This window comes from Oncorhynchus tshawytscha, linkage group LG32 (assembly GCF_018296145.1).
Source record: "Oncorhynchus tshawytscha isolate Ot180627B linkage group LG32, Otsh_v2.0, whole genome shotgun sequence".
NCBI lineage: Eukaryota > Metazoa > Chordata > Actinopteri > Salmoniformes > Salmonidae > Oncorhynchus > Oncorhynchus tshawytscha.
The window spans coordinates 1,644,265-1,716,353 of record NC_056460.1 but is presented as its reverse complement, the minus strand read 5'-3'; the positions used below and the strand labels follow the sequence as shown (position 1 = coordinate 1,716,353).

At 41.2% G+C, this 72,089-nt stretch overlaps 3 protein-coding genes across 3 annotated transcripts in view; all 3 read right to left on the bottom strand.

Annotated features, from left to right (window-relative positions):
• The window catches only part of LOC112259457 (zinc finger protein OZF-like), a 6,245-nt gene extending 5,707 nt beyond the window's left edge, over positions 1–538 (bottom strand). Inside the window, exon 1 of the mRNA XM_042310854.1 lies at positions 1–538. This exon is cut by the window's left edge and continues 83 nt beyond it. Coding sequence (XP_042166788.1) covers positions 1–254 — 254 coding nt within the window. The 5' untranslated portion in view covers positions 255–538.
• A 12,314-nt stretch (positions 539–12,852) lies between these two features.
• On the bottom strand, positions 12,853–21,682 carry LOC112257883 (zinc finger protein OZF-like). Its single transcript, XM_024431806.2, has 2 exons — positions 21,074–21,682; positions 12,853–14,367 (listed from the first exon to the last, which is right to left on the bottom strand). Exons 1-2 carry the CDS (start codon positions 21,390–21,392, stop codon positions 13,316–13,318), a joined length of 1,371 nt encoding a protein of 456 aa, XP_024287574.2. The 5' UTR covers positions 21,393–21,682; the 3' UTR covers positions 12,853–13,315.
• A 26,570-nt stretch (positions 21,683–48,252) lies between these two features.
• LOC112257882 (zinc finger protein 664-like) lies at positions 48,253–65,975 on the bottom strand. The gene is made up of 2 exons (XM_042310855.1): positions 65,414–65,975; positions 48,253–49,548 (listed from the first exon to the last, which is right to left on the bottom strand). Exons 1-2 carry the CDS (start codon positions 65,727–65,729, stop codon positions 48,506–48,508), a joined length of 1,359 nt encoding a protein of 452 aa, XP_042166789.1. The 5' UTR covers positions 65,730–65,975; the 3' UTR covers positions 48,253–48,505.
• Between the last annotated feature and the right edge of the window lie 6,114 nt (positions 65,976–72,089).

Genomic DNA, 72,089 nt, shown 5'->3' with positions numbered 1-72,089 from the left:
GCATCCTCCTCTTTCTCTTCTTTTACTGTAACATCCTCCTCCTCTTTCACTCTGAACGTGTCTTTCTCTTCTTTCACAGTAACGTCTTTCTCTTCTTCTTTCACTGTAACAACCTCAACCTCTACTTCTTTTTTAACTGTGACATCCTCCTCTTCCTTCTCCTCTTTCACAACAATGTTCAGCCCCAGAGCTTCTTTCTCCGTCCAGCAGACCTCCTCTTCTTTAACAGGAGGGGAGTAGTTTAGGGAGCTCATGGTCGGGGATGTTAGCTAGCTAGCTAGCATTAGCTGCTAGTGCTAACTTAACCAGCCAGCTACTATAGCTGACTAATAAAAAATGACGTAATATGAAATTAAATAGGTTAACAAATAGATACGACAGAAGTGTGTCTAAAACACAGTATCTAATATACACCGAAAGCGTATAATTAGCTTGAATCTTCCGGCTATGTTGGCTTGCAAGCTACCAAGGTGGTTGACGAGCTGTTTCTGAAGAACCGTCCACTAGATTATACGTCACGCTGGCAGCGTCGCCAGAAAGACGCACATCGCCGCCTGCTGACTGGAGGGGAAACGCAGTTGAGGATCATATTTTCTTTTCAGACAAAGATTCTTTTTAAATGGATTTAATTAAATAATACTATTATTTTGAGACATACAAAGAATGGAATGTGTTGATTGATTAGTGTGAATAAAAAAATGTTTACTAGAGCTCATTTAAGGCAGTTTCACTAAGTCAAACAACATATAAATATGTAGCTAGCTACTGTAGGTCTATACTGCTCTTACAAGGTGTAACAATATATCATGTAGATGTATATAATGAACAGACTAGGTCAATACTGCTCCTACAAGGTGTAACAATATATCATGTAGATGTATATAATGAACAGACTAGGTCTATACTGCTCCTACATGGTGTAACAATATATCATGTAGATGTATATAATGAACAGACTAGGTCTATAATGCTCCTACATGGTGTAACAATACACTACCTTTCAAAAGTTTGGGGTCACTTAGAATTGTCCTTATTTAATTTATCATTCATAAAAACCTGTTTTTGCTTTGTCATTATGGGGTATTGTGATGTCATCATGGGGTATTGTGTGTGGATTGATGAGGATTTTTTTTTATTTAATACATTTTCAAATAAAGCTGTAACAACAAAATGTAGAAAACGTGAAGGGGTCTGAATATTTTCCGAATGCACTGTATATATAGGGGCAGTACTTAGTGACATCACTTCATGAAACAGGAGGTACAAATACATAACAGGTTCAAAATATCAACATTCAATGTATCAAATTATTTGACCAAGCTGGAAGTTTAAATGCCAGCCCAGCCACAATCCTAGAGTTTCACTGATGATCAACCTCCTCCTTCACATCTGACTCCTGATGATCAACCTCCTCCTTCACACCTGACTCCTGATGATCAACCTCCTCCTTCACACCCGACTCCAGAAGATCAACCTCCTCCTTCACATCTGACTCCTGATGATCAACCTCCTCCTTCACACCTGACTCCAGAAGATCAACCTCTTCCTTCACATCTGACTCCTGATGATCAACCTCCTCCTTCACATCTGACTCCTGATGATCAACCTCCTCCTTCACATCTGACTCCTGATGATCAACCTCCTCCTTCACATCTGACGCCTGATGATCAACCTCCTCCTTCACATCAGACTCATGATGATCAACCTCCTCCTTCACATCTGACACCTGATGATCAACCTCCTTCACATCTGACTCCTGATGATCAACCTCCTCCTTCACACATGACTCCAGATGATCAACCTCCTCCTTCACATCTGACTCCTGATGATCAACCTCCTCCTTCACATCTGACTCCTGATGATCAACCTCCTCCTTCACATCTGACTCCTGATGATCAACCTCCTCCTTCACACATGACTCCAGATGATCAACCTCCTCCTTCACATCTGACTCCTGATGATCAACCTCCTCCTTCACATCTGACTCCTGATGATCAACCTCCTCTTTCACATCTGACTCCAGTGATCAATCCAGAGCGTCTTCTTTTTTGGGGAATCCCGATAGACGATGTCATCCAATAGGACGTCACCACCACCACCGCCCACAAGTTAATTGTCATTCAGATTATTGTTGGGAAGAGCATTAGCAATATGTCCTGTCTGGTAACTTGTCTTGTTCAATGGATTTACATTGGCAGGTGTAACAAATATTTTAAAAACTCAGTCGATCTCAAACTGCAGAAAAACTTTTGGAAGTCTTTAACTGCATCAATGTCTGTGGCCAGTGATGTTGGGACAAATGATAGTCCCTTATTATACAATTCTACAGCACAACGGCAGAGTCATGTCTTCAGTGTAAAACTAACAATGACTCAACAATCCTTCTGGGAATGTTATGACGTCATAAAGTTATGGACGGAGTTAGAAAGTTGTCTGTCAGAAGTACAATTATACAATGTAAAATTACTTTTAATCTGTCTGTCTGCATATTTCAAGACATGGCATTTGAGTGTGCAGTGAGATACCCCAGAGTTGGACGATACTTTTCTTGTCAATCATCTTAAATATTATACTATATTATTATTATTAATTATTTATATAATATTATTATATAATATTATATAAATATTATACTTAATTAAAACCTGGAAATCAACCAATCCTCCGTTGTTAACGCAACGGAAAGGTCAAATGCTTTTTTATCTAAAAGTTGAAAGTGTCGGAGAGAAATAAAATGGTGCTGATGCGGGCGCTGGAGATGGGGCTGTGTTCTACTGGGTCTGGGCAGGTGTGATGTAGTTAATAGAGATGGGGGTGTGTTCTACTGGGTCTGGGCAGGTGTGATGTTGTTAATGGAGATGGTGGTGTGTTCTAGTGGGTCTGGGCAGGTGTGATGTAGATGGAGGTGTGTTCTCGTGGGTCTGGGCAGGTGTGATGTGAACCGATCAGAATTCAAAAGAATGCCAAAGTCAGGTGTGATGTAATATGGAGGACCAGCCTATTCCCTATGATGTAAACTACAACAGAAATAACATCAAATGTAGAACTTCAAATTAAATCAATCGTTTGCACTCATGACTTGAGTGATTGAAGTAAACCAACGTTTTGGAAATACATAACGCCATCTAAACAAAAATCAAAGAATATTAGCTATATGCAGTTATCTTAGCTGGCCAGCTAACATTAGCTATTTAGCAAATTAGCTATGGTCAGCGAGCTGGAGCCCGACTATCAGAGAGAGACCAGTTAGAACCCGATTAACAAAACCCAACTAAAACATAACTGCAGATCAAAAGAGCAGAGACATACAGAATGATGTCAGGGAAATCCCCAATATCCAAAATAGAAAGATTACAGATGTCAGTCAGCTAGTGTGCTAGCAGTAATTCAAGGTTGTAAAAGTTACAAAACTCCCAAAGTCTACTTCACAGTGAACATGCTGAAAGTAGGGATGGGGAAACAAAGCTTCCTGAAGCATTGACACTTTCCAACCAATTGTGTCAAAAATAGGTTCATTACTCAAGGCTTTGAGCGACACAGAATTTAGAACAGCCACATTATTATAGATGACGTCACACACGTCGTAGTGCCTGCACAGTGTAGCCTTTGTGTCATCTACTAAACCACTGGCCATGTTCGAGAACATCAAATCCATGCTGGATTGTGGGTAAATTATGACTGGCCGACTGATTTATAATTAATAATGAGTAGTTATTTATGATGCAAGGTGACTTTGTACATTTCTACATTTCTCAAGGCACTGTATGTGAAGTTATTGGTCCTATGTTGTTTGGTGATGTTATGGGTCCTACAGTAGGTCTATGTTGTTGTTTTATGAAGTTACGGTTCTTACAGTAGGTCTATGTTGTTGTTTGGTGAAGTTATGGGCCAATTGCTTAAAAACGTATTGTCAGGCTGATGGCAAAGCTAGCCAAAGAGCATTTTACTAGTTGAAGTGCTTAACTATAAATCATTTGATTTGCGACAATAACACAAACATATTAAGCAGGGGATTCAAGCCCTACCATTCTAATGCATATTTAATGTGAAATGCCCTTATAAGCAACCTGGAAATGGAGGCTATTTTTACTGTCAGCCTATGAGAACTCCCCTGAGTTTTCCCCCACAGTGATGAATTAGTGAATAGACACAGAGCTTAATGTGAGTTTCCTTCAGTAGCACTCCTGATCTTGCGCTGTAATATTCAGAATACATTTGTGAAAAACTCAAATCTTTGCTCACCATTTTTTGCTCCAGGCAGATATACTGCATCCATAACTAGCGGTTTCCTCATTAGCAGGGAGGTGTTTCTGCAATCAAATTGTGTGTGCATTGCCCTCATGCTGCAATTTTAGCTAACACAGAAAGGGGCCTATATTGGAGACCAAAAGTCGTCTGGCACACTGCTTAGGATTTCAACAACTTTAATAACTCATTTCTAGTTACTACTAATGTGAAAACAAGACAAAATATGATTGTTGCTAAGTTGACTGTCTTATTTGTCAAATAATTTAACAGACATCAATTGTTGTACAACTTCATGGGTATGATCTGGGCATCACCTTTTACCTCAAATAAACAATGGATTTCTGCTGTTGTGTGCCTTTAACCGTCTGTCTGACTTTGTTGTCATTGACACAGGAGAGAGGCAGGACAGTCGTGGATCCTCTGGGGATCCTCAACAACCTCATGATGCTGACGAGGCAGAGAAGAGTCTCTCCAGATCAGAACACCTCAAGAAACACTGCAGAGATCGAAAGGGAAGAGAACTCACTGCTGCTCTGACTGTGGGAAGAGATTCACCTCATCAAGCGTTAAAATTCATCAGAGAACACACACAGAAGAGAAATCTTATAGCTGTGGTCAATGTGGGAAGAGTTTAACTGAGTCTAGCAATCTGACGAATCACCAGAAAATACACACAGGAGAGAAATCTCATAGCTGTGATCAATGTGGGGAGAGTTTTATTCAATCTGGCCATCTGACATCACACCAGAGAACACACACAGGAGAGAAATCTTATAGGTGTAATCAATGTGAGAAGAGTTTTGGTCAATCTGGGCATCTGACAGTGCACCAGAGAATATGCACAGGAGAGAAATCCTATAGCTGTGATCAATGTGGGAACAGTTTTGTTCGGTCTGACCATCTGACTCTACACCAGAGAACACACACAGGAGAGAACTTATAGCTGTGATGAATGTGGAAAGAGTTTTACTTTATCTAACCATCTTATTGTACACCAGAGAACACACACAGGAGAGAAATCTCATAGCTGTGATCAATGTGACAAGAGATACTCTGATAAAAGCCAGCTGATCAAACATCAGAAAATACATACATGGAGGAGTTGATTCATGATATCAATGAAATATCCCACTTAGCAAAATGTAGTTGACTAAGTTGAATAAGACTAAGTCCGAAGTCCAATATACATTGGTTGAAAGTGAAAGTTGAGAAGATGTTTTTCTGGTCATTTAACTTAATGTCAACGTACTTGCAGCCTATACACGTGGACGCAAGTGTAATAAATTAGTCTATAATCAATTTTATTAACAATCCTACATCACTCCAGTATTTCTTAACATTCAAGTGCTACTTGTCTTCATTCCACTACTGAAGAAGCATGACTCACATCTCCTCGTATTTCAAACATTCAGCCTGCCAAAATATACATGTTTTATTATTCCATGCCTCACCACTAAGTGAATTATTGCCAATACATTTTAACAAAGGAGTGTACATTTGGTTTTGATAATTCATATTTACAATTCATGTAACATTTAGTAATCATAATTATTTATGTAACCAACTGACAATTTTTGGCTACAATTATATTGACATTGTTGCCCTGCTTATAAAATACCAGAGTTCATTCTCAGATGTGCCAACCCAAATTTACTGGAGCATGACATTGGGGACTGGGCCCCAATCCAACAACATCCTTATCAAGTGAACCCTGAAAAGTGAGAGAAGCTCCGCAGGGAGGTGGAAAGTTACTACAGATATTAAGGAATTAGAAGCTAGTGAGTTTTAGGAAATCAAATCAAATTTATTTATATAGCCCTACATACATCAGCTGATATCTCAAAGTGCTGTACAGAACCCCAGCCTAAAACCCCAAACAGCAAGCAATGCAGGTGTAGAAGCACGGTGGCTAGGAAAAACTCCCTAGAAAGGCCAAAACCTAGGAAGAAACCTAGAGAGGAACCAGGCTATGTGGGGTGGCCAGTCCTCTTCTGGCTGTGCCCGGTGGAGATTATAACAGAACATGGCCAAGATTTTCAAATGTTCATAAGTGACCAGCATGGTCCAATAATAATAAGGCAGAACAGTTGAAACTGGAGCAGCAGCACGGCCAGGTGGACTGGGGACAGCAAGGAGTCATCATGTCAGGTAGTCCTGAGGCATGGTCCTAGGGCTCAGGTCCTCCGAGAGAGAGAAAGAAAGAGAGAATTAGAGAGAGCACACTTAAATTCACACAGGACACCGAATAGGACAGGTACTCCAGATATAACAAACTGACCCTAGCCCCCCCGACACATAAACTACTGCAGCATAAATATTGGAGGCTGAGACAGGAGGGGTTCTAGAAGCTAGTGAGTTTTAGGATTCTATAGAAAGAAAAAGGAGAAAGAAAGAAAACGATTTGTATATTCATATTTAGAAATATGTGTTTTTCTTGTTTTTAATTGTTGCCAGCCAGTAGACACCATGTTTATATTTTAGAAGGTGAAGCAGTGTAGTTGATAATAATGTGAAATTTAAGTTTTCTGTTGGTGGTGAGCAAACCTGTCCATCCATATAGGATATATTTGTCTTAAAGGGGAACTTTTACAGGCTTTGGTTTTTCCATTTATGTTTTGAGGTTGGATTTTAGCACGTCTAGCTCGTCAATACGTATAGCTCGTCAGCGTGTATAGCTCATTAGCGTATATGCTCGTTAGTCAATGTGTTACACCTGTGCTGGCTTGTCCATCATGTTGTTAATAATATTTTAATCAATGGATTTTCCTTAGAGTGCTCATTAGTCTTTCAGATGTTAATCTTCTGTTTGTTATCCTCTTATGTTTGTTGTGTGTTAAATATTTCAGTTTATTTTCATTGTTTTTTATTTTTGTAAATTCATGTGAAGCCATTGTGTTGCATCCATGTCTGAAATGTGCTGTATAAATAAAGCTTGATTTGAACATATTGCAAAACAAATTAACCCAATGACTGACAATCAACAGACTTAATAATTTATTTAACCTTTAACTAGGCAAGTCAGTTAAGAACAAATTCTTAATTACAATGATTGCCTACCAGGGGCAGAACAACATTTTTACCTTGTGTCAGCTCTAACCACTAGGCTACCTGCCGCCCTCTTGCATAACCAACGAGCACATATTTTAGTCCATCTTAGTATGAAAAACAGTATAAATTCAGTGTATCTTCCACTATGTCAAAACAGTATCACTTTTCAACCAACCCAGTGCATTTGTTGAAACTGAAAAGTTTTTAAATCAACAATATGTCAAAGGATTCAACAACTGTAAACTGAAACAAACAATTGGATCAAACAGATCAATACCACTGGACATTAGGTTTCATTCCGACCCTGCAGGGTTTAGATTAAGCCAGTACTAGTTAAACTAGGACATTTAAGTAGCTTTCCTGAACGTGGCTTAAATTAGGCAAAGTTAGTCTGAGACTGAAGAAGGTAAGTAAGCCTAAATGAGAACACCTGGGTTAATCCTGATTAGGTTTAGTATGAACACCTGGGTTAATCCTGATTAAAGTCAGTATGAACACCTGGGTTAATCCTGATTAGGTTCGGTATGAACACATGGGTTAATCCTGATTAGGTTCAGTATGAACACCTGCTGTTGGTCTAATGGTGGCCTTTAAAACCCGGAATAGAAAACACCAATACTGGTGTGAATACTGAGACGAAACAATGGCAAAAATAATTTGTTTGTGTGAAAAAACGCTACCAAAACAAATGTTGTTAAAACATCCAGTTATTGAATGTAAAACCACACTGCTGCTCCTGAGCAGTAGAACAAGCGGGCTGGGCTGCAATTAGCTGTGAATTCAATGGAAATGTGACCACAAGAAGAGTACAACAACTTTAGGTGAGATATCTGTATTATTATCAGTATTTCACATTTCTCATATTCATATTTTTTTGACATCACTTCTATTATTAAATTATATCTGCCTTTTATAGACTCTGTGGAAGAACCTTAAACTGACTTTAAAATGAGAAAGCAGAGATCAGAAGAGATCGATAAATTGGTTACTTCCATTGGTAAATATATTCCACTGTCTGTGTCTATTCTTCTTCATTCTAAGGACCATATGAGTTTATTTGTTTTTCTAACCGTGTTCTTTTTCCAGAGGAAGGAATGTTACTATGTAGTGAACAGGTTGTAAGAGCCAGTACACAGTGAGTGTGTTCCCTCCACATCTGCTATAACATCCCTGAGAGAAGATGCTGCCACCACCTTTCAGCAGAGAACAAAGAAGATGACAATGCATGAAACATTAACCAGATAATTTCATGAGAATAAAATGAAATATCTGAAGAACATGAAATGAGAATTGGACAGGTTGAATTGGATATGAAGTTGCAAGAGAGAGTTATGATCCAACAAAGAGACAGTAATGAGACAGTAGTGTTGACCAGCCATGGTGAACAATATATGTTAAAAATAATTGTTTTGTCATTTGGATATTCATGAGTGAGAGTATTTTAATCACCACAAACTACATTTTAAACCAGCCTTGGTTTAGTCACTCATTTATTTTTGTTGCACACTATTTGAAATTTTAACAAACATTATCAAAGCAAAATTAAGCCAAAATGAATAAATTCCATATTTAAATGTGTCTCATCTAGTTGAAGTGCTGCAGTGTGAAGCAACTCCATGTGCAATCCTCATTGGTCATTGCCTGCCTCAGTCATGAGCACATCTACCTCAGTCATGGGTACATCTGCTTGATGCTGATCATGGGAGGATCAGAACAGCCATGCTGCTTCAGGTTGTGCATGCAGCACAGTTGTAGCAAGTTGCAGCATCTTATTGGCTTGAAACTAAGTGTTTTGCGAAAACACTGGAATCTGTTTTTCCATACTCCAAACATACGCTGGACCATCCCTCTCGTGTGGATATGAGCTTTGTTGTATCTTTACTGCTCAGCTGTTGTGGGATTTATGTCTGGAGTGAATAAAAAGTTACTCTGATCATATTACTATGTAGTAACTATTAGTAGACCATATTACCATGTAGTAACTATTAGTAGACCATATTACTGTTATTACTGTTATGTAGTAACTATTAGTAGACCATATTACTATGTAGTAACTATGTAGTAACTGTTAGACCATATTGCTATGTAGTAACTATTAGACCATATTACTATGTAGTAACTATTAGTAGAGCATATTGATATGTAGTAACTATTAGTAGACCATATTACTATGTAGTAACTATTAGTAGACCATATTACTATGTAGTAACTATTAGTAGACCATGATACTATGTAGTAACTATGTAGTAACTGTTAGACCATATTACTATGTAGTAACTATTAGTAGAACATGTTACTATGTAGTAACTATTAGTAGACCATGTTACTATGTAGTAACTATTAGTAAACCTTGTTTCTCACCCTAATATCCACAGTCACCAAGTAGTTGTCCACTATGTTGTCGTCTCTGAAACTGAGACAAATGAAGAGTTGAGGGAAATCATTCAATCGTGAGTTGCACCTTTCCAAAAGGCAACAATGTTTGAACTCTAAATGAGGAGTGCATCCACCCTGAACATTGATGGAAAACCAGTTGTTATGGTTACGGTACTCCTCAGCATCAGGAGTTGATGGTAAACCAGTTGTTATGGTTACGGTACTTCTCAGCATCAGGAGTTGATGTGTAAACCAGTTGTTATGGTTACGTTACTCCTCAGCATCAGGTGTTGATGGACACTTGATGGGAACATGACATCCATCTAACCAGCCAATCACTCCTGGGAAGTGCCCATATTCATAGAATTGAACTTTATAGTTGGCTTGACCAGCTGCATCAGAATCTTGATGTAAAGACTCCTCAGTTCACAAATGGCCCTGCAGACTTTGTGCACAATTAAACACACATTTGCTTCACTGGCACCACACAAATCACCAGTTCACAATGAAAGATTCCAGATGCCAAAAACCTCAAAGTGATCAGAACTTGGAGAGAATTGGGTGAAGGCCTTCCTCTTTGAGACAGAGAGGAAAGTCTAGGCTCAAACAGAGATATTATCTCCAATGCATTTTCTTTGTACATAGGAAAGCGGTCTCAAAGTAATGTAATGGATTACTCATATCCACCAGTACTGTTCTGGCCTCTGTAGTGCATGTTGGTCTTCATTTAGACATTCCACATAGTCCAGGCTCCCTCACAAACAGCACGAAGCAGAAGTTAAACCTGCCTCTTTGAATAGCTTCCATTTAGTCTTGGAGTAGCTCTAATTCTCCCTCTTGCAATCGGCTTTGTTTAGTCCAGAACAGGCTAAATCTACGACTATTTAAATATAAGTCTGTGCAAGTCGCTTTGAGTTAAGACAGCTCAAACAAACATTTTGGTCTGGGACTAAACTTAAGCCTTTTATGTGAAACCGGGGCTGAGTGTTGTATATAATATGACTAAATGTGTTTCTTTCTGTGTTGCAGGGGCAGTCAAGAAATAGAACAGCAAGGCCACAGAACATGACATAAGCAGAGCTGTGGGAGACCACCTCAACGCCCTGGTAGAGCCGGGGGTGGCGTTTACCACTCCACCACATCTTCAGCAGGCTTAAACTGTTTTTCATATTAAGATGGACCAAGAAATGTGTTGCTTTTACACATATTTGTTCATTGGTTTGGCAAGAGTCTTGATTGGTCAGTCAATGAGTTCATTTGTTTGTTCAAATAAAATCAAGCTTTATTTATACAGCACATTTCAGACATGGATGGAACGTGATGGCTTCACAGGAAAGAAACAATATTTAGTACACAACATACGAGGATATAAAACAAGACTAACAACTGGAAGTCTAATGAGCATTCTAAGGAAATGCCATTGATTAAAACATAAAAAATTGGATGCAACATCCAACCCAAAATATACATTTGTTTTACTACATTGTTTGTTATTACGTTTCCCAGCAGGAAAACCAGAAATGTCACTTAAATAGAAGAGGGAACTAACAAAGAGTCACTGACAGCAACCATGACACCCACTAAATCTGCCCAAGAAGAGGCAAACAGAAGAAAAACCCACAACAAACTAAAAGACAGGAAGCAAACCAAAAAGGTGGCTCAACTAAAAGGTGTTGACTCTCCACATTTATCAAGACAACTGGAGCACTGGGCCAGACACTCTTAAATAGAACCTGGACCAGCTTAGGTGAAACACCTTCCCACTAACGAGATGGACAAGCCAGCACAGGTGTAACACATACTGACTAACGAGGTGACACCAATCAGTGCGTCCTACGTGCTAACGAGCTATACGTGCTAACGAGCTATACGTGCTAACGAGCTAGACGTGCTAACGAGCTATACGTGCTAACGAGCTATACGTGCTAACGAGCTATACGTGCTAACGAGCTATACGTGCTAACGAGCTATACGTGCTAACGAGCTATACGTGCTAACGAGCTATACGTGCTAACGAGCTATACGTGCTAACGAGCTATACGTGCTAACGAGCTATACGTGCTAACGAGCTATACGTGCTAACGAGCTATACGTGTGCTAACGAGCTATACGTGCTAACGAGCTATACGTGCTAACGAGCTATACGTGCTAACGAGCTATACGTGCTAACGAGCTATACGTGCTAACGAGCTATACGTGCTAACGAGCTATACGTGCTAACGAGCTATACGTGCTAACGAGCTATACGTGCTAACGAGCTATACGTGCTAACGAGCTATACGTGCTAAAGTCCAACCTCAAAGCATAAATGGAAAAACCAAAGCCTGTAACACCTTCCCCCTTAAGAAAACAAATATATCCTATATTTTTGTTGGACAAGTTTGATTACCACCAACAGAAAAAAACTCCCATTTCACATGATAATCAACTACAATGCTTCACCTTCACCAATATAAACATGGTGTCTACTGGCTGTCAACAATTAAGAAAAAACACATATTTCTAAACATTAATATACAATCATATTATTTTTTCTCCTTTTTCTTTCTATAGAATCCTAAAACTCTTTAGCTTCTAGAACTCATCTTCCTAAAACTCATTAGCTTCTAGAACTCCTCTTCCTAAAACTCATTAGCTTCTAGAACTCCTCTTCCTAAAACTCACTCCTTTCTAGAACTCTTAATATCCGTAGTATCTCGTCCCCTTGGAACGAGCCCAAGCAAAACTCATCTCCAATACAGAAAAATGTGCAGTCAAAATAAAGTGTGATCCATGGCAATGCACTGGCTAAACACAAAACTTTTTGACTGCCCACCCTTGAGACAATCAGCAACCAAGTTGTCCTTACCACGGACATGTCTGATTTCTAGAGGAAACTCCTGCAATATCCGTAGTAACTTTCCACCTCACTGCAGAGCTTCTGTCTCTTTTCAGGGTTCACTAGATAGGCATGTTGTTGGATCGGGGCCCAGTCCCCAATTGTTATGCTCTAGTAAATTTGGGTTGGCACACCCGAGAATGAACCCTGATATTATAAAAGCAGGGCAACAATGTCAATATAATTGTACCCAAAAATGGTCAGTTGATTGTACATGCTGTTGAAACTAACACAACAAAAAAAACATGGAAATGGGAGATATATTTTACCACCCTGGTTAGAGGACAACCTGGAGAAGACAGTCAGCTACATTTTGAGTTTATGGGTCCCTAACACTAAGAGAAACACAACACGTATTTGTCATCACTCATATTGCACAAGAGAGGGGGGACATCATGTTAATTTTAACAGCTCAGAAACCACACAGAATCAGTGAATAATGTGTACATCACTGGTTAGAGGACAATTTTTAGAAAAGAGCTTGCTACATTTAAGTGCTGCATTTTGATTCAAGTGGGTCACTAATGTGGTAAGTATAACACAACTCTTTTTGTTACTCACTTTGTTAAATCATATAAATAGTACTCATTCATTTCAGAGCCTGGATTTTCCCCCTGAGGTTAATAGCCATATCATGTTGAAATCAATAGAACAGGGGGCAAACATTTAGGGTTCTACATTGTGACATCATTAACATACTCCTACTACAATGTTAAAACATTCTACATTGTGAAATTATTTAATTGATATCATGAAACAACTCGTTCATGTATGTATTGTCTGATGTTTTATCAGAGATCTTTTATCAGAGTATCTCTTCCCACATTGATCACAGCCATGAGGTTTCTCTCCTGTGTGTGTTCTCAGATGTACTATCAGAGTGTTTGGCTGAGTAAAACTCTTCCCACATTGATTACAGCTATAAGATTGCTCTGTGTGTGTTCGCTGATGTGTAGTCAGATAGTTAGATGCAACAAACCTCTTCCCACATTGATCACAGCCATAAGGTTTCTCTCCGGTGTGTGCTCTTTGGTGCACTATCAGGCTGCCTGACTGAGTAAAACACTTCCCACATTGATCACAGCCATAAGGTTTCTCTCCAGTGTGTATTCTCTGGTGTGATTTCAGGCTGCCTGACTGAGTAAAACTCTTCCCACATTGATCACAGCCATAAGGTTTATCTCCTGTGTGTGTTCTCTGGTGCACTAGCAGGTTGCCTGACTGAGCAAAACTCTTCCCACATTGATCACAGCTATAAGATTTCTCTCCAGTGTGAATTCTCAGGTGTCCTTGTAGTGAATTTAACCTTGAGTAATGTTTCCCACAGTAAGAGCAGCGGAAATTTTTCTCTCCCGTGTGAATTCTTTGGTGTACTTTTAGTGAATCTAATCTTGAGAAACTTTTCCCACAGTCAGAGCAGTGGTTAGGTTTCTCTCCTGTGTGTGTTCTCTGGTGCACTACCAGACAGCCTGACTGAGTAAAACTCTTCCCACATTGATCACAGCTATAAGGTTTCTCTCCTGTGTGAATTCTCTGGTGTACTTTTAGTGAATCTGAACATGAGTAACTCTTCCCACAGTAAAAACAGTGGTGAGATTTCTCTCCTGCGTGTACTCGCTGGTGTATTTTAAGTTCCGATGAAGATTTGCAACATTTCCCACAGTCAGAGCAGCAGTGAGATTTCTTTCCTGTGGGTTTCTGCTGGTGTTTCTTGAGGTGTTCTGATGTGGAGAGACTCTTCTCTGCCTCGTCAGCATCATGATGTTGTTGAGGCTCCCGAGAGGAGCCACAGGATCCACGATAGTGTCGTCTCTCTCCTGTGTGAACGACAAAGTCAGACAGATGGTTAAAGGCCCACAACAGCAGAAATACACTGTAAAAGGGGTTGCCAACAGCAATGCCATGTTGTACAACAATTGACATCTGTAATGAATGTTAAAATTATTTGACAATCGTCTTAAAATGAGAAAGAAAAGTCCTATTTTGTCTTATTTTCACATTAGTAGTAACATCGACGATTGTAGGCTAGAAGAAAGTTATTACAGTTGCTGAACTCCTAAGCAGTGTGCCAGACGACTTTTGGTCTCCAATATAGGCCCCTTTCTGTGTTTAATAAAATTGCGGTACCAGGGCTATACGCACACAATCTGATTGCAGAAACTCCTCCTTGCTAATGAGGAAACCGCTAGTTAGATGTAGTATATCTGCCTGGAACAAAAATAGTGAGTGAAGATTTTAGTTTTTCACAATGTATTCTGAATATTACAGCACACTATCAGTGCAAGATCAGGAGTGCTACTCAAGGAAACTCACATTAACTTCTTTGGGATAGGGGGCAGTATTTTCACGTCCGGATGAAAAGCGTGCCCAGAGTAAACTGCCTGCTACTCAGGCCCAGAAGCTAGGATATGCATATTATTAGTTGATTCGCATAGAAAACACTTTGAAGTTTCTAAAACTGTTTGAATGATGTCTGTGAGTATAACAGAACTCATATGGCAGGCGGAAACCTGAGAAAAATCCAATCAGCAAGTGGGAAATCTGAGGTTTGTAGTTTTTCAAGTGATTGCATATACAATATCCAGTGTAAATGGGGTCAGATTGCACTTCCTATGGCTTCCACTAGATGTCAACAGTCTTTAGAAAGTTGTTTCAGGCTTCTATTGTGAAAGGGGAGAAAATAAGACCACTCAGAGTTAGTGGCTCAGCTGAAAGCCATGAGTCGTTTATCGCTCGAGCTCCGTTGCCTTTCCTTTCTAATGACAACGGAATTGTCTGGTTGGAATATTATTGAAGATTTATATCTTGATTATATACATCATTTGACATGTTTCTACGAACTTTAATGGAACTTTTTTGACTTTTCGTCTGGACTTAGTGCCCGCGCTTTGTGCATTTGGATTAGTGAACTAAAAGCCCGAAAAAAGGAGGTATTTGGACATAAATTATGGACTTTATCAAACAAAACAAACATTTATTGTGGAACTGGGATTCTTGAGAGTGCATTCCGATGAAGATCATCAAAGGTAAGTGAATATTTATAATGCTATTTCTGACGTTTGTTGACTCCACAACTTGCCGGGTATCTGTATGGCTTGTTTTGGTGGCTGAGCGCTGTACTCAGATTATCGCATGGTGTGCTTTAGCAGCAGTAAAGCAGTAAAGCTTTTTTTAAATCTGACACAGCGGTTGCATTAAGGAGAAATTTATCTTTAAGCTCTGTGTCGATTTACAAATTCACCACAGTGAGGGAAACTCAGGGGAGTTCTTATAGGCTGACAGCAAAAAAAGCCTCCATTTACAGGTTGCTTATGAGTGCGCATTTCACACTACTTTATAGTGTGATTATAATTGTAAGGCTTGCTTGAATGTCCTGTGTGTTATTGATGCAAATCAACTGCTTTATACTTAATATAAGTGTCGAACAAATTGGCCCATAACTTCACCTAACAACAACATAAATGACAGTATTGATTTGGGTGTTGTCAATAAAGTTAAGGTGACTCTCGGATTGAACCATTGGATTTAGCAAACTCAAATTTTTTATAATTTCTGTGCCCATGAAAACTGTTTTCCCAGCGTAACATAGGGACACACTAAATGTTACGTGGTTAGAGTGCATTTCAGAGATCTGAATACAAAAAAACTGTCCCACAGCAAGATTGAGTGTTTAAGTTGAAGTTCATCATATGACAAGCTTAACTTTATGACTATAACTACTGTTCCCTGAAGGAGGGAAACTAGGTACAACTTACTATTAAATCCCCGCCTTGCTGGAAGCCCCGCCTTCCACAGGTGATGAGCGTGAGGCTCGGGTTTATTCCTTCAATTTAATACCGCTCTTCAACGACCCAGGAAGGGGTGGGGCCAATCAGGTTTTGTAATTCATTTCCCTCCTTCAGGGAGCAGTAATTATAGTCATAAAGTTACACTCTCTTTCGGTCAGTCAACTTCGGTACAACATACTATGGGGAAATAAAATCATTCCCCATGCCGACCCAAACGGATACTAAATGAAACGACCCATGGCAGACCACCCAGACCTTACTTCGCAAGATGCGTCAGTTTTGTCAATTTATTAATTGTCTTGTTTGAAACACTTCGGTCTATGTTGAGTAAGTTAAATGAAACTGTTCCACGAAAATGTGCATATGAAAATCTTAACTGGCACACAGATTAGCAGAAATGATCAGATAAATTGGCACTCCAACTGGAAAAGGTTGCAGACTGCTGGTGTCGTCTATTAGTCTATCTATCTGTAGACTATTAGTCTATTACTGCAAACTTCATGAGCAGAACGGCAGAATTTACGAAGTCCAGCAGCGGAGGGGGGACTCCCTCTGGTCGTGTTATGTTGACGACCGGCTCCCTCTGGTCGGGTTATGTTGACGACCGGCTCCCTCTGTTCGGGTTATGTTGACGAACCGACTCCCTCTGTTCGGGTTGTTGACGACCGGCTCCCTCTAGTTATGACTTCGAGTCATTTGTGTGTCTTAATTATTTAATCAAAAGGAATGCTTAACTTCACTAGGGTAGAGGGCCGCATTCGGAATTTTGGATGAAAAGCATGCCTAAATTAAACTGCCTGCTACTCAGGCCGAGAAGCTAGGATATGCATATAATCAGTAGATTTGGATAGAAAACACACACTTTTCCAAAACTCTTAAAATAATGTCTGTGAGTATAAAAGAACAGATATGGCAGGCGATATCCTGAGGAAAATCCATCCAGGAAGTACTATTATTTTGAAAGGCTGTTTTTCCATTGAAAGCCTATCCACCATACAAAGACGTAGGACCCAGTTCACAATCGCTATGGCTTCTTCTACATGTGTCCAGTCTTTAGGCGTTGTTTCAGGCCTTTACTCTGAAAAATGAGGGAGATACAGCATTTTCAATGAGTGGACAGCGGAAATTTCCAGCCATGAGCCAAGCGTGTGATTGGGAGCCCGCATTTCTTGTTTACCTTTTCTTTTGACAAAGCTTTTGTCTGGATGAAATATTATTGAATATTTATGACAAAAACAACCTGAGGATTGATTTTAAACATCGTTTGACATGTTTCTACGAACTTTTATTGTACTTTTTAAAACTATTTGTCTGATGTTGAGAGCGCGCATTGTGCCTTTTGATTACTGAACTAAACGCACCAACAAAACTGAGGTTTTTGGGCATAAAGAGGGACATTATCGAACATTTATTGTCTAACATGAAGACCTGGGAGTGCCACCACTGTTTCTGACTTTTGTGACACCTCTCCTTGGTTGGAAAATGGCTATATGGTTCTCTGTGGCTAGGCGCTGACCTAACATAATCGCATGGTGTGCTTTCGTCGTAAAGCCTTTTTGAAATCTGACACAGCGGCTGGATTAACAAGATATTTATCTTTAATCCTATGTATAAAACTTGTATTTTTCATCAATGTTTATGATGCGTATTTCTGTAATTTGATTTGGCTCTCTGAAATTTCACCGGATGTTTGTTTGAGACAATGATTACTGTACATAACACGCCAATTTCAACTGGGGTTTTTGGACATAAAGAGGGACATTATCAAACAAAAGACCCATTTATATTGTAACATGAAGTCCTGTGAGTGCCATCTGATGAAGATCAAAGGTTAGTGATTAATTTAATAGCCATAGAGTAGAGAGAACAGATGACTCTTGGTTGACCAAGATGTATTTTAGTTAGAGACAGCACTAGAACATGATTTTGGGACTCCCAGGTGGTGCAGAGGACACCGCATCTCAGGGCTTGAGGCGCCACATCAGACACCCTGGATCAAATCCAGGTTATCACAACCGCCCGTGATTGGGAGTCCCATAGGGCGCCGCACAATTGGCCCAGCGTCGTCCGGGGTAGGCAGTCATTGTAAATAAGATTTTGTTATAAACTGACTTGCTTAGTTAAATAAAGGTTACATTGTAAAAAATACAAAAATGTTTCATGACAGTTTTTTTACAAATCCGTCAAGGCACCAACTTTGAGAAGGGATTAAAGCAAATGTTTCAAACCAATTCATGAATGTAATTGAATCTAGGTATGTCTTGCCTTTAATGTAAAGGCATGAAAAAAATAATTGGCTGAATATTATACAATGACAATAAAAGTTACTTTTAGATTTCTATAATTTTCATTTAGATAGATTAATCAGACAATTTTGAGATGCTATTGTAAATTAAATGAAACTGTGGTGTGAAAGCACACCATCTGACTATGTTAGGTCACTACAGCTCTAATAATTTGCCTCCATAGGAAAGCTTCACTGGCAATTCTAGAATATATATATAGCCTAGAAACCTGGTTAAACTATCATTATGACATCATGGATGAATTCTAGAATATACTATATAGCCTAGAAACCTGGTCAAACTACCATTATGACATCATGGATGGCCAGTCCTTGTATTCATAGTGTAGTGAATTCAGGGAGTAGCCCTGAGCTGAACTAAACCTGGGTCCAGCGACTGTCAAGTTAACACCTTATAACTGTTACGCCAAGATGTCTGAACTTCTTGACGAGGTAGGGAGGTGTTGGGTTACGGTTTCTACAATAGCGTTCTCTATGAATGTGAGAGTGGTTACATTTCTCCTTCCCCCATCCCTCAGCTGTTTACCAAACCAAGTCTCTAGGCAGCCATTTTGTTGCTGTTTAAAAAACCCACACAACCCGGCAAACTGCAGTTCAAACTAGAGGTCGACCGATATTGATTTTTCAATGCCGATACAGATTATTGGAGGACCAAAAAAACATACCGATTTTTTATTTTTTTATTTGTAATAATGACAATTACAACAATACTGAAGGAACACTTATTTTAACTTAATATAATACATAAATAAAATCAATTTAGCCTCAAATAAATAATGAAACATGTTCAATTTGGTTTAAATAATGCAAAAACAAAGTGTTGGAGAAAAGTAAAAGTGCAATATGTGCCATGTAAGAAAGCTAACGTTTAAGTTCCTCGCTCAGAACATGAGAACATATGAAAGCTGGTGGTTCCTTTTAACATGAGTCTTCAATATTCCCAGGTAAGATGTTTTAGGTTGTAGTTATTATAGGAATGTAAGGACTATTTCCCTCTATACCATTTGTATTTCATTAACCTTTGACTATTGGATGTTCTTATAGGCACTTTAGTATTGCCTGTGTAACAGTATAGCTTCTGTCCCTCTCCTCCCTGGGCTTGAAGGAACACAACGATAACAGCCACCCTCGAAGCAGCGTTACCCATGCAGAGCAAGGGGAACAACTACTCCAAGTCTCAGAGCGAGTGACGTTTGAAATGCTATTAGCGCATGCTAACTAGCTAGCCATTTCACTTTGGTTACACCAGCCTCATCTCGGGAGTTGATAGGGTTGAAGTCATAAACAGCGCAATGCTTGATGCACAACAAAGAGCTGCTGGCAAAATGCACGAAAGTGCTGTTTGAATGAATGTTTACGCTCCTGCTTCTGCCTACCACTGCTCAGTCAGATACTTAGATACTTGTACGCTCAGTCAGATTATATGCAACGCAGGACACGTTAAATCATTTCTAGTAATATCATTTCTAGTAACATCATCAACCATGTGTAGTTAACTAGTTTAATGCTAGCCAACAACTTACCTTGGCTTACTGCATTCGCATAACAGGCAGGCTCCTTGTGGAATGCAACGAGAGGCAGGTCGTTATAGCGTTGGACTAGTTAACTGTAAGGTTGAAAATCTGTTGTTCTGCCCCTGAACGAGGCAGTTAACCCACCGTTCCTATGCCGTCATTGAAAATAATAATTTGTTCGTAATTGACTTTCCTAGTTAAATAAAGATGAAATAAAAGTGTAAAAAATATTCGGCCAAATCGGTATCCAAAAATACCGATTTCCGATTGTTATGAAAACTTGAAATTGGGCCTAATTAATCGGCCATTCCGAAAAATCGGTCGACCTCTAGTTCAAACAATAACAAATCTGTCATTCCACCACTGTTTTGGTAATAAGATAATTATGGGGTTGGAGAAATGTAACTACAGAAGGACAGACCTATGGATACAAGGACTGACCATCCATGATATCAACATGATAGTTTTAACCATGTTGAGGCTATACAGTGTTAGTTTACATTGTTTCTAAACAGAGTAAAAAAAGCTTATTTGGGGATCTGATTGGGTACAACAGTTGAACTAAGCTCATGAAGCATGTGTTATATTCTTCAAGAATCAATGGCTATAAATAAATAATTTAAAAGTCACAATATTGATGTAGCAATTACAGATTTCCGCTTTAACACCAAACATCAATTCAACTGCAGAGTTCGTGCCTCTGTTTTTAAGACAATACTTGGTAGTGTTAATCAGGGAACGGTTTCTCAAAACCATCTTATGGCTAAATTCGTCGTTAGAACCATTGGATGCCTTAAGATGCGTTTGGGAAACCGGGCCCAGATATCCGTGTTCTACACGTTACAGTGTAGCTTCAGCCATTCCTACAGAACAACATTAAAGTGTAGAACCCATTTACTGCAGAGACGGTACTTACTGGTGTTAAACAGATCTCCAAACTCCTCTTCCTTCTCCTCTTTCAATGTGACAGTCATGTTCCCCTCCTTCACTCCAAAAACTGCATCCTCCTCTTTCTCCTCTTCTTTTACTGTAACATCCTCCTCCTCTTTCACTCTGAACGAGTATTCCTCTTCTTTCACTGAAACGTCTTTCTCTTCTTCTTTCACGGTAACAGCCTCACCCTCTACTGGTTTTTGTACTGTGACATCCTCCTTTTCCTCTTTCACGAGAGTTTCTCTCTCCGTCCAGCCGACCTCCTCATCTTTATCAGGAGAAGAGTTGCTTAGTGAACTCATGGTCGGAGATGTTAGCTAGCTAGCATTAGCGACTAGCCTAGTTCTAAGCTAATTTAGCAAACCAGCTAGCTGACAAACAACGTCAATATATAATTAAATGGGCCAATAAGTACATACGACAGAAGTGTGTTTTCACACACAGGAACTAAAATACACAAAAAACCGTGTAAAGAGCGTGAATGTTGTAGCTATGTTTGCTAGAAAGCTACGGAGGTGTCTGACTAGCTGTTGTTGTAGAAGAAGCGTCCCGTCCACTAGATTATACGTCACACTGGCAGCGTCTCCTGAACCTAAAGACGTACATCGCCATTTTATTTTATTTATATTTTACCTTTATTTAACCAGGCAAGTCAGTTAAGAACAAATTCTTATTTTCAATGACGGCATAGGAACAGTGGGTTAACTGCCTGTTCAGGGGCAGAACGACAGATTTGTACCTTGTCAGCTCGGGGATTTGAACTTGCAACTTTCCGGTTACTAGCCCAACGCTCTAACCACTAGGCTACACTGCCGCCATCTGCTGACCGGAGTGGGCAACGCAGCTGAGGAACCAAACGTTTATTTTTCATTTATTTCACAAAAGTTTAGTAGTATATTAAGTCGTTTTTAATGAGTTAGAATTTAAAACAAACTTTACACCCACTACATATTTGCATTGAACCATACTTCTGACATGGATAATTTTGACCCCAGAGGCATATCTTTTATCATAGCCAAAAATGTGGTTTATTCAATTGTTTCAAATTTCCATGACTTTGTCAATCAACTTGTTCTTAATAAATCTAAATCATGGTTTAGTGTTTATGTATCAATATGGACTTTTAACAAATTAAAATCCTTTGGAGTCATTTTGACTCCAGCAAAAAGCACCATTGATAAAAAGGACGTTTATTTCAAATCAAAATCGAATAACACTTTATTGGTCACATACACATGTTTAGCAGATGTTATTGCGGGTGTAGCAAAATGCTTGTGGTTCTAGCCATGACAGTGCAGTAATATCTAACAAGTATTATCTAACAATTTCACAACATACACACACATCTATGTATTTGAATCTAGTTTTCACTGTAGACATGATCGAATCCACCAGAGTGGAGGTGCACCTGTATCAGTGGTTTTGACTGGTAGAAAACTCTGCCAGTGGTATACAGTTAAGTATTCAGACCCCTTCACTTTTTACACATTTTGTTACCTTACAGCCTTATTCTAAAATTGAATCATTTTTCCCCCTCATCAATCTACACACTATAAGCCATAATGACCAACCAAAAACAACCAACACCGTTTGCTATGAGACTCGATATTGAGCTCAGATGCTTCCTGATTCCATTGAGATGTTTCTACAACTTGATTGGAGTCCACTTGTGGTAAATGCAATTGATTGGACATGATTTGGAAGTCACACGCCTGTCTATATAAGGTCTCACAGTTCACAGTGCATGTCAGAGCAAAAACCAAGCCATGAGGTCAAAGGAATTGTCCATAGAGCTCTGAGACAGGATTGTATCGAGGCACAGATCTGGGGAAGGGTACCAAAAAAATTGTGCAGCATTGAATGTCCCCAAGAACACAGTGGCCTCCATTTTTAAATGGAAGAAGTTTGGAACCAACAAGACTCTTCCTAGAGCTGGCCACCCAGCTAAACTGAGCAATCGGGGGAGAAGGGCATTGATCAGAGAGGTGACCAAGAACCCAATGGTCACTCTGACAGAGCTCCAAAGTTCCTCTGTGGAGATGGGAGAACCTTCCAGAAGAACAACAATAGGTGTGAAAGAGGAGGAAGAGATTACTTTTTCATCGAAAAAGGAGGAGGAAGAAGAGGAGGAACCTGGAAAGCAAAGGCTAGCTTTTTCAAACAGAAATTGGCACTAGTTTTGGGACACTGTAAAATCCATGGAGAATAAGAGCACATCCTCTGCACTGAGGCTAGGAAACACTTACCACCGATAAATCCACGATAATCGAGAATTTCAAGAAGCATTTCTCTAGGCTGGCCATGCTTTCCTCCTGGCTACCCCAACCCCGGCCAACAGCTCCGCACCCCCCGCAGCTACTTGCCCAAGCCTCCCCAGCTTCTCTTTCACCCAAATCCAGATAGCTGCTGTTCTGAATGAGCTGCAAAACCTGGACCTGTACAAATCAGCTGGGCTAGACAATCTGGACCTGCTCTTTCTAAAATTATCCACCGCCATTGTTGCAACCCCTATTTACTAGTCTGTTCAACCTCTTTCATATTGTCCAAGATTCCTAAAGATTGGAAAGCTTCCGCGGTCATCCCCCTCTTCAAAAAGGGGTGACACTCTAGACCCAAACTGTTACAGACCTATATCCACCCTGTCCTGCCTTTCTAAAGTCTTCGAAAGCCAAGTTAACAAACAGATCACTGACCATTTAGAATCCCACCGTACCTTCTCCGCTGTGCAATCCGGTTTCCGAGCTGGTCACGGGTGCACCTCAGCCACGCTCCAGGTACTAAACAATATCATAACCGCCATCGATAAAAGACAGTACTGTGCAGCCGTCTTCATCGACCTGGCCTGTTGTCCGGACCTCTGGCAGTCTCTATGGGGGTACCACAGGGTTCAATTCTCGGGCCGACTCTTTTCTCTGTATATGTCAATGATGCCGCTCTTGCGGGTGATTCCTTGATCCAACTCTACGCAGAGAACACCATTCTGTATACATCTGGCCCTTCTTTGGACACTGTGTTAACCGCTAGCGTCCCACCTCGCCAACACTCAGTGAAAGTGCAGGGCACCAAATTCGAAACAAAAATCTCATAATTAAAATTGCTCAAACATGCAAGTATCTAACACCATTTTAAAGATACAATTCTCAATAATCCAGCCACAGTGTCTGATTTAAAAAATGCTTTTAAGCAAAAGCACCACAAATGATTATGTTAGGTCACCACTGTCATGTCTTTGGCTATGCCGGATTAAGTGATATGACATGCTATTCTATAAAATAATTTCTCCATAATTAATATCACCTGATTGAGCTAATCATGTAAATGTAATTAACTAGAGAGTCGGGCACCACAAAATAATATTTATGGAGCTGTTATCTTCCGAATAGACTCTTAAAGACCTAGTAATATTTTACATCAATAGCAGTCAATATCAATCGTCATCTTACTTCAGTCTCATCTGAAGGTTGTAAATTCTTGGTTATCTGCAAGAACCCTGGCTAACAATTTGAATCAGCAATACAAAATTGGGTTTAATAATTTATTTACTAAATACCGAACTAATCACACAGAATTACACATACACATAATTCAATCATAACTTGATTACACATTACGTCATGAAGGAAAACGTCCCTAGCGGGCGGAACAGATATGACAGCTTGTTACACAAAAGAAAAGGGGCTGGGTTTGGGTGAAAGAGCGGGAAGACAAAGGAACAAATGGAAGAAGTTGTGCTATTGTAAATACAGTATCTTATGCATTCTAAATTACCGCCCATTTGGAAAATGAAAATGCAATACATATTTACTCTGAGCTGCGCTTCAGTAGGTTGGTGGTAGATGGAAGACCCTGTTGCCAAACCGAGTCCTCTGTCCTTTGAAGAATGTCTCTGGTGGTCAATTGGATACATTGTAGTAACGTTGTTGTGTGATAGCAGGATACTCTGTCTGTTTCTTCCCAACCTTCGTTTGCATCTGCTGTTGCTAACTCAACAGCGAGGAGGTATCACTTCTGTAGTGAATAAGAGTTCAAAGTTCATAACATTCGCAACCAAAGCAGATGTTGTCTTCGTTCTGTAGTTGTTATCTGAACCCTTCTGACATAGGACCGTCGTCCTCAAGTCCTCGGAACAGGAAGTTCTATTGTCGTCAAGGGCTTATATAGGAAGGGAGAGAAGGGTGTGTTTGAAAAGTTTTATAGACCATGTCCCTTCACAGGGCGGGCCACTGATTGAGCAGCCCTATCTTACGAAAACCCACATCTCACATTTTAGAAGCTAAAATCACATTTCATCCCATCACCAATAATTGAATATTCAAACATTTACATTGAACAACAATTCCATGTGAATCCGATAACTCTGATGTGTAGACTATCCACTGTAGAGTTTATGTCATCTTATCATTGATGAGAATGTCTCAGATGACAACCTGTCACGGCAGATTTCCTCCTCTTCCTCTGAAGAGGTGAAACAAGGATCGGACCAATATGCAGCATGGTAGGTGTCCATGTTTTTTAATAAGGAAAACTCAACATGAACACAAAAAACAATAAACGTGAACTAACCGAAACAGTCCCGTGTGGCACAAACACTGACACAGGAAACAATCACCCACAAAATACTCAAAGAATATGGCTGCCTAAATATGGTTCCCAATCAGAGACAACGATAGACAGCTGCCTCTAATTGAGAACCAATCCAGGCAACCAAATACATACAATTTACCTAGACAGGGACAAGCCCCATAAACATACAAACCCATAGACAAGACAAAACACATAAAACCCCCATGTCACACCCTGACCTAACCAAAATAATAAAGAAAACAAAGTTAACTAAGGCCAGGGCATGACACAACCGAACTGACATCATATTCATATTCATCATATTCATATTCGGAATGTGCGATTAATTAGGGCCGATTTCAAGTTTTCATAATAATCGTAAATCGGTATTTTTGGGTGCCGATTTGTTTTAAAATATTTTTTTATATATTTTTTAAAACTTTTTTTATACCTTTATTTAACTAGGCAAGTCAGTTAAGAACACATTCTTATTTTCAATGACGGCCTAGGAACGGTGGATTAACTGCCTTGTTCAGGGGCAGAACGACAGATTTTCACCTTGCCAGCTCGGGGGATACAATCTTGCAACCTTACAGTTAACTAGTCCAATGCAATAACGACCTGCCTCTCTCTCGTTGCACTCCACAAGGAGACTGCCTGTTACGCGAATGCAGTAAGCCAAGGTAAGTTGCTAGCTAGCATTAAACTTATCTTATAAAAAACAATCAATCATAATCACTAGTTAACTACACATGGTTGATGATATTACTAGATATTATCTAGCGTGTCCTGCGTTGCATATAATCTGACTGAGCACACAAGCATCTGACTGAGCGGTGGTAGGCAGAAGCAGGCGCGTAAACATTCATTCAAACAGCACTTTAGTGCGTTTTGCCAGCAGCTCTTTGTTGTGCATCAAAGCATTACGCTGTTTATGACTTCAAGCCTATCAACTGCCGAGATGAGGCTGGTGTAACCGAAGTGAAATGGCTAGCTAGTTAGCGCGTGCTAACTAGAGGGACGGAAGCTATACTGTTACACTGGCAATACTAAAGTGCCAATAAGAACATCCAATAGTCAAAGGTTAATGAAATACAAATGGTATAGAGGGAAATAGTCATATAATTCCTATAATAACTACAACCTAAAACTTCTTACCTGGGAATATTGAAGACTAAAAAGTTAAAAAGGAACCACCAGCTTTCATATGTTCTCATGTTCTGAGCAAGGAACTGAAATGTTAGCTTTCTTACATGGCACATATTGCACTTTTACTTTCTTCTCCAACACTTTGTTTTTGCATTATTTAAACCAATTTGAACATGTTTCATTATTTACTTGAGGCTAAATTGATTTTATTGATGTATTATATTAAGTTAAAATAAGTGTTCATTCAGTATTGTTGTAATTGTCATTATTACAAATACATGTTTTTTTTAAATGTTTTTTTTTTTTTTTTTTTTAAATCGGCCGATTAATCGGTATCTGCTTTTTTGGTACTGCAATATTCTGTATTTTTTAAATTTTATTTCACCTTTATTTAACCAGGTAGGCTAGTTGAGAACAAGTTCTCATTTGCAACTGCGACCTGGCCAAGATAAAGCGTAGCAATTCGACAACACAGAGATACACATGGAATAAACAAAACATAGTAAAAAAAAAAACATACAGTCAAGAAAACAAAAAGTCTATATACAGTGAGTGCAAATGAGGTAAGTTAAGGAAATAAATAGACCATGGTGGCGAAGTAATTACAATATAGCAATTAAACACTGGAATGGTAGATCGGCAGAAGATGAATGTGCAGGTAGAGATACTGGGGTGCAAAGGAGCAAAATAAATAAATAAATACCAGTATGGGGATGAGGTAGGTAGATATCCCATCTGTAAACAGCCCCTGTATGTACAGGTGTAGTGATCTGTAAGCTGCTCTGACAGCTGGTGCTTAAAGCTAGTGAGGGAGATGTGAGTTTCCAGCTTCCGAAATTTTTGCAATTCTGCAGCCAGTGGGTTTGGCGACGAGTATGAAGCGAGGGCCAACCAACGAGAGCGTACAGGTCGCAATGGTGGGTAGTGCATGGGGCTTTGGTGACAAAACGGATGGCACTGTGATAGACTGCATCCAGTTTGTTGAGTAGTGTTGGAAGCTATTTTATAGATGACATCACCGAAGTCGAGAATCGGTAGGATGGTCAGTTTTACGAGGGTATGTTTGGCAGCATGAGTGAAGGATGCTTTGTTGCGATATAGGAAGCCGATTCTAGATTTAATTTTGTATTGGAGATGCTTAATGTGAGTTTGGAAGGAGAGTTTACAGTCTAACCAGACAACCAGGTATTTGTAGTTGTCCACGTATTCTAAGTCCGAGCCGTCCAGAGTAGTGATGCTGGACGGGCGAGCAGGTGCGGGCAGCGATCGATTGAAAAGCATGCATTTAGTTTTACTTGCGTTTAAAACCTGTTAAGCCTCCCCACTACTTTTTCGGAAATTCTGTTAAAAATCGCGCAACATTTTGGCGTCCTGCTACTCAGGCCAGGAATATAGTATATGCATATGATTAGTATGTGTGGATAGAAAACACTCAGACGTTTCCAAAACTGTTTAAATCACGGCTGTGACTATAACAGAACGTCTGTTTCATCGAAAAGCGCAGGAAAATCTGATCACTGGAGATGGAAAAAAATATCCATGCGCCACTTCCATGGATTGTTAAAGGTGAACCATATTAAATGAGGCCGAGCTTGCAGTACCTACAGCTTCCACAGGATGTATAGAGTCTTCTCATTTGATTCTGATTTGATTCTTGGTAGATCCGACCAAAGGGAACCGATTCCCTCCGACCACCAACCTGAGGCATTGTCTCTGTGTTTTTCCGGACATTTTTTCCACACGACCAGCTATCGAATTTACATCGCCTCCTGATGATTTTTATAGCTTATTAACGTGTAGTAATACCTAAAGTTGCATTAGAAAGGTATTTCGAAGTGTTTTGTGAAAGTTTATCGTCGACTTTTTAACTTTAAAAAAATGACGTTACGTTATGAAACGCTACTTTTTTTCTGTTTATCACACAGTCTTCATAGATCGATATCTAGGCTATATATGGACCGATTTAATCCAAAAAAAGACCCAGTATTGATTATGGGACATCAAGGTGTGCCAAGAAAGAAGATGGTCAAAGGTAATGAATGTTTTATATCTTATTGTGCGGTTTGTTTGGCGCCGACTATGCTAATTCTTTTGTTTACATCCCCTACGGGTCTTTTGGGGTGTTGCATGCTATCAGATAATAGCTTCTCATGCTTTCGTCGAAAAGCATTTTAAAAATCTGACTCGGTGGCTAGATTCACAACGACTGTAGCTTTATTTCAATACCAAGCATGTGTATTTTAATGAACGTTTGCGTTTTAACTAATACTATTAGCGTGTAGCGTAGCGCATTTGCATTTCCAGAGCTCTAGGTGGGACGTCTGCGTCTCAAGTAGGATCAAGAGGTTTAAGAGCAGTTGGAGGCCACGGAAGGAGAGTTGTATGGCATTGAAGCTCGTCTGGAGGTTAGTTAACACAGTGTCCAAGGAGGGGCCAGAAGTATACAGAATGGTGTCGTCTGCGTAGAGGTGGATCAGAGAATCACCAGCAGCAAGAGCAACATCATTGATGTATACAGAAAAGAGACTCGGCCCGAGAATTGAACCCTGTGGCACACCCATAGAGACTGTCAGAGGTCCAGATAACAGGCCCTCCGATTTGACACACTGAACTCTGTCAGAGAAGTAGTTGGTAAACCAGGCGAGGCAATCATTTGAGGAACCAAGGCTGTCGAGTCTTCCAATAAGAATGTCGTGATTGACAGAGTCGAAAGCCTTGGCCAGGTCGATGAATACGGCTGCACAGTAATGTCTCTTATGTCTCTTAGGCGGTTATGATGTCGTTTAGAACCTTGAGCGTGGCTGATTTGCACCCATGACCAGCTCTGAAACCAGATTGCATAGCGGAGAAGGTATGGTGGGATTCGAAATGGTCAGTAATCTGTTTGATAACTTGGCTATCGAAGACCTTAGAAAGACAGGGTAGGATAGATATAGATCTGTAGCAGTTTGGGTTTAGAGTGTCACCCCCTTTGAAGAGGGGGATGACCGCGGCAGCTTTCCAATCTTTGGGAATCTCAGACAATACGAAAGAGAGGTTGAACAGGCTAGTAATAGGGGTTGCAACAATTTCGGCAGATAATTTTAGAAAGAGAGGGTCCAGATTGTCTAGCCCGGCTGATTTGTAGGGGTCCAGATTTTGCAGCTCTTTCAGAACATCGGCTATCTGGATTTGGGTAAAGGAGAAATAGTGGGGGCTTTGGCGGGTTGCTGTGGAGGGTGCCGGGCAGTTGACCGGGGTAGGGGTAGCCATGTGGAAAGCATGGCCAGCCGTAGTGAAATGCTTATTGAAATTCTCAATCGGTGGTGACATTGTTTCCTAGTCTCAGAGCAGTGGGCAGCTGGGAGGAGGTGCTCTTATTCTCCATGGACTTTACAGTGTCCCAGAACTTTTTTGAGTTTGTACTACAGGATGTACATTTCTGTTTGAAAAAGCTTGCCTTAGCTTTTCTAACTACCTGTGTATACTTGTTCCTAACTTCCCTGAAAAGTTGCATATCACAGGGGCTATGCGATGCTAATGCAGAACGCCACAGGATGTTTTTGTGCTGGTCAAGGGCAGACAGGTCTGGCGTGAACCAAGGACTATATCTATTCCTAGTTCTACATTTTTTGAGAGGGGCATGCTTCTTTAAGATGGTCAGGAAGGCACTTTTAAAGAATAGCCAGGCATCATCTACTGACGGGATGAGGTCAATGTCATTCCAGGATACACCGGCCAGGTCGATTAGAAAGGCCTGCTCGCAGAAGTGTTTCAGGGAGTGTTTGACAGTGATGAGGGGTGGTCGTTTGGTCGCAGACCCATTACGGATGCAGGCAATGATCGCTGAAATCTTGATTGAAAACAGCAGAGGTGTATTTGGAGGGTGAATTAGTTAGGATGACATCTATGAGGGTGGCGTGTTTACTGATTTGGGGTTGTACCTGGTAGGTTCATTGACAATTTGTGTGAGATTGAGGGCATCAAGCTTAGTTTGAAGGATGGCCGGGATGTTAAGCATGTCCCAGTTTAGGTCACCTAGTAGCACGAGCTCAGAAGATAGATGGGGGGCATTGGGGGCAATCAGTTCACCTATAGTATCGAGGGCACAGCTGGGGGCAGAGGGAGGTCTATAGCGGCAACAGTAAGAGACTTGTTTCTGGAAAGGTGCATTTTTAGAAGTAGAAGCTCAAATTGTTTGGGTACAGACTTAGAAAGTAATACAGAACTCTGCAGGCTATCTTTGCAGTAGATTGCAACACCGCCCCCTGTGGCAGTTCTATCTTGACGGAAAACGTTATAGTTAGCAATGGAGATTTCAGGATTTTTGGTGGTTTTCCTAAACCAGGATTCACACACGGCTAAGACATCTGGGTTGGCAGAGTGTGCTAAAGCAGTGAGTAAAACAAACTTAGGGAGTAGCCTTCTAATGTTAACATGCATGAAACCAAGGCTTTTACGTTTACAGAAGTCAACAAATGAGAGCACCTGTGGGGTGGGAGTGGAGCTAGGCACTGCAGGACCTGGATTAACCTCCACATCACCAGAGGAACAGAGGAGAAGTAGGATAAGGGTACGGCTAAAGACTATACGAACTGGCCGTCTAGCACGTTCAGAACAGAGAGTAAAAGGAGCAGGTTTCTGGGCACGATAGCATAGATTCAAGGCATAGTGTACAGACAAAGGTAAGGTAGGATGTGAGTACATTGGAGGTAAACCTAGGCATTGAGTAATGAAGAGAGATAGACTGTATAGTCTCTAGAGATGTTTATACCAGGTGATGTCATCGCATATGTAGGAGGTGGAACAACATGGTTGGTTAAGGCATATTGAGCAGGGCTAGAGGCTCTACAGTGAAATAAGACAGTAATCACTAACCAGGACAGTAATGGACAAGGCATATTGATATTAGAGAGAGGCATGCGTAGCCAAGTGAACATATGGGTCCAGTGAGTGGTTGGGCTGGCTGGGGACACGGTGATTCAGACAGTTAGCAGGCTAACAAGCTAACAGTTAGTAGGCCGGAGCTAAACAAGCTAGCAGTTAGCAGGCCGGTGTAGCAAGCAAGCAGTTAGCATGGGCTAGCAGTTAGTAGACCAGGGCCAACAGTTTAGCAGTTAGCAGACCGGGTTAGCAAGCAAGCAGATAGCAGGGGCTAGAAAGTTAGCCTTTGGGGGGGGTCGCAATGGGGGTAAGTCTGTTTTTGCCTCTTCGTGCGGTGACGTCGATAGACCAGTCATGGAATTAGTAGGGTCACAAGTAGCTCTAGGTAGCTAGCAGGCCGATATTGTAGCCCAGGAGTATGCTTCGGTGGTAGCACAGGAACCCTGGCCGGCTCAAGCTAAATTGGTGCTTGCTCTAGGATTGAAATGCTAGCCAGGAGTAGTCATCCGGGATTGCGGTTAGCTAGTTGTGAAGATCCAGATGAAAATGTTCAGTTTGCGGTAGGAGTCCGGGGATAAAAATAACAGGTCCGTTATGCTCTGGTTAGAGTCACATTGTTCGAACTGGCGAGAGCTTTCCGAGCTGAAGGTTAGCTGATGACCGCTGACAATGGTTTGCTGACTGATTTCTGGTAGTTAGCTGGCTAGCTTCAGTTGAGGGATTCCAGATCCGAAGTAAATATAAATACTTATATCGGTATCGGCGTTGAAAAATCATAATCGGGCGACCTCTAGTATATATACTTGTGATGGTGAGAACATGTTTTTGTCTGAATTAAAGCTGTAATGACCCTTTGGGAAGAATTCAACTTGGTTAAACTTCTCTAGTGTCCGTGAGTTATTTACTATGAAAAATTATAACGTAACGCTATAACTACTGTTCCGTGAAGGAGGGAACCGAGGTACAACACCTTCCTGGGTCGTTGAAGAGCTGTATTAAATTTAAGGAATAAACTCGAGCCTCACGCTCATCACCTGTAGAAGGAGGGGCTGGCGTAGCAGTAAGTCAAGTTTGTTTTTGTAAATGTTGTTTTTTTTCGTCTTTTTTTATTTATTGCAATATATTTCGATTTCTTTTTCAATTTTTTAATTAAATATACCTTCCGGCAACCGTCCTCACCCAATGTGATACGGATCTGCTAATTTTTAGACCTTATAGCTAGTACCTCCATCAGAAGCTAACCAGCTAATTAGCTACTAGCTATTTAGTCATTGTTGGCCACGGCTAGCGGCCTTCACCTTTAGCTCAGACACCAGCCGCTTTTAGCCTGGATAATACCTGCCAGTCTGCACAGCGCGATATCAATCCTGAGCATATTGGACTGTTTGTCTCCACTACATCACCGTATTCCTGCCGTAAGCTCTGGAACATTACACCGGATAATCGCAACTAGCTGGCTGCCACCGAGTGGCCCAGCCCCGAAGCTAGCCTTGAGCCAGGCCCATCTCCCGGCCTGCTCAGTGGACCCTATGATCACTCGGCTACACAGCTGATTCGTCCCAGACTCTTCACTAAGACGACTAGAATCCACTACATCACCGGATTCCTGCCGTAAAAGCTCTGGACATTTGCACCGGAGTGGCTATAGTGGCTAACGCCCTTGTCCCAAAGCTAGCGCCAGTTAGCCTCGAGCCAGATGCATCTCCCTGCTAGTAAACAAAATTACTCCACCCACAATACCTCTTTTGCCAATTGGCCTGACCCTTTGTCGATGCGAAGGCCCGCCAATCCATCACGACTGGTCTGTCGAACATAATTCCGTCCGATGTGCCCTCAACCGGCCTTTGCCAGACGTTGATGACACCCATGTCCCAAAGATAGCACCAGTTAGCCTTGAGCCAGGCGCATCTCCCGGCCAGCAGAGTAACGACTACCTAACGGCTTCCCTGTTTCATGTATTGCTGTTCATTGGACCTTCTGATCACTTGGCTACATAGCTGATGCCTGCTGGACTGTTCATTAATCATGGTACTCCATTTTGTTTATTTTGTTTATCTGTCGGTCCCAGCCTCGAACTCAGGACCTGTGTGTAGTTAACTGACCCTCTCTGCCCATTCATCGCCATTTTACCTGTTGTCTTAGCTGATTAACTGTTGTCTTAGCCGTTGTTGTCTTAGCTAGCTCTCCCAATCAAGACCTGTGATTGCTTTATGCCTCGCTTTATGTCTCTCTAATGTCAATATGCCTTGTATACTGCTGTTTAGGGTAGTTATCATTGGTTTATTTTACTGCGGAGCCCCTAGTCCCATACAACATGCCTCAGAGAGCTCTTTTGTCCAAACTCCCACACATGCGGTGACCTCACCTAGCATAACTAGGGCCTCAAGAGATGCAACCTCTCTTATCTTCACTCAATGCCGAGGTTTACCTCCATTGTACCCGCACCCTACCATACCCGTCTGTACATTATGCCTATCCTACCACGCCCAGAAATCTGCTCCTTTTATTCTCTGTTCACGCACTAGATGACCAGTTCTGATAGCCTTTAGCCGTACCCTCATCCTACTCCTCTGTTGCTCGGGTGATGTAGAGGTTAACCCAGGCCCTGTGTGTCCCCAGGTGCTCTCATTTGTTGACTACTGTAACCATAAAAGCCTTGGTTTCATGCATGTTAACATCAGAAGCCTCCTCCCTAAGTTTGTTTTACTCACTGCTTTAGCACACTCCGCCAACCTTGATGTCCTTGCCGAGTCTGAATCCTGGCTTTGGAAGGCCACCAACAATTCTGAAATTGCTATCCCCATCTACAACATTTTCCGTCAAGATAGAACTGCCAAAGGGGGAGGAGTTGCAATCTACTGCAGAGATGGCCTGCAAAGTTCTGTCAAACTTTCCAGGTCCATGCACAAACAGTTCGAGCTTCTAATTTTAAAAATGAATCTCTCCAGAAATTAGTCTCTCACTGTTGCCGCCTGTTACAGACTCCCCTCAGCTCCCAGCTGTGCCCTGGACACCATATGTGAATTGATTGCCCCCCATATATCTTCAGAGTTCATTCTGTTAGGTGCCCTAAACTGGGATATGCTTAACACCCCGGACGTCCTACAATCCAAGCTAGACGTCCTCAATCTCACACAAATGATCAAGGAACCCACACATACAACCCTAAATCCGTAAACATGGGCACCCTTATAGATATTATCCTGACCAACTTGCCCTCCAAATACACCTCTGCTGTTTTCAATTAGGATCTCAGCGATCACTGCCTCATTGCCTGCATCCGTTATTGGCCCGACCACCCCTCATCACTGTCCAACACCCAAAAACACTTCTGCAAGCAGGCCTTTCTAATCGACCTGGTGCGGGTATCCTGGAAGGATATTGATCTCATCTCGTCAGTAGGGGATGCCTGGTTGTTCTTTAATTGTAATTTCCTCACCACCTTAAATAAGCATGCCCCTTTTAAAAAATGTAGAACTAAGAACGGATATAGCCCTTGGTTCACTCCAGACCTGACTTCCCTCGACCAGCAGAAAAACATCCTGTGGAGTACAGGCACTAGCATCGAATAGTCTCCGCGATATGCAACTTTTCAGAGAAGTCAGGAACCAATACACACAGTCAGTTAGGAAAGCAAAGGCTAGCTTTTTCAAACAGAAATTTGCATCCTGTAGCTCTAACTCCAAAAAGTTTTGGGACAATGTAAAGTCCATGGAGAATAAGAGCACCTCATCCCAGCTGCCCACTGCACTGAGGCTAGGAAACACTATCACCACCGATAACTCCACGATAATCGAGAATTTCAACAAGCATTTCTCTATGGCTGGCCATGCTTTCCTCCTGGCTACCCCAACCCCGGCCAACAGCTCTCCACGCCCGCAGCTACTTCCCCAAGCCTCCCCAGCTTCTCCTTCACCCAAATCCAGATAGCTGATGTTCTGAAAGAGTTGCAAAACCTGTACCTGTACAAATAAGCTGGGCTAGACAATCTAGACCCTATCTTTCTAAAATTATCCGCCCACATTGTTGAAACCCTATTACTAGTCTGTTCGTCCTCTCTTTCATATCGTCCGAGATTCCTAAAGATTGGAAAGCTTCCGCGGTCATGCCCCTCTTCAAAGGGGGTGGCACTCTAGACCCAAACTGTTACAGACCTATATCCATCCTGCCATGCCTTACTAAAGTCTTCGAAAGCGAAGTTAACAAACAGATCACTGACCATTTTGAATCCCACCGTACCTTCTCTGCTGTGCAATCCGGTTTCCGAGCTGGTCACGGGTGCACCTCAGCCACGCTCAAGGTACTAAATGATATCATAACCGCCATCGATAAAAGACAATACTGTGCAACTCTCCTTCCAGACTAATATTAGGCATCTCCAACCCAAATTAAATCTCTGCAGTAGATTGCAACTCCTCCCCCTTTGGCAGTTCTATCTTGACGGAAATCTGGCCAAGGCTTTCGACTCTGTCAATCACTGTATTCTTATCGGCAGACTCAACAGCCGATAAGAACAACCGATCAATCAACAACCGATCGCTGCCCTCACCCGCCTGACTAGCATCCCTACTCTGGACGGTGCGGACTTAGAATACGTGGACAACTACAATACCTAGGTGTCTGGTTAGACTGTAAACTCTCCTTCCAGACTAATATTAGGCATCTCCAACCCAAATTAAATCTAGAATCAGCGTCCTATTTCGCAACAAAGCCTCCTTCACTCACGCTGCCAAACCCCCTCGTAAAACGGACTATCCTACCGATCCTTGACTTCGGCGATGTCATTTACAAAATAGCCTCCAACACTCTACTCAGCAAACTGGATGCAGTCTATCACAGTGCCATCCGTTTTGTCAATAAAGCCCCATATACCACCCACCACTGCGACCTGTATTCTCTTGTCAGCTGGCCCTCGCTACATATTCGTCGCCAAACCCATTGGATCCATGTCATCTATTAGTCTCTGCTAGGTAAAGCTCCTCCTTAACTGGGGCGGCAGGGTAGCCTAGTGGTTAGAGCGTTGGGCTAGTAACCGGAAGGTTGCAAGTTCAAATCCCCGAGCTGACAAGGTACAAATCTGTCATTCTGTCCCTGAACAGGCAGTTAAACCACTGTTCCTAGGCTGTCATTGAAAATAAGAATTTGTTCTTTAACTGACTTGCCTGGTTAAATGAAGGTAAAAAAAAAAAAAACTCAGCTCACTGGTCACCATAGCAACACCCACCCGTAGCATGCGCTCCAGTAGGTATATCTACTGGTCATCCTCCAAGCCAACACTGCCTTTCCTTCCAGTTCTTTGCTGCCAATGACTGGAACGAATTGCAAAAATCGCTGAAGTTGGAGATTTATATCTCCCTCACTAACTTTAAGCATCAGCTATCTGAGCAGCTTACCGATGGCTGCAGCTGTACGTAGCCCATCCAACTGCCTACCTCATCCCCATGTTTTTATTGACCTTTTTTGCTCTTTTGCACACCAGTATTTCTGCTTGAACTTCATCATCTGCACATCTATCTCTCCAGTGTTCATTTGCTAAATTGTAATTACTTCGGCTACTATGGCCTAAAGTGCTTCTTCATTCATTACTCTTGTAAAGACAGTTATGCCGTGCTACACGTTGGATCCAACATCCCTACTTTGGTCATAATGTATAGAACTGTTCCTTGATGGATAGGCTATTGTACAAACACAAAGCTATTTTCCTATATTTGTTGTTAGGTGAAGTTATGGGCCAATTTGGCAAACCATGTACAATCGCTCATTGTCTGGCTGATGGAAAAGCTAGCCAAAGAGCATTTTACTGGTTGAAGTGTTTTTTTTAAGTACAAAGCGGTTGATTTGCAATGATGACACAAACATTATATTAAGCAGGACATTCAAACGAGCCTTACAATTTAATCCAAAGTAGTGTGAAATGCACTCATAAGCAACCTGGAAATGGAGGTTACTCCCCTGAGTTTTCCCCCATTCACCTTCAGAATACATTGTGAAAAACTAAAATCTTTGCTCACCATTTTTGTTCCAGGCAGATATACTACATACAATACTATTGGTTTCCTCATTAGTGGGGACAAGTTTCTGCCACCAAATTGCATGTGCATCGCCCTCATGCCGCAATTTTAGCAAACACAGAAATGGTCCTATATTGGAGACCAAAAGTCGTCGGGCACACTGCTTAGAGTTTCAACAACATGAATAAAGTATATCTAGTCTGCAATCTTAGATGTTACTACTGATGTGAAAAGGACACAAAATGTGACTATTCTTGCTCATTTTAAGACAAATGTCAAATAATCATTACATTCATTACAGACGTCAATTGTTGTACAACATCATGGCTACGCTGTTGTCATCACTTTTTACAGTGGATTTCCACTGTTGTGGACCTTTAACCATCTGTCTGACTTTGTTGTTCGCACAGGAGAGATACGGGACTATTGTGGATCCTCTGGGGAGCCTCAACAACCTCATGACGCTGACGAGGCAGAGAAGAGTCTCTCCAGATCAGAACACCTCAAGAAACACCTGCAGAGATCCACAGGGAAGAGAACTCACTGCTGCTCTGACTGTGGGAAGAGATTCACCTCCTCATCAGGCATTAAAATTCATCAGAGAATCCACACAGGAGAGAAACCTTTTAGCTGTGGTCAATGTGGGAGTAAGTTGACTTTGTCAACCGGCCTGATATCACACCAGAGAACACACACCGGAGATAAACCTTATAGCTGTGATCAATGTGGGAAGAGTTTTGGTCAATCTGGCCAGCTGAATCAACACCAGAGAACACACACAGGAGAGAAACCTTATACCTGTGATCAGTGTGACGAGATACTTTGATAAAAGATCTCTGATCAAATGACAGAAAATACATGAAGGAGTTTTAAGGTGTCTACAAGGTGTCTACAGCATTGTGACGTAGTTTCACGCCTATATGTTGAAGAATGAGCGTAAGCGGCTACATTGTGCAAGTGGTCACCTGATGGCTCTCAGAGTGATTCTTGCGTAAAATACAGAAGTAGACATTTTTCCTCTCGGTCCTACTGAAAAACCAATTGTCCCGGTGGATATATTATCGAATAGATATTTGAAAAACACCTTGAGGATTGATTATAAACAACGTTTGCCATGTTTCTATCAATATTATGGAGCTAATTTTGAATATTTTTCAGGGATTTCGTGACCGCAATTTCCGGTCGATTTCTCAGCCAAACGTGAAGAACAAACGGAGCTATTTCGCCTACAAAGATAATATTTTGGGAAAAAAGGAACATTTGCTATCTAACTGGGAGTCTTGTGAGTGAAAACATCCGAAGCTCATCAAAGGTAAACGATTTAATTTGATTGCTTTTCTGATTTTCGTGACCAAGTTGCCTACTGCTAGCTGGACATAATGCTATGCTAGGCTATCAATAAACTTACACAAATGCTTGTTTTGCTTTGGCTGTAAAGAATATTTTCAAAATCTGAGATGACAGGATGATTAACAAAAGGCTAAACTGTGTTTCAATATATTTCACTTGTGATTTCACGAATAGGAATATTTTCTAGTAATATTTATGTCCGTTGCTTTATGCTAATTAGTTTCAGATAATGACAACGATCCCGGACACGGGATGGGAGTTACAATCTGAGTCTTCAATATTCCCAGGTAAGAAGTTTTAGGTTGTAGTTATTATAGGAATTATAGGACTATTTCCCTCTATACCATTTGTATTTCATTAACCTTTGACCTTTGGATGTTCTTATAGGCACTTTAGTATTGCCAGTGTAACAGTATAGCTTCCGTCCCTCTAGTAGCCATTTCACTTCGGTTACACCAGCCTCATCTCGGGAGTTGATAGGCTTGAAGTCATAAACAGCGTAATGCTTGACGCACAACAAAGAGCTGCTGGCAAAACGCACGAAAGTGCTGTTTGAATGAATGTTTACGTGCCTGCTTCTGCCTACCACCGCTCAGTCAGATACTTGTATGCTCAGTCAGATTATATGCAGGACATGCTAGATAATATCTAGTAATATCATTAACCATGTGTAGTTAACTAGTGATTATGATTGATTGTGTTTTATAAGATAAGTTTAATGCTAGCTAGCAACTTACCTTGGCTTACTGCATTCGTGTAACAGGCAGTCTCCTTGTGGAGTGCAACGAGAGAGAGGCAGGTTGTTATTGCGTTGGACTAGTTAACTGTAAACTGCAAGATTAGATCCCCCGAGCTGACAAGGTGAAAATCTGTCGTTCTGCCCCTGAACAAAGCAGTTAACCCACCGTTCCTAGGTTGTATTTGAAAATAAGAATGTGTTCTTAACTAAAAAATCAAAATAAAATAATAGTTTTAAAAATTTGCCGCCCAAAACTACCGATTTCCGATTGTTATGAAAACTTGAAATTGGCGCTAATTAATCGGCCATTCCGATTAATCGGTCGACCTCTAATATATACCCCACTTTGGACACTCCTCCTCTCCAATCCTTACATCTTCTGGGTCGACAGGAAAAGGGTAACAGAATACAAAACCCTTATTACTCCCTTCAGGGGATCTGACCTGATCTCCTGACCTCAACCCCTCCTTCGCCTAATCCAGAGATGTCCATCTGCTTGCCCTAAAGCAATCCTGTGATCTCCTCCCGTCCACCCAGCACATTCCACAGCCACTCTGTCTTTCTACAGATCTCACTCCTTTATATACTCTGTGTCTGATCTATCATGTCTTTAATATCTCAATGTTCAAAGTTTAGCCCGAATCCACAATAGTCATAAAGTTACACTCCCTTTCAGTCTGTCAACTTCGGTAAAACATACTATGGGAAAATACAATCATTCCCCTTGCCGAGCCAAACGGACACTAAATGAAACGGCCCATGGCAGACCACCCAGACCTTATCCCGCAAGATGCGTTAGTTCTGTCAATTTATTCATTGTCTTTTGTTTGAAACACTCCTGTCAATGTTGAGTAAGGATGCATACCTGATTACACATATAGAAGTAGGACTAGTCTACCTGGCCTGAGCGCAAATGTAGGCCTATAAATGTGCCCATTTAGGGATGTCTGATAGTATTTCTGATTGTCTTAAAGCACCACCACTAATGAGTTGTGGAGCTTCTCAAATAAATGTTTTCTTCCAATCAAACAACAAGTAAACAAAGTCTAATCATAATCAATTCCATATGACAATAGTTCCTCAATGTATTTTTGTAAAATATTTCCAGCTCTCTCCCTTTCGATAACCACTCAGCATGAAAGTGAAAATGTAATGCTCTGTTCCAGTGGAAATGTCATAAAATAACGGAATACCTCTTATCCTTTGCACAAATAGCCGACAGCTGTGTCTGTCCCAAACTCAATGGCGCGGGAAACTCGGAGGGCCGAGAATATTTTATACAATGTCGCAAGCTTGCTATCACAAGTTTCGGAGGACCCAGTTGATAGTTGATTCAATGTCTCAAGTTTGTTGTAGACAGGCCAAGTACAGCCAATGTTATTTGTAGGATATTTATTTTTATCAGGATATTTTCTGCCTACAGGCTGCAATGTTTGCTTGTTGTTTGCTTGGCTATTATTATTTTTTTTTTTTACACATGGAGCGATTGGTAGAAAAAAACAGATGGCTCTTGGTTGACCAAGATTTATTTTAGTTGGGGACAGCACTAAAACATGATTAAGGGGCTCCCGAGTGGCGCAGCAGTCTAAGACACTGCATCTCAGTGCTTGAGGCATCACTACAGACACCCTGGTTTGAATCCAGGCTGTATCACAACTGGACGTGATTGGGAGTCCCATAGGGCGGCGCACAATTGGCCCAGCTTCATCTGAGGTAGGCAGTCATTGTAAATAAGAATGTATTCTTAACTGACTTGCCTAGTTAATCAAAGGTTACATTTAAAAATAAAAATAAATAGTGTTTTAGGACAAAATGTTTTTTACAAATCCGTCAAGGCACCAACTTTGAGAAGGGTTTAAAACAAAGGTTTCAAACCAATTCATGAATGTAATTGAATCTAGGCATGTTTCGCCAACACTTTATAACTGCTACACCAAGATGTCTGAAATTCTTGATGAAGTCGCTAGGTGTTGGGTTAAGGTTGATACAATAGCTTTCTCTATGAATTTGAAAGTGGTTACACTCTGGGCAGCCATTTTGTTGCTGTTTAAAATATCCACACATCAATCAACCAACTAATCTGCAGTTCAAACACTGTTTTGGTAATAAGATGATGGGGTTGGAGAAATGTAACTACTTTCAAATTCATAGACAGACCTATGGATGCAAGGACTACCCATCCATGATATCAACATTATAGTTTTAACCATGTTGAGCCTATACAGTGTTGATTTACATTGTTTCTAAACAGAGTAAAAGTGGCTAATTTGGGTTCTGATGGGGTACAACAGTTGAACTTAGCTCATGAAGCATGTGTTAAATTCTTCAAGAATCAATGGCTATAAATAAAAAAAAATAAAGTCAAAATATGGATGTAGCTTTTGCAGATTTCGCTAAGACAGTACTTACGAGTGTTAATCACGGCCCGGTTTCTCAAAAACATCATATGGCTAAATTAATCGTTAGAAACATTGGATGCCTTAAGATGTGTTTGGGAAACCGGGCCCAGATATCCAGTTTCCTCCTCCTCTTCCTTTTTCCATGTGACAATCATCTCCCCCTCCTCTTTCACTCCAAAAACGGAATCCTCCTCTTTCATTTCCTCCTCTTCTTTTACTGTAACATCCTCCTCTTTCACTCTGAACGTGTCTTCCTCTTCTTTCTCTGAAACGTCTTTCTCTTATTCTTTCACGGTAACAGCCTCACCCTCTACTTGTTTTTGTATTGAAACAGCCCCCTCTTCCTCCTCCTCTTTGACGAGACCCTCTTTCTCCGTTCAGCAGCCCCCCTCTTCTTTAGCAGGAGGAGAGTAGCTTAGTGATCTCATGGTCGGGGATGTTAGCTATGCTAATGCTAACTTAACCAAACCGCTAGCTGACTAATAACAACAACACCGTAAATATGAAATTAAATCGGATAACTAACTAGACGACAGAAGTGGGTTTAAAACACAGTTGCTAATATACACTAAGCATCTAAATAACTTTATTGTTTCGTCTACTTTGTCTAGCAAGCTACCGAGGTGTCTGACTAACTGTTGTTGCTGTTGAAAGAAGCGTTCTGTCCACTAGATTATATGTCACACTAACAGCATTGCCTTAAAGTCGCACATCGCCATCTGCTGACTGGAGTGGGTAACGCAGTTGAGTAAAATGTATATTTTGTCTTCAGACAAGTTAAAGTGTAGGAAGCATGAGTTTTTACTCACCAGTGTAAAGATACAGTGTGGTTAAAGACTTAGTAAGCTAGTTGTATTGAAGATCTGGTAACCTATAAGCACAACCAGTTATGTTTTTGAATTATCACATATGTTTTATATTTTTTTATTTCACCTTTACTTAACCAGATAGGCCAGATGAGAACAAGTTCTCATTTACAACTGTGACCTGGCCAAGATAAATTAAAGCAGTGCAACACAAACAACACAGAGTTACACATGGAATAAACAAACGTACAGTCTATAAAACAAGAGAAAAGGGTTATATACAGTGTGTGCAAATGAGGTAAGATTAGGGAGGTAAGGCAATAAATAGACCGTAGTGACGAAGTAATTACAAATGAGCAATTAAACACTGGAGTGATAGATGTGCAGAAGATGAATGTGCAAGTAGAGATACTGGGGTGCAAAGGAGCAAAACAATAAATAACACTATGGGGATGAGGTACAGTTGAAGTCAGAACTTTACATACACCTTAGCCAAATACATTTAAACTCAGTTTTTCACAATTCCTGACATTTAGTCCTAGTAAAAAAATCCCTGCCTCAGGTCAGTTAGGATCAACACTTTATTTTAAGAATGTGAAATGTCAGAATAATAGTAGAGAGAATGATTTATTTCAGCATTTCTTTCTTTCAACACATTCCCATTGGGTCAGAAGTTTACATACACTCAATTAGTATTTGGTAGCATTGCCTTTAAAACCTCTACTGACTCCCCATCCCGCATGCGGGAGTGTAATCATCGCCTGACACGAATTAGCATAACGCAACAGACATAAATATCCCTAGAAAATATTCCTATTCATGAAAATCACAAATGAAATATATTGAGACACATCAAGGACATCAACCACCGAGCCACTGCTGTTCACCCCGTAGCCTTTTGTTAATCACCCTGTCATCTCAGATTTTCAAAATATGCTTTACAGCCAAAGCTAGACAAGCATTTGCATAAGTTTATCGATAGCCTAGCATAGAATTTTGTCCAGCTAGCAGCAGGTACCTTGGTCACGGAAATCAGAAAAGCAATCAAATTAAATCGTTTACCTTTGATGAGCTTTGGATGTTTTCACTCACGAGACTCCCAGTTAGCTAGCCAATGTTCCTTTTTTCCAAAAATATTATTTTTGTAGGCGAAATGGCTCCATTTGTTCTTCACGTTTGGCTGAGAAATCGCCGGAAATTGCAGTCACGAAAACCCCGAAAAATATTCCAAATTAGCTCCATAATATCGACAGAAACATGGCAAACGTTGTTTATAATCAATCCTCAAGGTGTTTTTCAAATATCTATTCGAAAATATATCCATCGGGACAATTGGTTTTTCAGTAGGACCGATTGGAGTAATGGCTACCTCTGTATTTTACACGAGAGTCACCCTGGGAGCCATCACCACTTACGCAATGTAGCCGCCTACGGCTATTCTTCAACATAAATGCGTAAAACTACGTCACAATGCTGTAGACACCTTGGGGAATACGTAGAAAGCGTAAGCTGGTTGATAGCACATTCACAGCTCAATAGGGACTCATTGGAACGCAGCGCTTTCAAAATATGGGGGACTTCCAGATTGGATTTTTCTCAGGCTTTCGCCTGCAACATCAGTTCTGTTATACTCACAGACAATATTTTTACAGTTTTGGAAACGTCAGTGTGTTTTCTATCCTAAGCTGTCAATGATATGCATATTCTAGCATCTTGTCCTGACAAAATATCCTGTTTAAAACGGGAACGTTTTTTTTCCAAAAATGAAAATACTGCCCCTAGGGTCGCAACAGGTTTAAATTGTTTAACTTGGGTCAAACATTTCGGGTAGCCTTCCACAAGTTTCCCACAATAACTTGGGTGAATCTGGGCCATTCCTCCACCATAGCTGGTGTAACTGAGTCAGGTTTGCAGGCCTCCTTGCTCGCATACGCTTTTTCAGTTCCGCCCACAAATTTTCTATATGATTGAGAGAGAGCTATTCTGGCCTTGCTGGCAGGGTCTGAATCAAACCTAATGTCCACCTGGTACACTGGCAGGGTCTGAATCAAATCTCATGTCCACCTGGCACACTGTTAGGGTCTGAATCAAAACCAATGTCCACCTGGCACACTCTGGGCTAAACTTTGCGGTTTCTTTCCATGAAACATGGAGGCCAAATTAAAGTGCTTGGGAACCTAACAAGTCTTCAGGCAAGAATACTCATGTGGTTAACTATACCACCTCTAATAGACGTCACCTCTTTGGACCTCATCTCAGTGAGTTTACGTTGGGGAAACCACAGAGGAGAGGGCTTTGGACCTCATCTCAGTGAGTTTAGGTTGGGGAAACCACGGAGGAGAGGGCTTTGGACCTAGTTCATTGCATTGAGGGGGAGAGAGCAGCTGTAACACAGTACCTGGTCTAGTACATGGCATTGAGGAGGAGAGAGCGGCTGTAACACAGTACCTGGTCTGGTTCCTGACATTGAGGAGTAGAGAGCAGCTGTAACACAGTACCAGTGGTGTAAAGTACTTCAGTAAAAATACTTTCAAGTACTACTGAAGTAATTGTTTTGGGGTATCTGTACTTTATTTTACTATTTTATTTTTTGACAACTTTTACTTCACTACATTCCTAAAAGAAAACAATGTACTTTTTACTCAATACATTTTCCCTGACACTCAAAAGTAGTCGTTACATTTTGAATGCTTAGCTGGACAAGAAAATGGTCCAATTCAGCACTTATCAAGAGAACATCCCTGGTCGTCCCTACTGCCTCTTATCTGGAGGACTCACTAAACACAAATGCTTCATTTGTAAAATGATGTAAATGTGTTGGAGTGTGTAAATTAAAATTAAATCTGTAAATTAAAAAAAACAAGAAAATGGTTCCGTCTGGTTTGCTTAATATCAGGAATTTGAAATGATTCATACTTTTACTTTTGATACTTAAATATAAAAAAAAAACACTTTTAGACTTTTACTCAAGTAGTATTTTACTGGGTAACTTTCTATTAAGGTACCTATACTTTTACTCAAGTATGACAATTGGGTACCTTTTCCACCATTGATCATGAGTCTAATCTGGTCTCCTTCGACATGGTTAGCCTCATTATGAGTCGAATCTGGTCTCCTTCAACATGGTCAGCCTCATTATGAGTCTAATCTGGTCTCCTTCAACATGGTGAGCCTCATTATGAGACTAATCACTGATCAGTATCGATCAGCCTTTTGTTTTCTTTCAAGTTATTAATTAATGATTAACACACACAAGTTCTCAGATGTGTGAGGTCTTTACCTATTTCTAACCGTATCATTTCAAATGGAGAAAACATCTCAGCAAAATGGAAACAATGTGGGAGGATTAGCAAACCACATGTACAAGTGCATTGGACACGGCTATGAGGTCAATACTAATCCAATCATGTCTACATTGGACACGCCTATGGGCCAGCAGGTCGCCTAGTGGTTAGAGCATTGGGCCAGAAACCAAAAGGTTGGTGGATCGAATCCCGAGCTGACAAGGTAAAAATATGTCGTTCTGCCCCTGAACAAGGCAGTTAACTGTTCCCCGGTAGGCCATCATTGTAAATAAGTATTGGCTTTTAACGGTCTTTCCTTGTTAAATAAAGCTTAAATTAATAAAATAATTTTTAAATGTAGCAGAATTAAACAATGATTGTGTAATATCAGACTAAATTAGAGTAACAACACAATAAAACAAACAAACAGGGAATGTTCAATGACTCAAAAAGGCACTATAGTTCATTCTATGAATCAGCCCTTTATTTCATATCATGAAGAACACCTGTGGAAATGGGCAGTGGGTTTAGGCATCCATCTGACTCCAAAACAAGACATGATTGAATAGTTGAATAGTGTCTAATCCAAATAATCAGCACAATGTCAGGTGATAGTGCAGGGCTGGAACAGAAACCTGCACACCCAGTAGCTAGATCTCTAGCAGCAAGGTTGGTCATGCATTTTCTACCTCTCTGCATCATTGCTTTAACAGTATTGGTGTAGTCATACAACATGTATTATAACAGTAAACCAACAGCATATTCAGAACATTCAGAAAGTATTCAGACACCTTGACTTTTTCCACATTTTTACATTACAGCCTTATTATAATTATTATTATATAAATATTATTCTAAATGTATTAAATAATATTGTGTTCCTCATCGATCTACACACAATACCCCATAATGACATCCCAATAACGCATAATGAAAAACAGAAATACCTTATTTACATAAGTATTCAGACCCTTTGCTATGAGACTCAAAATTGAGCTCAGGTGCATCCTGTTTCCATTGATCATCCTTGAGATGTTTCTACAACTTGATTGGAGTCCACCTGCGGTAAATTCAATTGATTGGACATGATTTGGGCACACACTATATAAGGTTCTATATAAGGTCCCACAGTTGAAAGCGCATGTCAGAGCAAAAACCAAGCCATGAGGTCGAAGGAATTGTCAGTGGAGCTCCGAGACAAGATTGTGTCGAGGCACAGATCTGGGAAAGGGTACCAAAAAATGTCTGCAGTATTGAAGGTCCCCAAGAACACAGTGGCCTCCATCATTCTTAAATGGAAGATGTTTGGAACCACCAAGACTCTTCAAACATAGCAATCAGGGGAGAAGGGCCTTGTTCAAGGATGTGACCAAGAACCCGCTGGTCACTGTGACAGAGCTCCAGAGATCCTCTGTGGAGATGGGAGAACCTTCCAGAAGGACAACCATCTTTACAGCACTCTATCAATCAGGCCTTATGATAGAGTGTAGAGGTCGACCGTTTATGATTTTTCAACGCAGATACCGATTATTGGAGGACCAAAAAAGCCGATACCGATTAATCGAATGATTTTTTTAGTTGTTTGTAATAATGACAATTACAACAATACTGAATGAACACTTATTTTAACTTAATATAATACATCAATAAAATCAATTTAGCCTCAAATAAATAATGAAACGTGTTCAATTTGGTTTAAATTTGCCCAAATCGGTGTCCAAAAATACCAATTTCCGATTGTTATGAAAACTTGAAATTGGCCCTAATTAATCGGCCATTCCAATTAATCGGTCGACCTCTAATAGAGTGGCCAGCCGGAAGCCACTCCTCAATAAAAGTCACATGACAGCCCACTTGGAGTTCAAAAAAAGGCATCTCAGACCATGAAAAACAAGATTCTCTGGTCTGATGAAACCAAGATTGAACTCTTTGGCCTGAATGCAAAGCATCACATCTGGAGGAAACCAGGCACCATCATTACGGTGAAGCATGGTGGTGGCAGCATGATGCTGTGGGGATGTTTTCAGTGGCAGGGACTGGCAGACTAGTCAGGATCGAGGGAAAGAAGAACTGAGCAAAGTACAAAACAATTTCCATTGATGAGGCTAATATCCATATCATGCTGAAATCAATTTAACAGGGGACAAACGTTTAGGGTTATACATTGTGACATCATTAAAAAACTGCTACTACAATGTGTAAAACATTCTACATTGTGACATTATTTAATTGAAATCATGAAACAACTCCTTCATGTATGTATTTTCTGATGTTTGATCAGAGATCTTTTATCAGAGTATCTTTTGTCACATTGATCACAGCTATGAGATTTCTCTCCTGTGTGTGTTCTCTGGTGTACAATCTGATGGCTAGATGTAGAAAAACTCATCCCACATTGATCACAGCTATAAGGTTTCTCTCCTGTGTGTTTTCTCTTGTGTGATACCAGGCTGCTTAAGTGAGTGAAACTCTTCCCACATTGAGTACAGCTATAAGGTTTCTCTCCTGTGTGTGTTCTCTGGTGTACAATCTGATGGCTCGATGTAGTAAAACTCATCCCACATTGATCACAGCTATAAGGTTTCTCTCCTGTGTGTTTTCTCTTGTGTGATACCAGGCTGCTTAAGTGAGTGAAACTCTTCCCACATTGAGTACAGCTATACGGTTTCTCTCCTGTGTGTGTTCTCTGGTGTACAATCAGATGGCTAGACGTAGTAAAACTCTTCCCACATTGAGCACAGGTATAAGGTTTCTCTCCTGTGTGTGTTCTCTGGTGTGATACCAGGTTGCTTGACTGAGTAAAACTCTTCCCACATTGATCACAGCTATAAGATTTCTCTCCTGTGTGTTTTCTCTGGTGCGATAACAGGTTGCTTGAATGAGTGAAACTCTTTCCACATTGAGTACAGCTATACGGTTTCTCTCCTGTATGTGTTCTCTGGTGTATTGTCAGATAGCTAGATGTAGTGAAACTCTTCCCACATTGATCACAGCTATAAGCTTTTTCTGTTGTGTGAATTCTCATGTGTACTTTTAGTGATTTTGATCTTAAATAACTCTTCCCACATTGAGTACATCTATAAGATTTCTCTCCTGTGTGTACTCGCTGGTGTATTTTAAGTTCTGATGAAGACTTGCAATGTTTCCCACAGTCAGAGCAGCAATGAGATTTCTTCCCTGTGGGTTTCCGCTGGTGTTTGAGGTGTTTTGATCTGGGGAGACTCTTCTCTGCCATGTCAGCATCATGATTTTGTTGAGGCTCCCCAGAGGACCCACGGTAGTCACTTCTCTCTCCTGTGTGAACAACAAAGTCAGACATACGGTTAAAGGCCCACAACAGCAGAAATCCACTGTAAAAGGTGATGCCGACAGCCATTACGTTGTACAACAATTGATGTCTGTAATGAATGTTAAAATTATTTAACAAATGTCTTAAAATGAGAAAGAACAGTCATATTTTCATCTTGTTTTCACATTAGTAGTAATATTGATTATTGTAGGCTAGGAAACAGTTATTAAAGTTGTTGAAATCCTAAGCAGTGTGCCAATCGACTTTTGGTTTCCAATATAGTATAGTATGGTTTTAAGGCCCACAATAGCAGAAATCCACTGTAAAATTTCGAAGCCATGATGTTGAACAACAATTGACGTCTAATGAATGTTAAAATTATTTGACAATTGTCTTAAGACAGTCAAGTGAGCAACAATAGTCAAATTTAGTTTTGTTTTCACATTAGTAGTAACATCGATGATTGTAGGCAAAAAATAAGTTATTAAAGTTGTTGAAATCCTAAGCGGTGTGCCAGAAGACTTTTGGTCTCCAACACAGGCCCCTTTCTGTGTTTACTAAAATTAGTGCACGAGGGCGATGCACACGCAATTTGGTTGCAGAAGCCCCTCCATGCTAATTAGGAAACAACTAGTTATGCCAATACCATAGACCTACTGTAGGACCCATAACTTCACCTAACAACAATATAGACCAGGACTATTAAATAATTTATATATCAGGTATTTCCCACTAGGCTACTCTTTAATGTGTTGTCATTCTAAATGTCCTGAATAAAGGAAAATAGCTCTGTGTGTTGTACAATAGCCTATCCGTCAAGGAACAATTCTCTACACTTGAGGTCGACCGATTATGATTTTTCAACATGGATACCGATTTATTGGAGTACCAAAAAAAAGCCGATACCGATTAATTGGACGATTTATATATATATTTGTAATAATGACAATTACAACAATACTGAATGAACAATGAACACTTTTATTTTAACTTAATATAATACATCAATAAAATCAATTTAGTCTCAAATAAATAATGAAACATGTTCAATTTCGTATACATAATGCAAAAACAAAGTCTTGGAGAAGAAAGTAAAAGTGCAATATGTGCCATGTAAAAAAGCTAACGTTCTGAGCAAGGAACTTAAACATGAGAACATATGAAAGCTGGTGGTTCCTTTTAACATGAGTCTTCAATATTCCCAGGTAAGAAGTTTTAAGTTGTAGTTATTATAGGACTATTTCTCTCTATACCATTTGTATTTCATATACCTTTGACTATTGGATGTTCTAATCGGCACTTTAGTATTGCCAGAGTAACAGTATAGCTTCCGTCCCTCTCCTCGCCCTTACCTGGGCTCGAACCAGGAACACATCGACAACAGCCACCCTCGAAGCAGCGTTACCCATGCAGAGCAAGGGGAACAACCACTCCAAGTCTCAGAGCGAGTGACGTTTGACGCTAACTAGCTAGCCATTTCACATCGGTTACACCAGCCTAATATCGGGAGTTGATAGGCTTGAAGTCATAAACAGCGCAATGCTTGAAGCATTGCGAAGAGCTGCTAGCAAACGCAGTAAAGTGCTGTTTGAATGAATGATTACGAGCGTGCTGCTGCCTACCACCGCTCAGTCAGACCGCTCCCTTTAAATCATAGACAATTATAATACAATAACACACAGAAATACTGGCCTTAGGTCATTAATATGGTCAAATCCGGAAACTATCATTTCAAAAACGAAATGTTTATTCTTTCAGTGAAATACGGAAACTTTCCGTATTTTATCTAACGGGTGGCATCCATAAGACTAAATATTCCTGTTACATTGCACAACCTTCTATGTTATGTCATAATTACGTAAAATTAGTTTGCAACGATCCAGGCTACCCAAACTGTTGCATATACCCTGACTTTGAGTGCAATGAACGCAAGAGAAGTGACGACTTTCCCTAGTTTAATATTGCCCGTTAACATGAATTTCTTTTAACTAAATATGCAGGTTAAAAAATATATACTTCTGTGTACTGATTTTAAGAAAGGAATTGATGTTTATGATTAGGTACATTTGTGCAACGATTGTGCTTTTTTCGCAAATGTACTTTTGTTAAATCATCCCGTTTGGCGAAGTTGGCTGTCTTTGTTAAAAAGAAAGTCTTCACAGTTCGCAATGAGCCAGGCGGCCCAAACTGCTGCATATACCCTGACTCTGTTGCACAGAACGCAAGAGAAGTGACACAATTTCCCTAGTTAAAAGAAATTCATGTTAGCAGGCAATATTAACTAAATGTGCAGGTTTAAATGTTTTACTTGTGTATTGATTTTAAGAAAGGCGTTGATGTTAATGGTTAGGTAGGTACACATTGGTGCAATGACTGCTTTTTTTGCGAATGCGCTTGTTAAATCTCCCGTTTGGCGAAGTAGGCTGTGATTCAATGATAAATTAACATCAATTATATGCAACGCAGGACACGCTAGATAAACTAGTAATTTCATCAACAATGTGTAGTTAACTAGTGATTGTTAAGATTTATTGTTTTTTATAAGATACATTTAATGCTAGCTAGCACCTTACCTTGGCTCCTTGCTGCACTCCATGGCAGGCTGACTACCTGTTATGCCAGTCTCTCTTGTGGAGTGCAATGTAATGGGCCATGTAATGAGCTAAGTATCTCTGTGTGCAAATCAAATCAAATTTATTTATATAGCCCTTCGTACATCAGCTGATATCTCAAAGTGCTGTACAGAAACCCAGCCTAAAACCCCAAACAGCAAGCAATGCAGGTGTAGAAGCACGGTGGCTAGGAAAAACTCCCTAGAAAGGCCAAAACCTAGGAAGAAACCTAGAGAGGAACCAGGCTATGTGGGGTGGCCAGTCCTCTTCTGGCTGTGCCGGGTGGAGATTATAACAGAACATGGCCAAGATGTTCAAATGTTCATAAATGACCAGCATGGTCGAATAATAATAAGGCAGAACAGTTGAAACTGGAGCAGCAGCACAGTCAGGTGGAAGTTGAAACTGGAGCAGCAGCATGGCCAAACAGACTAACGAGAGACTACTGTAAATCAAGCAGACAATAACATTATAAACATCAATTTGTTAGAGATGTTGGATCCAACGTGGAGCACGGCATAACTGTCTTTACCAGAGTAATGAATGAAGAAGCACTTTGGCTGTAGTTGCATGTCGTGATGTTTGTCATGTGACTGTCATTCAGAAAATGATTTCCGGGATCAGCTGATGATAGTTGAACATGTGACTGTAACTACACAGCTACAGTATTAAGAATTATGAGTAATTATTGAAAAACCACATTAATGACAGTATCCATTTGGGTGTTGTCAATCAACTTAAGGTGACTCGGATTTAGCAAACTCTGAAATTATTTAGGATTTCTGTGCCCATGAAAACTGTTTTCCCAGCATAACATAAGGAGACACTAAATGTTGCGTAGTTAGAGTATATTTCAGAGATCTGAATACAAAAAAACTGTCTGACAGCAAGATCCAGTATTTAAGTTCAACATATGACAAGCTTAACGTTATAACTACTAACTACTGAAGGAGGGAAACTACGTGCAACATACTATTAAATCCACACCTCGCTGGAAGCCCCGCCTTCTACAGGTGAGGAGCGAGAGCCTCTGATTTATTTGTTAAATTTAATACCGCACTTCACCAACCCAGGAAGTGTCGGGGCCAAACAAGTGTTGTAACTCGTTCATAATTGGCACAAAGATCGGTAGAAATGGTCAAATAAATTGGCACTCAAAATGGAAGTTGAAAAAGTTTACCAATTTTACCAGAAACGTCAGGAGCATAATGTCAGAATTTACGAAGGCCAGCAGCAGATCGGGAATTGGTTATTTTCTTCTGGTTAAATTGATCTCTGGCTTCCTCAAGTCATTTGTGGGTCTTAATTATTTAATCAAACGCTTGAAACATCAGTTCAGTTCAAGTTCTATATGGTTCTGTGTGTCTATATGGAAAAATACACATAACATTTCAAACAATCAATTGGTAGAAAGAAAATACTTTTTTTATTTATCTGGGACAGCCCTAGAACATACAACATACATGCATTCAGTCCCTTCTTACACATTTTGTTACGTTACAGTCTTATTCTAAAACTGACATTTTTTATTAAATGATCAATCTTCAGACAATACCAGTGGTGGTATCTCTGTAGGTCATGCCAGTAGGCTACAGTAGGTTAAATCTCTCTAGTTCATGCCAGTAGGTTACAGTAGGTTGTATATCTCTAGGTCATTCCAGTAGGCTACAGTAGGTTGTATCTCTCTAGGTCATGCCAGTAGGCTACAGTAGGTTAAATCTCTCTAGTTCATGCCAGTAGGTTACAGTAGGTTGTATATCTCTAGGTCATTCCAGTAGGCTACAGTAGGTTGTATCTCTCTAGGTCATGCCAGTAGGCTACAGTAAGTTGTATCTCTCTAGGTCATGCCAGTAGGTTACAGTAGGTTGTATCCAAGTGGTTCTCGCTCTCTAGGTAATGCCAGTAGGCTACAGTAGGTTGTATCTCTCTTGGTCATGGTAGTAGGTTACAGTAGGTTGTATCCAGGTGGTTCTCTCGCTCTAGGTCATGCCAGTAGGCAACAGTAGGTTGTATCTCTCTAGGTCATGGCAGTAGGTTACAGTAGGTTGTATCCAAGTGGTTCTCTCTCTCTAGGTCATGCCTGTAGGCTACAGTAGGTTGTATCTCTCTAGGTCATGGCAGTAGGTTACAGTAGGTTGTATCCAAGTGGTTCTCTCTCTCTCTAGGTCATGGCCAGAAGGCAACAGTAGGTTGTATCCAAGTGGTTGTCTCTCTCTAGGTCATGCAAGTAGATTACAGTAGGTTGTATCTCTCTAGGTCATGCCAGTAGGTTACAGTAGGTTGTATCTCTCCAGGTCATGCCAGTAGCCTACAGTAGGTTGTATCTCTCTAGGTCATGCCAATAGGTTACAGTAGGTTGAAACTCTCTAGGTCATGCCAGTAGCCTACAGTAGGTTGTATCTCTCTAGGTCATGCCGGTAGGTTACAGTAGGTTGAAACTCTCTAGGTCATGCCAGTAGGCTACAGTAGGTTGTATCTCTCTAGGTCATGCCGGTAGGCTACAGTAGGTTGTATCTCTCTAGGTCATGCCAGTAGCCTACAGTAGGTTGTAACTCTCTAGGTCATGCCAGTAGGCTACAGTAGGTTTTATCTCTCTAGGTCATGGCAGTAGGTTACAGTAGGTTGTATCCAAGTGGTTCTCTCTTTCTAGGTCATGCCAGTAGGCAACAGTAGGTTGTATCCAAGTGGTTGTATGTCTCTAGGTCATGCCAGTAGGTTACAGTAGGTTTTATCTCTCTAGTTCATGCCAGTAGGTTACAGTAGGTTGTAACTCTCTTGGTCATGCCAGTAGGCTAAGGTAGGTTGTATCTCTCTAGGTCATGCCAGTAGGTTACAGTAGGTTGAAACTCTCTAGGTCATGCCAGTAGCCTACAGTAGGTTGTATCTCTCTAGGTCATGCCGGTAGGTTACAGTAGGTTGAAACTCTCTAGGTCATGCTAGTAGCCTACAGTAGGTTGTATCTCTCTAGGTCATGCCAGTAGCCTACAGTAGGTTGTATCTCTCTAGGTCATGCCAGTAGCCTACAGTAGGTTACAGTAGGTTGTAACTCTCTAGGTCATGTTTAGGCTACAGTAGGTTTTATCGCTCTAGGTCATGGCAGTAGGTTACAGTAGGTTGTATCCAAGTGGTTCTCTCTCTCTAGGTCATGCCAGTAGGCAACAGTAGGTTGAATCTCTCTAGGTCATGCCAGTAGGTTACAGTAAGTTGTATCTCTCCAGATCATGCCAATAGCCTACAGTAGGTTGTATCTCTCTAGGTCATGCCAATAGGTTACAGTAGGTTGAAACTCTCTAGTTCATGCCAGTAGGTTACAGTAGGTTGTAACTCTCTTGGTCATGCCAGTAGGCTAAGGTAGGTTGTATCTCTCCAGGTCATGCCAGTAGCCTACAGTAGGTTGTATCTCTCTAGGTCATGCCAATATGTTACAGTAGGTTGAAACTCTCTAGGTCATGCCAGTAGCCTACAGTAGGTTAAAGTAGGTTGTAACTCTCTGGGTCATGCCAGTAGGCTACAGTAGGTTTTATCTCTCTAGGTCATGGCAGTAGGTTACAGTAGGTTGTATCTCTCCAGGTCATGCCAGTAGCCTACAGTAAGTTACAGTAGGTTGTATCCAAGTGGTTCTCTCTCTCTTGGTCATGCCTGTAGGCAACAGTAAGTTGTATCCAAGTGGTTGTATCTGTCTTGGTCATGCCAGTAGGCTACAGTAGTTTAAATCTCTATAGGTCATGCCAGTAGGCTACAGTAGGTTGCATCTCTCTAGGTCATGGCAGTAGGTTGTATCTCTCCAGGTCATGTCAATAGCCTACAGTAGGTTGGATCTCTCTAAGTCATGTCAGTAGGTTACAGTAGGTTGTAACGCTCTAGGTCATGCCAGTAGGCTCCAGTAGGTTGTATCTCTCTAGGTCATGTTTAGGCTACAGTAGGTTTTATCTCTCTAGGTCATGGCAGTAGGTTATGCCAGTAGGTTGTATCCAAGTGGTTCTCTCTCTCTAGGTCATGCCAGTAGGCAACAGTAGGTTGAATCTCTCTAGGTCATGCCAGTAGGTTACAGTAAGTTGTATCTCTCCAGATCATGCCAGTAGCCTACAGTAGGTTGTATCTCTCTAGGTCATGCCAATAGGTTACAGTAGGTTGAAACTCTCTAGTTCATGCCAGTAGGTTACAGTAGGTTGTAACTCTCTTGGTCATGCCAGTAGGCTAAGGTAGGTTGTATCTCTCTAGGTCATGCCAGTAGGTTACAGTAAGTTGTATCTCTCCAGGTCATGCCAGTAGCCTACAGTAGGTTGTATCTCTCTAGGTCATGCCAATAGGTTACAGTAGGTTGAAACTCTCTAGGTCATGCCAGTAGGCTACAGTAGGTTTTATCTCTCTAGGTCATGCCAATAGATTACAGTAGGTTGTATCTCTCTAGGTCATGCCAGTAGCCTACAGTAGGTTACAGTAGGTTGTAACTCTCTAGGTCATGCCAGTAGGCTACAGTAGGTTTTATCTCTCTAGGTCATGGCAGTAGGTTACAGTAGGTTGTATCCAAGTTGTTCTCTCTCTCTAGGTCATGTCAGTGGGCTACAGTAGGTTTTATCTCTCTAGGTCATGGCAGTAGGTTACAGTAGGTTGTATCCAAGTGGTTGTATGTCTCTAGGTCATGCCAGTAGGTTACAGTAGGTTTTTATCTCTCTAGTTCATGCCAGTAGGTTACAGTAGGTTGTATCCAGGTTAGTGGTGTCTCTCTCTCTAGGTCATGCCAGTAGGCAACAGTAGGTTGTATCCAAGTGGTTGTATCTCTCTAGGTCATGCCAGTAGGTTACAGTAGGTTTTATCTCTCTAGTTCATGCCAGTAGGTTACAGTAGGTTGTAACTCTCTTGGTCATGCCAGTAGGATACATTAGGCTGTATCGCTCTAGGTCATGCCAGTAGGATACAGTAGGTTGTATCTCTCTAGGTCATGCCAGTAGGCAACAGTAGGTTGTATCTCTCTAGGTCATGCCAGTAGGCAACAGTATGTTGTATCTCTCTAGGTCATGCCAGTAGGTTACAGTAAGTTGTATCTCTCCAGATCATGCCAGTAGCCTACAGTAGGTTGTATCTCTCTAGGTCATGCCAATAGGTTACAGTAGGTTGTATCTCTCTAGTTCATGCCAGTAGGTTACAGTAGGTTTTAACTCTCTTGGTCATGCCAGTAGGCTAAGGTAGGTTGTATCTCTCTAGGTCATGCCAGTAGCCTACAGTAGGTTGTATCTCTCTAGGTCATGCCAATATGTTACAGTAGGTTGAAACTCTCTAGGTCATGCCAGTAGCCTACAGTAGGTTAAAGTAGGTTGTAACTCTCTAGGTCATGCCAGTAGGCTACAGTAGGTTTTATCTCTCTAGGTCATGCCAATAGGTTACAGTAGGTTGTATCTCTCTAGGTCATGCCAGTAGCCTACAGTAGGTTTTAACTCTCTAGGTCATGGCAGTAGGTTACAGTAGGTTACAGTAGGTTGTATCCAAGTGGTTCTCTCTCTCTTGGTCATGCCTGTAGGCAACAGTAAGTTGTATCCAAGTGGTTGTATCTGTCTTGGTCATGCCAGTAGGCTACAGTAGTTTAAATCTCTATAGGTCATGCCAGTAGGTTACAGTAGGTTGCATCTCTCTAGGTCATGGCAGTAGGTTACAGTAGGTTGTATCTCTCCAGGTCATGTCAATAGCCTACAGTAGGTTGGATCTCTCTAAGTCATGTCAGTAGGTTACAGTAGGTTGTAACGCTCTAGGTCATGCCAGTAGGCTCCAGTAGGTTGTATCTCTCTAGGTCATGTTTAGGCTACAGTAGGTTTTATCTCTCTAGGTCATGGCAGTAGGTTACAGTAGGTTGTATCCAAGTGGTTCTCTCTCTCTAGGTCATGCCAGTAGGCAACAGTAGGTTGAATCTCTCTAGGTCATGCCAGTAGGTTACAGTAAGTTGTATCTCTCCAGATCATGCCAGTAGCCTACAGTAGGTTGTATCTCTCTAGGTCATGCCAATAGGTTACAGTAGGTTGAAACTCTCTAGTTCATGCCAGTAGGTTACAGTAGGTTGTAACTCTCTTGGTCATGCCAGTAGGCTAAGGTAGGTTGTATCTCTCTAGGTCATGCCAGTAGGTTACAGTAAGTTGTATCTCTCCAGGTCATGCCAGTAGCCTACAGTAGGTTGTATCTCTCTAGGTCATGCCAATAGGTTACAGTAGGTTGAAACTCTCTAGGTCATGCCAGTAGGCTACAGTAGGTTTTATCTCTCTAGGTCATGCCAATAGATTACAGTAGGTTGTATCTCTCTAGGTCATGCCAGTAGCCTACAGTAGGTTACAGTAGGTTGTAACTCTCTAGGTCATGTCAGTGGGCTACAGTAGGTTTTATCTCTCTAGGTCATGGCAGTAGGTTACAGTAGGTTGTATCCAAGTGGTTCTCTCTCTCTAGGTCATGCCAGTAGGCAACAGTAGGTTGTATCCAAGTGGTTGTATCTCTCTAGGTCATGCCAGTAGGTTACAGTAGGTTTTATCTCTCTAGTTCATGCCAGTAGGTTACAGTAGGTTGTAACTCTCTTGGTCATGCCAGTAGGATACATTAGGCTGTATCGCTCTAGGTCATGCCAGTAGGATACAGTAGGTTGTATCTCTCTAGGTCATGCCAGTAGGCAACAGTAGGTTGTATCTCTCTAGGTCATGCCAGTAGGCAACAGTATGTTGTAACTCTCTAGGCCATGCCAGTAGGTTACAGTAGGTTTTATCTCTCTAGGTCATGCCAGTAGGCTAAGGTTGGTTTTTCTCTCTCTAGGTTATGCCAGAAGGTTACAGTAGGTTGTATCTCTCCAGGTCATGCCAGTAGCCTACAGTAAGTTACAGTAGGTTGTATCCAAGTGGTTCTCTCTCTCTTGGTCATGCCTGTAGTTACAGTAGGTTGTATCCAAGTGGTTGTATCTGTCTTGGTCATGCCAGTAGGCTACAGTAGTTTAAATCTCTATAGGTCATGCCAGTAGGCTACAGTAGGTTGCATCTCTCTAGGTCATGGCAGTAGGTTACAGTAGGTTGTATCTCTCCAGGTCATGTCAATAGCCTACAGTAGGTTGGATCTCTCTAAGTCATGTCAGTAGGTTACAGTAGGTTGTAACGCTCTAGGTCATGCCAGTAGGATACATTAGGCTGTATCGCTCTAGGTCATGCCAGTAGGATACAGTAGGTTGTATCTCTCTAGGTCATGCCAGTAGGCTAAGGTTGGTTTTTCTCTCTCTAGGTTATGCCAGAAGGTTACAGTAGGTTGTATCTCTCCAGGTCATGCCAGTAGCCTACAGTAAGTTACAGTAGGTTGTATCCAAGTGGTTCTCTCTCTCTTGGTCATGCCTGTAGGCAACAGTAAGTTGTATCCAAGTGGTTGTATCTGTCTTGGTCATGCCAGTAGGCTACAGTAAGTTGCATCTCTCTAGGTCATGGCAGTAGGTTACAGTAGGTTGTAACGCTCTAGGTCATGCCAGTAGGCTACAGTAGGTTGTATCTCTCTAGGTCATGTTTAGGCTACAGTAGGTTTTATCTCTCTAGGTCATGGCAGTAGGTTACAGTAGGTTGTATCCAAGTGGTTCTCTCTCTCTAGGTCATGCCAGTAGGCAACAGTAGGTTGAATCTCTCTAGGTCATGCCAGTAGGTTACAGTAAGTTGTATCTCTCCAGATCATGCCAGTAGCCTACAGTAGGTTGTATCTCTCTAGGTCATGCCAATAGGTTACAGTAGGTTGAAACTCTCTAGTTCATGCCAGTAGGTTACAGTAGGTTGTAACTCTCTAGGTCATGCCAGTAGACTAAAGTAGGTTGTATCTCTCTAGGTCATGCCAGTAGGTTACAGTAGGTTGTAACTCTCTAGGTCATGCCAGTAGCCTACAGTAGGTTGTATCTCTCTAGGTCATGCCAATAGGTTACAGTAGGTTGTATCTCTCTAGGTCATGCCAGTAGCCTACAGTAGGTTACAGTAGGTTGTAACTCTCTAGGTCATGCCAGTAGGCTACAGTAGGTTTTATCTCTCTAGGTCATGGCAGTAGGTTACAGTAGGTTGTATCCAAGTTGTTCTCTCTCTCTAGGTCATGTCAGTGGGCTACAGTAGGTTTTATCTCTCTAGGTCATGGCAGTAGGTTACAGTAGGTTGTATCCATGTGGTTCTCTCTCTCTCTAGGTCATGCCAGTAGGCAACAGTAGGTTGCATCTCTCTAGGTCATGGCAGTAGGTTACAGTAGGTTGTATCCAAGTGGTTCTCTCTCTCTAGGTCATGCCAGTAGGCAACAGTAGGTTGTATCCAAGTGGTTGTATCTCTCTAGGTCATGCCAGTAGGTTACAGTAGGTTGTAATCTCTCTTGGTCATGCCAGTAGGTTACAGTAGGTTGTAACTCTCTTGGTCATGCCAGTAGGCTACATTAGGCTGTATCACTCTAGGTCATGCCAGTAGGATACAGTAGGTTGTATCTCTCCAGGTCATGCCAGTAGGTTACAGTAGGTTGTAACTCTCTAGGCCATGCCAGTAGGTTACAGTAGGTTTTATCTCTCTAGGTCATGCCAGTAGGCTAAGGTTGGTTTTTCTCTCTCTAGGTTATGCCAGAAGGTTACAGTAGGTTGTATCTCTCCAGGTCATGCCAGTAGCCTACAGTAAGTTACAGTAGGTTGTATCCAAGTGGTTTCTCTCTCTTGGTCATGCCAGTAGGCAACAGTAGGTTGTATCCAAGTGGTTGTATCTGTCTTGGTCATGCCAGTAGGCTACAGTAGTTTAAATCTCTATAGGTCATGCCAGTAGGCTACAGTAGGTTGCATCTCTCTAGGTCATGGCAGTAGGTTACAGTAGGTTGTATCTCTCCAGGTCATGTCAATAGCCTACAGTAGGTTGGATCTCTCTAGGTCATGCCAGTAGCCAACAGTAGGTTGTAACTATCTAGGTCATGCCAGTAGGCTAAGGTTGGTTTTTCTCTCTCTAGGTTATGCCAGAAGGTTACAGTAGGTTGTATCTCTCTAGGTCATGCCAGTAGGCTACAGTAGGTTGTATCTCTATAGGTCATGCCAGTAGGCTACAGTAGGTTGCATCTCTCTAGGTCATGGCAGTAGGTTACAGTAGGTTGTATCTCTCCAGGTCATGTCAATAGCCTACAGTAGGTTGGATCTCTCTAAGTCATGTCAGTAGGTTACAGTAGGTTGTAACACTCTAGGTCATGCCAGTAGGCTACAGTAGGTTGGATCTCTCTAGGTCATGCCAGTAGCCAACAGTAGGTTGTAACTATCTAGGTCATGCCAGTAGGCTAAGGTTGGTTTTTCTCTCTCTAGGTTATGCCAGAAGGTTACAGTAGGTTGTATCTCTCTAGGTCATGGCAGTAGGTTACAGTAGGTTGTATCCAAGTGGTTCTCTCTCTCTAGGTCATGCCAGTAGGCTACAGTAGGTTGTATCTCTCTAGGTCATGGCAGTAGGTTACAGTAGGTTGTATCTCTCCAGGTCATGCCAGTAGCCTACAGTAAGTTACAGTAGGTTGTATCCAAGTGGTTCTCTCTCTCTTGGTCATGCCTGTAGTCAACAGTAGGTTGTATCCAAGTGGTTGTATCTGTCTTGGTCATGCCAGTAGGCTACAGTAGTTTAAATCTCTATAGGTCATGCCAGTAGGCTACAGTAGGTTGCATCTCTCTAGGTCATGGCAGTAGGTTACAGTAGGTTGTATCTCTCCAGGTCATGTCAATAGCCTACAGTAGGTTGGATCTCTCTAAGTCATGTCAGTAGGTTACAGTAGGTTGTAACGCTCTAGGTCATGCCAGTAGGATACATTAGGCTGTATCGCTCTAGGTCATGCCAGTAGGATACAGTAGGTTGTATCTCTCTAGGTCATGCCAGTAGGCAACAGTATGTTGTAACTCTCTAGGCCATGCCAGTAGGTTACAGTAGGTTTTATCTCTCTAGGTCATGCCAGTAGGCTAAGGTTGGTTTTTCTCTCTCTAGGTTATGCCAGAAGGTTACAGTAGGTTGTATCTCTCCAGGTCATGCCAGTAGCCTACAGTAAGTTACAGTAGGTTGTATCCAAGTGGTTCTCTCTCTCTTGGTCATGCCTGTAGGCAACAGTAAGTTGTATCCAAGTGGTTGTATCTGTCTTGGTCATGCCAGTAGGCTACAGTAAGTTGCATCTCTCTAGGTCATGGCAGTAGGTTACAGTAGGTTGTAACGCTCTAGGTCATGCCAGTAGGCTACAGTAGGTTGTATCTCTCTAGGTCATGCCAGTAGGCTAAGGTTGGTTTTTCTCTCTCTAGGTTATGCCAGAAGGTTACAGTAGGTTGTATCTCTCCAGGTCATGCCAGTAGCCTACAGTAAGTTACAGTAGGTTGTATCCAAGTGGTTCTCTCTCTCTTGGTCATGCCTGTAGGCAACAGTAAGTTGTATCCAAGTGGTTGTATCTGTCTTGGTCATGCCAGTAGGCTACAGTAAGTTGCATCTCTCTAGGTCATGGCAGTAGGTTACAGTAGGTTGTATCTCTCTAGGTCATGTTTAGGCTACAGTAGGTTTTATCTCTCTAGGTCATGGCAGTAGGTTACAGTAGGTTGTATCCAAGTGGTTCTCTCTCTCTAGGTCATGCCAGTAGGCAACAGTAGGTTGAATCTCTCTAGGTCATGCCAGTAGGTTACAGTAAGTTGTATCTCTCCAGATCATGCCAGTAGCCTACAGTAGGTTGTATCTCTCTAGGTCATGCCAATAGGTTACAGTAGGTTGAAACTCTCTAGTTCATGCCAGTAGGTTACAGTAGGTTGTAACTCTCTTGGTCATGCCAGTAGGCTAAGGTAGGTTGTATCTCTCTAGGTCATGCCAGTAGGTTACAGTAAGTTGTATCTCTCCAGGTCATGCCAGTAGCCTACAGTAGGTTGTATCTCTCTAGGTCATGCCAATAGGTTACAGTAGGTTGAAACTCTCTAGGTCATGCCAGTAGGCTACAGTAGGTTTTATCTCTCTAGGTCATGCCAATAGGTTACAGTAGGTTGTATCTCTCTAGGTCATGCCAGTAGCCTACAGTAGGTTACAGTAGGTTGTAACTCTCTAGGTCATGCCAGTAGGCTACAGTAGGTTTTATCTCTCTAGGTCATGGCAGTAGGTTACAGTAGGTTGTATCCAAGTTGTTCTCTCTCTCTAGGTCATGTCAGTGGGCTACAGTAGGTTTTATCTCTCTAGGTCATGGCAGTAGGTTACAGTAGGTTGTATCCAAGTGGTTCTCTCTCTCTAGGTCATGCCAGTAGGCAACAGTAGGTTGCATCTCTCTAGGTCATGGCAGTAGGTTACAGTAGGTTGTATCCAAGTGGTTCTCTCTCTCTAGGTCATGCCAGTAGGCAACAGTAGGTTGTATCCAAGTGGTTGTATCTCTCTAGGTCATGCCAGTAGGTTACAGTAGGTTTTATCTCTCTAGTTCATGCCAGTAGGTTACAGTAGGTTGTAACTCTCTTGGTCATGCCAGTAGGCTACATTAGGCTGTATCACTCTAGGTCATGCCAGTAGGATACAGTAGGTTGTATCTCTCCAGGTCATGCCAGTAGGCAACAGTATGTTGTAACTCTCTAGGCCATGCCAGTAGGTTACAGTAGGTTTTATCTCTCTAGGTCATGCCAGTAGGCTAAGGTTGGTTTTTCTCTCTCTAGGTTATGCCAGAAGGTTACAGTAGGTTGTATCTCTCCAGGTCATGCCAGTAGCCTACAGTAAGTTACAGTAGGTTGTATCCAAGTGGTTCTCTCTCTCTTGGTCATGCCAGTAGGCAACAGTAGGTTGTATCCAAGTGGTTGTATCTGTCTTGGTCATGCCAGTAGGCTACAGTAGTTTAAATCTCTATAGGTCATGCCAGTAGGCTACAGTAGGTTGCATCTCTCTAGGTCATGGCAGTGGGTTACAGTAGGTTGTATCTCTCCAGGTCATGTCAATAGCCTACAGTAGGTTGGATCTCTCTAAGTCATGTCAGTAGGTTACAGTAGGTTGTAACACTCTAGGTCATGCCAGTAGGCTACAGTAGGTTGTATCTCTCTAGGTCATGCCAGTAGGCTACAGTAGGTTGTATCTCTCTAGGTCATGCCAGTAGCCAACAGTAGGTTGTAACTATCTAGGTCATGCCAGTAGGCTACAGTAGGTTGTATCTCTCTAGGTCATGGCAGTAGGTTACAGTAGGTTGTATCCAAGTGGTTCTCTCTCTCTAGGTCATGCCAGTAGGCTACAGTAGGTTGTATCTCTCTAGGTCATGGCAGTAGGTTACAGTAGGTTGTATTTCTCTAGGCCATGGCAGTAGTTTATAGTAGGTTGTATCTTTCTAGGTCAAGCCAATAGGTTAGGGTAGGTTGTATCTCTCTAGGCCATGGCAGTAGGTTACAGTAGGTTGCATCCAAGTGGTTTTATCTCTCTAGGTCATGCCAGTGGGCTAGTGTCGAATTTGGTCAACAACAAAATGAATGGCTTATTTGCTACGTGAGGTATACTTGATCAAACAGAAGTTTGGTAATTATTCGGTTGTTAAGTGGACAGGACACGTGACATTCCGACAACTTTGATAAAAACACTATTGGAGTTGTCTCCAGATCGCTATGCATATTCATGCTCATAGCTTAGCATCTCTCTCCATTGAATACAGGCGGTTGACGTCAACAACCCTGATAGATTATAAACAATAGATAATAATAATAAGATCTATCATTTCTTTGGATTGGTGGATACGCGGAAGCTAGACAACCCACCGTGCCACTTTGTGGAAAACGACTCCACTTGTGAGGGCAGAGACATCTTGTCATTATATCCATGATTTTTGGTGTAGCCAACTGTTTGAATGTTAATTGACGAGACAGAGGCATTGATGCGAGTAACCAGTCTTGTTCAGTACATGACAACACATCCGGGTATCTCAAGCACCCCGGTAAAACACAAGAGTTGCAGTAATTAACATTTACCAACAGATGGCATCACTGTGCCATCTTACACCCATAACACCAACCCAACTCTCACATGACACTATTGGGGGGCACGGTGTGTAGTAAATCATCACTACATTAAAATCACTACATGCCATACCCCCCAGTCTGCGGTCAGCAGATAGACCCTTCTCAAATATATATGTTAATTCACTTTTTGGAAACGGAACAGAGAAAACAAGGAGTAGCTTGCTCTCTACGTCGTCTGATTCTAGACATGTCAGTCATCATCCCAGGGACCTCCGTTGAAGAGGTATTGACGAGCCAACTCCAGATATCCAAAGTTGAAAACCAATTTAAGGCGGTACTTACTGATGTTAATCCGATCTCCTATCTCCACCTCTTCATCTTTCAATGTGACAGTAATCTCCCCTTCGATCTTCTCTCCAAAAACTGCATCCTCTTCTTTCACAGTAACATCCTCCTCATCTTTCACTCTGAACGCGTCTTCCTCTTCTTTCACTGAAACGTCTTGCTCTTCTTTCACTGTAACAGCCTCACCCTCTACTTCTTGTTTTACTGTGACATCCTCCTCCTCTTTCACAACAATGTTCAGCCCCAGAGCTTCTTTCTCCGTCCAGCAGACCTCCTCTTCTTTAACAGGAGGGGAGTAGTTTAGGGAGCTCATGGTCGGGGATGTTAGCTAGCTAGCTATTATCATTAGCGACTAGGCTAGTGCTAACTTAACCAGACAGATACTGTAGCTGACTAATACAAAATATCGTAAATTAAATTAAATAGGTTCACAAGTAGATACGACAGAAGTGTGTCTAAAACACGGTAGCTAATATACACCAAAAGCGTATAAATAACTTGAATCTTTCAGCTATGTTGGCTAGACAGCTACGGAGGTGGTTGACGAGCTGTTTCTGAAGAACCGTCCACTAGATTATACGTCACGCTGGCAGCGTCGCCTGAAAGACGCACATCGCCGTCTGCTGACTGGAAGGGAAACGCAGTTGAGGGTCATATTTTATTTTCAGACAAAGATTATTTTAAATGGATTTAATTAAATAATACTATTATGTTGAGACATACAAAGACCTGAAGTTGTTGATTGATTAGTGCGAATAAAAAAGGTTTACTACCGCACATTTAAGGCAGTTTCATTAAGTCAAACTAAATCTAAATAAGTAACAATACATCATGTAGATGTATATAATGAACAGACTAGGTTCATACTACTCCTACATGGTGTAACAATACATCATGTAGATGTACACTACCGTACATAAGTTTGGGGTCACTTAGAAATGTCCTTGTTTTTTAAAGAAAATCACATTTTTTTGTCCATTAAAATAACATCAGATTGATCAGAAATTCCGTGTTGGCATTGTTTATGTTGTAAATGACTATTGTAGCTGGAAACAGCTGATTTTTTAAATGGAATATCTACATAGGTGTACAGAGGCCCATTATCAGCAACCATCACTCCTGTGTTCCAATGGCACATTGTGTTAGCTAATCAAAGTTTATCATTAGAAAACCCTTTTGCAATTATGTTAGCACAGCTGAAAACGTTTGTGCTGATTTAACAAAGCTTTTGTAAACAGTGTTGTTGCATAACAATCAGGCAGTAGAACAACAGTAATCATCACCCTCTTTGACCAATCTTCCCTCCCCTTAACATTGGGTTTGATTCAGACCCTGACAGTGTACCAGGTGGTCATTGGGTTTGATTCAGACCCTGCCAGTGTGCCAGGTGGACATTGGGTTTGATTCAGACCCTGTCAGTGTACCAGGTGGACATTGGGTTTGATTCAGACCCTGCCCGCAGGGCCAGAAATGTATTCCAAGGTCTGTAACTTATAACCACAGAACCACCCCAGACCTTTCATGCATGACTAAAAACACCTAAGTATTCGATTTACTGCCAGGTTCTAGTATGTCACCGCCTCAATGACACCATTCACAATGCTGGCTGAGGTACGAGTAAAACATGACATTTTATTTCCTAACCATTCACAATGCTGGCTGAGGTACGAGTAAAACATGACATATTATTTCCTAACCATTCACAAAAAATCCTTACTCCTTAATCAACTAGTCTCTCACTGTTCAACCAGAATAACATGAGTTGTGTCCGGAAATCATTAATTATCATGTTGCTCTCATGAAATGAACAAAATATTTCACAATCATTACCACTGCTGAAATTCACATAGAATACATAGAATAATTACAAGGATCATATTTCTCAGTTGCATTGACCTGCAGACAATCAGACACGCCTTTCCCGTATGCACATGTGACTGAAAAGTAACCAAATCACATGGATTTATGCTATGATGAAAGCAGGGGAAGCTACTCCATTGTTGATGAAAGCAGGGGAAGCTACTCCATTGTTGAGGAAAGCAGGGGAAGCTACTCCATTGTTGAGGAAAGCAGGGGAAGCTACTCCATTGTTGATGAAAGCAGGGGAAGCTACTCCATTGTTGATGAAAGCAGGGGAAGCTACTCCATTGTTGATGAAAGCAGGGAAGCTACTCCATTGTTGATGAAAGTAGGGGAAGCTACTCCATTGTTGATGAAACCAGGGAAGCTACTCCATTGTTGATGAAAGCAGGGGAAGTTACTCCATTGTTGATGAAAGCAGGGGAAGCTACTCCATTGTCGATGAAAGCAGGGGAAGCTACTCCATTGTTGATGAAAGCAGGGGAAGCTACTCCATTGTTGAGGAAAGCAGGGGAAGCTACTCCATTGTTGATGAAAGTAGGGGAAGCTACTCCATTGTTGATGAAACCAGGGGAAGCTACTCCATTGTTGATGAAAGCAGGGGAAGTTACTCCATTATTGATGAAAGCAGGGGAAGCTACTCCATTGTCGATGAAAGCAGGGGAAGCTACTCCATTGTTGATGAAAGCAGGGGAAGCTACTCCATTGTTGAGGAAAGCAGAGGAAGCTACTCCGTTGTTGAGGAAGCTAGAGGCGTCACTACAGACCCTGGTTCAAATCCAGGCTGTTTCATAACAGGCCATGATTGGGAGTCCCATAGGGCAGCGCACAATTGGCCCAGCATCGTCTGGGTTAGGGTTTGTCCGGGGCAGGCCGTCAATGTAAATAAGAATTTGTTCTTAACTGACATGCCTAGTTAAATAAAGGCTAAATATATTTAAAACATGTAGCTGCATTACACCGTTACACTGGCTGTGCTACCATCCTGTTAGACGGTAACAGATTATTTTATTACAATGGTTAAATTGGATTTTCATTGTGTTCAATGGTGTTATTTGCCCCCTAGTGGAGCTTTCTGGTACTTAGAAAGACTACGCAAACAGGAAGTAGAGAACTTGGCAGTAGTACTGTAGACTACTTTATCACTGACCTCAACCCAGAGTCTCTCAGAGCGTTCACAGTCAGCCCACTGACACCCCTATCAGACCACAGCAAAATCACAGTCTACTTAAACAGAGCAATACTCAATCATGAGGCATCAAAGCCAAAGGAACTGAGTAACATTAAGAAATGCTATAGATGGAAGGAATGCAGTTTGGAAACCTACCAAAAAACAATTAGGCAACAACAAATTCAATCCCCTTTAGACAATTTCCTGGGTAAAACGTTCCACTGTAATAGTGAAGGTGTAAACTTAGCAGTAGAAAATCTTAACAGTATATTTGACCTCTCAGCCTCCCTATCAAATCTAAAAATCTCAAATAGAAAACCGAAGAAAATTAACAACAATGACAAATGGTTTGATGAAGAATGCAAAAATCTAAGAAAGAAATTGAGAAACCTGTCCAACCAAAAACATAGAGACCCGGAAAACCTGAGTCTACGCCTTCACTATGGTGAATCACTAAAACAATACAGAAATACACTACGGAAAAAGAAGGAACAGCATGTCAGAAATCAGCTCAATGTAATTGAAGAATCCATAGACTCTAACCACTTCTGGGAAAATTGGAAAACACTAAACAAACAACAACACAAAGAATTATCTATCCAAAATGGAGATGTATGGGTAAACCACTTCTCCAATCTTTTTGGCTCTATAACAAAGAATAAAGAGCAAAAACATATACATGATCAAATACAGATCTTAGAATCAACTATTAAAGACTACCAGAACCCACTGGATTCTCCAATTACATTGAATGAGTTACAGGACAAAATAAAAACCCTCCAACCCAAAAAGGCCTGTGGTGTTGATGGTATCCTCAATGAAATGATCAAATATACAGACAACAAATTCCAATTGGCTATACTAAAACTCTTTAACATCATCCTTAGCTCTGGCATCTTCCCCAATATTTGGAACCAAGGACTGATCACCCCAATCCACAAAAATTGAGACAAATTTGACCCCAATAACTACCGTGGAATATGCGTCAACAGTAACCTTGGGAAAATCCTCTGCATTATCATTAACAGCAGACTCGTACACTTCCTCAATGAAAACAATGTACTGAGCAAATGTCAAATTGGCTTTTTACCAAATTACCGTACAACAGACCATGTATTCACCCTGCACACCCTAATTGACAACCAAAATAACCAAAACAAAGGCAAAGTCTTCTCATGCTTTGTTGATTTCAAAAAAGCCTTTGACTCAATTTGGCATGAGGGTCTGCTATACAAACTGATGGAAAGTGGTGTTGGGGGTAAAACATACGATATCATAAAATCCATGTACACAAACAACAAGTGGGCGGTTAAAATTGGCAAAAAACACACAAATTTCTTCACACAGGGTCGTGGGGTTAGACAGGGATGCAGCTTAAGCCCCACCCTCTTCAACATATATATCAACGAACTGGCGCGGGCACTAGAAAAGTCTGCAGCACCCGGCCTCACCCTACTAGAATCCGAAGTCAAATGTCTGCTGTTTGCTGATGATCTGGTACTTCTGTCACCAACCAAGGAGGGCCTACAGCAGCACCTAGATCTTATGCACAGATTCTGTCAGACCTGGGCCCTGACAGTAAATCTCAGTAAGACCAAAATAATGGTGTTCCAAAAAAGGCCCAGTCACCAGGACCACAAATACAAATTCCATCTAGACACTGTTGCCCTAGAGCACACAAAAAACTATACATACCTTGGCCTAAACATCAGCGCCACAGGTAACTTCCACAAAGCTGTGAACGATCTGAGAGACAAGGCAAGAAGGGCATTCTATGCCATCAAAAGGAACATAAATTTCAACATACCAATTAGGATCTGGCTAAAAATACTTGAATCAGTCATAGAGCCCATTGCCCTTTGTGGTTGTGAGGTCTGGGGTCCACTCACCAACCAAGACTTCACAAAATGGGACAAATACCAAATTGAGACTCTGCACGCAGAATTCTGCAAAAATATCCTCCATTGTACAACGTAGAACACCAAATAATGCATGCAGAGCAGAATTAGGCCGATACCCACTAATTATCAAAATCCAGAAAAGAGCTGTTAAATTCTATAACCACCTAAAAGGAAGCGATTCCCAAACCTTCCACAACAAAGCCATCACCTACAGAGAGATGAACCTGGAGAAGAGTCCCATAAGCAAGCTGGTCCTGGGGCTCTGTTCACAAACACACCCTACAGAGTCCCAGGACAGCAGCACAATTAGACCCAACCAAATCATGAGAAAACAAAAAGATAATTACTTGACACATTGGAAAGAATTAACAAAAAAACAGAGCAAACTAGAATGCTATTTGGCCCTACACAGAGAGTACACAGCGGCAGAATACCTGACCACTGTGACTGACCCAAAATTAAGGAAAGCTTTGACTATGTACAGACTCAGCGAGCATAGCCTTGCTATTGAGAAAGGCCGCCGTAGGCAGACATGGCTCTCAAGAGAAGACAGGCTATGTGCTCACTGCCCACAAAATGAGGTGGAAACTGAGCTGCACTTCCTAACCTCCTGCCCAATGTATGACCATATTAGAGAGACATATTTCCCTCAGATTACACAGATCCACAAAGAATTTGAAAACAAATCCAATTTTGAAAAACTCCCATATCTACTGGGTGAAATTCCACAGTGTGCCATCAAAGCAGCAAGATTTGTGACCTGTTGCCACGAGAAAAGGGCAACCAGTGAAGAACACGCACCATTGTAAATACAACCCATATCTATGCTTATTTATTTTATCTTGTGTCCTTTACCATTTGTACATTGTTAAAACACTGTATATATATAATATGACATTTGTAATGTCTTTATTGTTTTGAAACTTCTGTATGTGTGATGTCTACTGTTAATTTTTATTGTTTATTTCACTTTATATTTTATCTACCTCACTTGCTTTGGCAATGTTAACACATGTTTCCCATGCCAATAAAGCCCTTGAATTGAATTGAATTGAATTTGTTCTGCACGAATAGAAGCAGCTACAAACAACGCTACGGTGCAGGTCTTTCAATGTAGTTATTTCTTGTCACGCTTCAGCCTTGGAAAATATTTGTTTGTAAATTCGATTCAAGAATTTAGTTAATGATGATAATCTTGTTATTGATAGAGTTGCTTACATATCAATGTTGGTTGGTTGCATTTACTCACAAATTGCAATGCCTTTCATGTATGTCATTAGCTGTATTACTTTGCTCGTGCGTCATGCAAACGAATTGTAAAATATACAATACTGTAGTTTGTTACTGTTTCTAGTGTAATATGCTTTGTTATTCTACATAGATGGTTGTACATTATTAGAGTAATGAAAGGAGCCAATTACCATTTGAGTAACAATTAGCTATATGGTTTGGCATCATGCCAGATGCATGGTACCTTAGCACGTGCTTTGTATTTATGTAACTTCAATGTATTTATGTAACTTCAAATGTTTCATGTACAGCTACAGTATGTCGGTGTGAATTGAATACTAAAGTATATTATTTATATTATTATTACCATCAGGTCTGTCTGTTGTGGCCGCTATTTCGCCCCAAAATAGTAATCCCAAATTGGGCTGTGTATAACTATGTAAATGTCTCTCAGACAAGGTGACTTTGATCAATATACACACTAAAGAGTATAGGTTCCTGGAGTGTCCTG

Bases quoted from the DNA above. Each gene is read 5' to 3' on its own strand.
- LOC112257883 (XM_024431806.2), bottom strand. From the start codon at position 21,392: ATGAGTTCACTAAGCAACTCTTCTCCTGATAAAGATGAGGAGGTCGGC. The intron at 14,368-21,073 runs GTAAGTACCGTC...TCGTTCACACAG, and splicing joins TGGAGATCTGTTTAACACCA to GAGAGAGACGACACTATCGT.
- LOC112257882 (XM_042310855.1), bottom strand. From the start codon at position 65,729: ATGAGCTCCCTAAACTACTCCCCTCCTGTTAAAGAAGAGGAGGTCTGC. The intron at 49,549-65,413 runs GTAAGTACCGCC...TTGTTCACACAG, and splicing joins AGGAGATCGGATTAACATCA to GAGAGAGAAGTGACTACCGT.